At 31.7% G+C, this 72,089-nt stretch overlaps 3 protein-coding genes, 2 non-coding genes and 2 pseudogenes across 5 annotated transcripts; 3 read left to right on the top strand and 4 right to left on the bottom strand.

Moving 5' to 3' along the window:
- Nucleotides 1-8,788: 8,788 nt before the first annotated feature.
- On the bottom strand, nucleotides 8,789-8,871 carry TRNAL-CAA (transfer RNA leucine (anticodon CAA)). The gene has a single exon. It is a non-coding gene; the product is annotated as a tRNA-Leu (tRNA).
- Nucleotides 8,872-15,990: 7,119 nt separating this feature from the next.
- LOC147075382 (uncharacterized) lies at nucleotides 15,991-22,422 on the top strand. Its single transcript, XM_085942464.1, has 4 exons — nucleotides 15,991-16,073; nucleotides 16,974-17,234; nucleotides 17,433-17,552; nucleotides 22,419-22,422. Exons 1-4 carry the CDS (start codon nucleotides 15,991-15,993, stop codon nucleotides 22,420-22,422), a joined length of 468 nt encoding a protein of 155 aa, XP_085798590.1.
- Nucleotides 22,423-22,532: 110 nt separating this feature from the next.
- LOC147075381 (developmentally-regulated GTP-binding protein 1 pseudogene) lies at nucleotides 22,533-23,624 on the bottom strand (annotated as a pseudogene).
- Nucleotides 23,625-32,230: 8,606 nt separating this feature from the next.
- On the top strand, nucleotides 32,231-41,434 carry LOC147075380 (ATP-binding cassette subfamily G member 4-like). The gene is made up of 2 exons (XM_085942463.1): nucleotides 32,231-32,921; nucleotides 41,391-41,434. The coding sequence occupies exons 1-2, from the start codon at nucleotides 32,231-32,233 to the stop codon at nucleotides 41,432-41,434; spliced, it is 735 nt and encodes a 244-aa protein (XP_085798589.1).
- A 425-nt stretch (nucleotides 41,435-41,859) lies between these two features.
- Nucleotides 41,860-43,032, bottom strand: LOC147075379 (uncharacterized; annotated as a pseudogene).
- Nucleotides 43,033-43,768: 736 nt separating this feature from the next.
- LOC147075378 (uncharacterized) lies at nucleotides 43,769-53,206 on the top strand. Its single transcript, XM_085942462.1, has 3 exons — nucleotides 43,769-45,048; nucleotides 49,357-49,469; nucleotides 53,184-53,206. Exons 1-3 carry the CDS (start codon nucleotides 43,769-43,771, stop codon nucleotides 53,204-53,206), a joined length of 1,416 nt encoding a protein of 471 aa, XP_085798588.1.
- A 475-nt stretch (nucleotides 53,207-53,681) lies between these two features.
- TRNAR-UCG (transfer RNA arginine (anticodon UCG)) lies at nucleotides 53,682-53,753 on the bottom strand. The gene has a single exon. It is a non-coding gene; the product is annotated as a tRNA-Arg (tRNA).
- Nucleotides 53,754-72,089: the final 18,336 nt, after the last annotated feature.

Genomic DNA, 72,089 nt, shown 5'->3' with positions numbered 1-72,089 from the left:
ATTTTCATCCAAAAATTCCAGAATTCGAAACAGGCAAAATCTCTCACTTATATTCTGATTTAAGGAAGGAATCTATGCATTCAGGAATTCCCATTACAGTTAGGCACATCGAATCGATTGTAAGAATTTCAGAAGCGTTTGCAAAGATGAGATTGAGCAATGTTGTTTCTAAGTCAGATGTTGATCAATCTATTGCAATCACACTACAGTCATTTTTATCAGCTCAGAAATACTCAATCACAAAGCAGCTTAAGAAGAAATTTAGCAAGTATTTTGAGGAAAATAATGATGATCTGCTGGTATATATTCTTAAGAAGATGTTTAATGAGGTTGCTGATTTGCATTTAAATTATGTTTCCAAGATTGATTTCATCAATAGGTGTAAATTTTCTGAAATAAATTTATCAGATGGTTTTTTCTGTAGCGAGAGATTTGACTATGAAGGATTTATATTGGAGGGAGGGAATATTTTGAAAAAAAGAATAAATTATTGATTGGTAGAATTGTTTATCTACCTTATTTAGATGGGAAATATTATCAAAACTCAAATATTCTTTACATCCAATTCCTGTAAGCATAGATATATCAGTACACCAATGATTTAATGTTAATTAACAGATAATAACTAATAAATATGCATCTATTCTTGTTGTTGAATTAATGGTTTAGTCATAAAAGAATGGGACTTTTTACTTATCCTTGGTAGTTATTAGTGAATAGGCTTTATCTGGAGAGAGCATTGGATAGAGGTTTGTATTAATGCTACATTAGTACAATTGTAGTGCTGAGTGTACCTATAGTGATTGTGTACTTTGCTCTGTTATATATTTTTTGTTGGGATTATTCACACCCTTAGTCTAGCATGACACTTTCAGATTTACAAAAGAAAAAGAAAACAAGATTTCCGATATCCAGAATAAAAAAGATTATTCAACAAAATGAAGATATTGGCAAGGCAACTATAACAGTTCCTGTTTCACTAAGCAAAGCAACAGAACTATTTCTTAAGGAAATATTGGATAAAATTATATCAAATGCTATTGAAGAAAATAAGAAGAAAAAGAAAAAAACAGTTGATGGTGATACTGATAAGGTTAATTCAAAGAAAAGTGATGGATATGTTTCAGACAATTCTATTTCCGATGGCAAGAAAAAAGATAATTGTAGCAATATAGCATCAAAAAACAATATCCAAGCAGAAGTTCCAAATCTTCAGTCAAAAAATAAAATTATTGTGAAAAGCATGGAAGAAATATTTGATATGGAGAAATATAGGTTTTTAAAGGAGTTAATCAAAGAGGATAGTAGTGACATCTAATATCCATAAAATAGCAAATAAATGTATCATACAAGATATGAGGACTATTTCTTTTATTATTTTTTATATGAAAAGTGTGTATGTTATTTTATTGGAAAATAAGTATAATGTGAGATTAGCTTCATAATATAATAAGCAGTTACCCTGCAGCTTGAATTATTTAATCAGGGAGATGATTTTATAATAGAGAAGCCTTTTTAAATTTATCAATATCATATTATAAGATATGCTTTCCTAGACAGAGAGATTCAATCAATTTATGCCACACTTTTGATCATATATGGTTATTTTGTGCCTTTACTTGATATAGGGGTGGTAAGTTTCCATTTATCTTAGCATTATTGTTATTCAATTGACAGTAGTACTGTTCATTAGCGCATTACATTAACTATATTTTATGTTTGTTATCTTTACTACTGCTGTTGAATAATTAGAGCATTCCTTCTCTGTAGAAAACAAATAGTTTAATCAAAAAATCGGTTTTTGACAATAATTTATTGTTTTAAAGAATTTCCTATTATGTTCAAAATAAGCATAGTGGTATAAAATAAGAATAGGGCCGATCACTTAAACTCACCCATTATCTTTTCAGCTATTCGTACTATAGATCCGTATTTTTCATCATCTATCACCTCATATTCTTTTATCCATTGTTGCTTCACAACAAATCCTCTTTTAATCCCCTTACAGACTTGTTCATAATATTTGGATATTTCCATTTTTACAGAATTTGTTTTTATTCGTATTACATCATATGACTCATTTTTCCTAAAGCTTTTCAGTATTTTTAAAAATGAGTCATTTGTCCGAGTCTTTATGGAAAAAGTATGCAACACAGAGTTTGTATTATTGGATATTTGAGAATTACTCAGACTAGAGTCTTTTACTAGAACATTCGATTGTTCATCTTCCTTCATTTGGGTGTTATCCGAAATATTGAGGGAGTTTTCTACCAAATCAGCCAAAGAATTCGTCATCACCTCATTTTCAATAGGCAGATCATTTTTGCTATCATTGATTTGATTGGTCTTCATTATACCATCTTCCCTTGTAGCTATTCTTAAAGAAATTTCTACATCTTTAAAATTGGTAGACTTACAGAAATCTTCATACGAAATAGATAGATCAATCTTGAACTCATTTTTATCGTTGGAAAGATCATTACTCACCTTAATGTCTATTATATTTTCAGCAACTTGGTCGTAGAAATGTTCCTTTCCAAGCTCTATAGTTGAAGTTAGATTGAAGATGTTTTCAAAATTCTTCTGGTCAAACTCTGATTTTTTAGGATCTTTTTGTTTCACACAGGACTTTAAGCTATCGAAATATCCATTTATAATCGTTGATTCCACTTGATCCCGAAAGATTAGATACGTTCCAGTTTGCTGAAAAACACAGCAATCTATGGAATACGACTTGTAGAAGATATAATCACTGGGCAATTCAGAGGATATTGGCTTATTAAGTGTCTTAACGAAGGGTTTTGTATACAGAACATTCAAGCCATTCTGGGAATCACTAGCGTCGACCAATTCACTGTTAGGCACATACTCTACTCTTATCTTTTCAGAATCAATTCGTTCTATATAAAATACTCCATTTGAAAATGAGGATGAGGCAAATTGTAGATGATCTAATTCAAGAACTTTGCTGCCAAAAATCAACTCGAACATATTTGATACCGTACAGATAGGTTTTTCCATCGAAAAAATCGAAGTTGAGTTAAAAAAATTGGACATATTTTCAGGGGTATGGAAAATTTTAAAAGTGAAGTAAAGGGGTATTTAGATGCCTATAGGTATAAGCTTAAGGAGATATCCTGTATTGCTGATTATCTTGTCGCTAATCTCATTTATTCACCACTAGGGATTTTAAACATTAGAAATTCCGACTTCAAAAGTCCTTAGATACTGCATATATTTAAGTAAATTTAGAAAAGTGATAGAGTTATTCAAATTTCGGCTCAAAGATTTATTTATTCTTAATCGACTTACCAAAATGTTTCTGTATCCCTTATGAGATCTACGTAGAGTATAGATTTCATACCTATTATTATATGATAGTTATTCCTTTTCAATATTATCCTTTCCCCTTAATTTTTGTTAATTTTCTTCAAAATAGGGGGTACAGCATATGCAACCAAAACTAGAACGAGAAGAAATGAAGGATTTCCATGGAGATTGTGGAAGTGAAAGACTAACAAAAGGTACACATGCTGATAATATTTGCAAGGATATTTCAGCCAATGAAGAGATGGATGAAGGAATTAGGCACGAAAGTAGTTCAATGGTCCCTGGAGACTTCTTAGAAGAACCAAATACTAAACTTTCCGAAGGTTCTGTCAATGCAATAGAAAATTCACGTTCTGGAGTAACAGCAAAAGACTCAGCTGCTAAAAGTTGTGATTCAGCTAATATTGTTACAAATCCAAATCCTCCACCAGGTGTCACAATTATTCACTTTGGTGAGCATCACGAACCAATTGAGAATCTTGATGAATATCTATTAAAACAGGAGCAACTGTTGAAAAATTTAAATCAAAAGCAGAAGGAGGTAGGCGTGGAAATCCGCAGTGAGTCAAAGTATTCCACTACTCCTTTGAATCCAATGAATAGGAGGCTAAATGTGAATTACCAGCCTGATGTACAAGTTGTTGAAAATGTAACACTAGGCTTATTAGCTGGATACAAGAGGAAAATGATATTGGTTGGTGTAATTTCCATAGGAATTGTTGGAACGATATGGCTATGGAAAAAATAAAGTAATAAAGTGATTTATTGAATTTATGAATGTTTTCTTTTACTAAACTACGAATGCTTGGTATTTAACCTGTATAAATGTTACTGTCTAAAGCAAAATTTTTCATAGATTTTTATCCCAAAAATGTACTTTAGCAATTCACCACCATCCAGAACTTTCAACAGATTCGTAAATATGTGCAGATACTTCATACCATTATTGACACTGCTTTCTTTTCTAATTCCTCTAACGGATTTCAACCTTCCAGAACATCATAGGAATTCAAAATATAAGCTAATTTTCGGTAGATATTCTCAACTAACAGAATTAGGGCTAATTTTCACCGGAATGACAATTATTCTCTTTATTTGTTTTTGTCTAACTGAAGCCATAAGTTTCGAAAATTCAACTAGCTCTGGTAAAATGGATTTATCCCAGAAGGAAATCAGTACACATAAGCCATCTTTAGGCATAATTCTCTTTAGATCACTATTTCATTTGTCATTGGTTGTGGAGCTTATGGTTACGCTTTACTATTGGACGATGCTAATATTTATTGAGAATGCTTTTACAAACTCCTCTGATAACTTAAGTGGTATTCCATTTTACCATGATTTCATAAAGCACATTTTACCATTATTGACCTTATCCTTGATGAATTATTGGATTAACAGTAATAATTCCAGCATTGGCAAAAAAATTTCACATCGAAAGATGTGCAATATAAACAGTAGTGTGAGGTTTATAAAAGCCAACAAGATAATTGATACAGTTTCATTACTATTTATCAATCTATTCGGTATATTCTATACAATTTTAACATTTATGAATATTAAAAATGGAGAATATACATATGAATTTCTAAAATCCATGTCTAATACAAAAATATCTATGTTCTACACACTTGGAATACTTCTTTGCAATGTTATTTATATCCTGATAAAATTTGTAGAATACAAGATGTATTTGGGTAATTAATACAAAAAATTTCCTATATTATGAAAAGATCATATTCTATTTATCCAGAACACATTAACTAAACTTCATTATACCTCTCTTATTGAATACATTTTATTTCTTACAAATCATTTACACCTTCATATTTTTTAATAAATTAATGAACATATTAATATTTGTGTTCGGCTCATTCTTTTTGAGAATATCTTCGATTTGTAGTGTTATGAAAGAGCTCTGGTCTGTATTTGAATAATCTATATCTTTTGAACTGAATACATCTTTGATTTCATTCAAGAAGATGCTTTTTGGTTCTACAAAGACACAGCTTTCGCTATTTTTCTTTCTTTGTGAATGCCTAATAATTTGTTTTGACTTTTGATAATTTACCTTTTCAATTGCCTTTGCTTCCTTTAATAAAGATGCTCTTTTTTCCTTAAAACATTTTCTAGCTAATGATTTGGATTCATCTTTGGGTTTTAAGAAATTCATAAATGGGGCAATTTCTAGTTTTTTGAGGCCTGGAAATAATGCATAAACATTCTTGGGATTTTTTTGGTTTACTTTAATTCTGATATTTGCATTTGATTTCATAGGGTATCCTCTAAAACTTCCTTTTATAGATGAAAAAATCAAATAAAAAATAATCTCTGGAAATGATTTTATTGTAAAATCCAATATTATCAAGAATCTTGTATATATCAAATATACATTATTCTTTTCCAGCCCTGATTTTGGAATACAAAAGTATTTTAATAAAAAGTATTTTCCAGACGCAATCAAATATTTCTATAATTTATTCATTCGTTTTAAGTTTTCAAATTGGCTACTTTTTTAATTTATTCCAAGATTGATCACCATTTTCACATCAAGTTGTCAAAAATGGTAAAATCATTGACAATATTTGATTACTTTAGTTAAATATTTATTCAGTTTAATAAAACAATTTGAAATAGGGCAAGCAAATGAAATACCTACGATTATTGTATGATGCTAAGGAAAAATAAAATGGTAATTCATCTGCCGTGACAGTATTTTTCATTTGATTAATACTTTTAATTAAATCTGATGATCCTTATGTAAAAATATAAATCCTACAGTCATAATTACTAAGGAGGTTTAGTAAATTCTATGGACTCTCTCATGTAAAAACCCCCAAACTACTCATTATATTTTTATTGAAGCTGATTTGATTCGTGTTTAATGCTATTAACGTGCAGCTCTTTTCTACCATCGGCCTTATATAACTTTGCTCTCATCTTCATCACTCCTTGGCGCGTAAATACCCCACAATACTTATCCAACTCTTCAGATACACCTAGTTCATTCAATTTGGCCAAATGGGATTTCCCATAAAAATGGTTTATATACTCCTTTTCCTCTGTGAATCCTTGTAGGCATATTTGACACCTGTAGATGTCTAAATCACAAGTTTCGGAAGAAGCTTCATTTAGCGATATACTTTTCAATTCATTAAAAATCTTTCTTATGAAGCTTCTTTTGACAGTGCTTTCATATGGCTTACATTTTTTGACTAGAAATAACCTATTTGAAATCCTTTCATGACGAATTGATTGCTGGTGGAATTTAATCATTTTTTTGTTGATCATTTTTTTACAAAGCATACAAAATGTACAGCCATAGAAACGATCTAAAATTAATGCTTGTATATTTCCGTCACAGTTTACTAGACCATCACTCAAAGAACTACAACCCTTTAGTAATGCTTGTAAGACATTGTTATAAGCTTGAATACATCCTAAACAATTTGAAATTACCTCAAAATCATCAATACTTCTTTGGATATCTTTACCTATGTTTATTAGCTTTTCTCTCTTAAAAAAGCTACTAGAAATAAACTTTTCGAACTTTTCTGTCTCATATTCCAATTTTCTTAGGTTATATAGACCATAAAGAACATTTAAATAAAAAATAATTTTATCCAAAACGGTATTTCTTGAATATTGAGTTGGCGTTTTTAAAGTTATATTTGTAAAAAAATTACTTGCTTGATGATCTTTTGATTTGTGGTAATCTATATAGTGTGTTTTTTTATCTGTTCCAATCTGTATGACACCTTGATAGCTACATATTGAAAGGTAAAATAGTATCTTTTTTAAATACGTGCCAGTGCTCAGAAAATAATATGCTTTGTGGTAATGTTTTCTAAAATTCTTAATTTTAATCTGTGAAGAATCATCTCGATAATCCCAACAATCAATTTCACGAAAAAATCGTCTTTTAAATCTCCTATACTTTCTTAGCAACTTAAATTTAATAAATTTGTTAATTTCAGTTTTATAATCACTTTTTAACTGTTTTAGAGTAGCTGCCCAAATTAAATGTTTATTTGCCATAGATCAGGGCCTTTCTGAAAATGTATTTAAGAAATAGTTCTGAAAAATAAAACAAGAATACTTAGGCTAAAAAGTTAGCACAGTTGTAATAGCATGTGTGTACAATATCTTTAAATCCATACTTTGGTCTATAACTACGAATTGTTTTTATTCAATCAATATCCTTACGATAAGTAATAGTTTGTATTTCTACTAATAATCAACATATCTAAGCTGCCCTTGAATTAAGTATTTTAACTTTGGTAGTTTGGGTTGAGGACTCAATACTTTGTTCTTTTTTTGATCTATACAAACAATAAAACCACTCACAGGTGATGTTATCACATCATCTTCATCCTCAGCTTCTGATAAAGCCAAAACAGCATTTTCAACCATATCTACCTCTGCAACTCCCATAGTACCCACTTTTCTATCACCTCCCAGTGGAAGAGCACTGTCAGGTGCAACATATTCCTCTCCAACTTTGACTATAGAAAGATTCTTAGAATTAAGAACAATTCTGGATGGAATTAGAGGATTAACATGCTCCACTCCGTTAAAATATCTATGAATGGATTTAGATGACGAATTTTCCGGGATAAACCCAGTATTGTAAATAAATGTACTAGAGATGGTATTTGTAGAATCTATATTTTCCAAGGAATCTACTTTTGTCGAACAATTTAAGACTTCGTGAATCATTTTTCCATAGACTCTTTCATCTCCAATTACAACAATTTTGTTGACACTAAATATTTCAATTATACTTAACAACTTCTTGGATTCATATTTCGGACCTAAAATAATGTGATTCAACTTAGTCTCCTTTGAAATTATTCCTTGGAGAGACTTTAGCTGTTTTTCGTAAATCTCTCCATTCTCAATGTCATTGGAACCATAAAAGAGACATTTGGGATTATTCAATTCAAAATAATGTTCAGATAGACTTTCTACAACCATCGATGATAAAGTACCAGGAAAAATATTTCCCTTTGATGGATCTATTTCAGTAAACCGTACATTTTTATGCATTCTAATAAAATAATTACAAATAGTGACTGCAGCAGTTGATCGTCCCTTCCCAATTATCAATGTGTTATAGCATCCTATTTTGTCGGGCTGTGGTCTAGCAATCTCATCAAATACCTTGAAAATGCCTGAAAATGGTGAGTATTTTGAAATATAGCCAATTTCGTGTGGTCCTTCAATTTTAATACGACACCCAGTAAATGTAAAAATAGCAGTCCTAATATCAGAGAGTGAATACCATCGATCTTTTATTAACTCAAGTCCTTTAATTTCCGCCAGTCCAATTTCAATTTTAATTCTTATTTTCAGATTCTCGCCCACTTCCAGTCTGTATTCTTCTCCAGAAGATAATTCAATCTCAAACTCATCGTAAAAATTCATAAGCAAGGGTAAAAAAATCAAAAAACTGAAATAGCATCCGCAGGATTCGAACCCGCGCCCTCGTAGAGGAACCGATCTTGAGTCGGTCGCCTTAGACCACTCGGCCAGAATGCTTGAGCTGCAACTAAGAAGTCTAATTGTTATTAGAAGCAACACACTCGGAATAAGAACTCATTCATTTATCTGCATGAGAGATGCCAATATTTTATCAATACAATGGGTTTGATCAATATTATTTTTTCAAATAATTTTAAAACCCACAATGTACTTTAGTTATTAATATAGTATTACTATATATCTTGCTTAGAACAAATTAACATAGAAAATAAATTTTGAAGATGTTATGGGTATTATACATTTCTCAATATACATACATTTAGTTTGGCTCACAAACATTTATTGCTTAAGCCAATAGTTTATGAATTATTTATTTCTGTCCTTATTGCGCAAATCACATCCGTAATATTTCTGTTCCGGATTCTACGGTCTGAATATACAAAGTAATTGTAACCCAGCTCTATATTTAAATATAATTTATGATAATTACCAGAAATATTTTTTAAAACTGTTACATTTGTATTGGAATTACTATGGAAATAGCCTCGCTTAGTTTTAGGTATTTTGATTACCCGATATTCTCTATCAACAAACATCAGCGATTTTGATGGTTTTAAAGAAATTTCTACATTTGTAGACATTCCAAGTATATTCTCTGTCGAGTTGATATTTTTTATACCACCTTTACCTGAAAACGTATCTTGATGGCCATTCTCTGACTCACTAGAACTGCTACTACTGTCAGAGATATTATCTATCGCCTTTGTTCCTACGTCTTCCCCCATGCACTCCTTATTGTTGCTATTTTCATCACATTTTTCTAAAGACACCTTACTAGGAGAAAAAAACTTTATTTTAATTTGGTTAAACCCAAATATGGGAGAATCATTCAATGACTTACCAAGCTCTACATGGGATATATTGAAGTTATAATACATATCAGATCTATTATGAAACTCTTTGGAGGAGCTAATGATTCCATCTGAGTCAATCTTTGCAAAATATTCAAACAGTAAAGATCCTGGGGTAAATAAAGTGAATTGGTTTGACTGTATGTCACTCCTATTTTTATATCTGTGATCCTTAATTTTCTTTGGTTTCTCAATAATATCATTTCTTGATTTGACACCCGACTTCATATTCTTACTTAGTTTATCTTTAATCACACCTTTTAATTTTCCTTTAATATACCTTCTATTAGGTTTTTTTACAACCTTAGGGATAAATGAAGGGATTTCATTTTCAAGAGGTCCATTATAATTACCTGGGTTTGAAAATGTGGAGGTGGCAACCTTTGGAAGATTTCTATTAGGTTTTAATTCATCAGAATTGGTAGATATTAGGTTCTTATAATTTGTTTTTAAATTCTCCGTAGTTGGATTTATATTATGAAAATACAATCCATTGCTTTTCCTTTGGTTTATATTCAGGTGACTATTATTTTGGGTGGTTTTTAACAAATCAACTATTTTTCTCCCGTTTATTTTGGTATTAGTTCCTGAGAGCTCAGATCTTTTTTTATGAATTTGGGCTGTTAGACCAGTATTTATTTGATTAGATATTTCGTTGATCTTTAAATCAGAACTACTTTTGGCATTTGACTGATTATTCTTGGAATCTAACGAAGTGGTAGATATAAATTGGAAGCCTACTATAAAAAATAACCCTGGGTTCATAAACTTTGCAAATACAGTTTACAAATACGTTTCACAGTAAAAACAGTTTTAGTAAATAAACAAATTATTACAAATTAACAATTACTTTACAAGAAAATCAGTTCATCATACTTCATTAAAAAATCAGATTTTATAGAGCATTTCAGATACACCACTAATCTGACTATATATTATAGGTATATAAAATAAGATGCTTTCTATCAGTCATACTCCCAATATCGTAGAGTCTATCTAGTAAAAAGAAATTCCACTGGTTTAATATCATTATGAATTGGAAGACTCTACTAGTATATAATATTGTCAAAAATAATTTTCCTTGAAAAACAGATTATAAGTCAAGGGATAAATACGTATCAATCTCAAATCTAAGTCTATCGCTCCCTCAGATAATAAGTTTGGATATTCGTTTTAGCTAATTATTTTACCCTTCTATTCATGACTTTTTGTGTAATAATTACGGATACAGTAAAATACTCTTCAGTTCCAGAACTATCTATTTTTATATCCGCTTTTATCAATTCTTCCCATTCAAATATCCTAAAAATAGTGAATGCTATGAAAATAATATATGATTCAACAACTGATGATTTCAACGATATTGAACAGGAACAGTGCACAGATTTTCGGAGTGTATCTGCTAAAGACTTGGGATTTTCCTTGCTTATGGGGCCTGACAAAATTTTAATTTATCGACTTAATAGCTCTGAACTAAAAAACTCTAAAGATTCATCAAGCGTCTTAAACTTGCAGACTATCTCAAGTCTCCAAAATTCTAACGAGAATTTGAATTTTGCCAATTCTCAAATTTCAAACTCCGAATATTTGAAGTATTTGAATTGTCTTTTTTCAGCTAAGCAGCAGAATACCATAGTCTATGGAAATACAGTTGGGTCTAACTTGGATTATATCGTTCATATGCTAATTGAAGCCACAAATGGAATATTAGTAAACAATATTAAGGATTTATTTAAATTATGTGGCAATGCAGAGTGGTATAACAACAAGATACCTATTGGTCATGGGATCAAATGTCACTGTTGTGATAAATATGTGAATATGGGCTTATGTTGCACGGTATGCCTAAGCATTTATTGCAAATTTATACCAATTTGTAAAATCTGTAAAACCAGATTTATTTTCCCAAAATGAGACATAGAGATCCTAGGATTCTTTTGTATAGTTTATAAATTGGTGGATACATGTTGCTTGTCCAAATCAAATATATTTAACGACTTGATATTTGCCACTTTCAAACTCATATGTGTCTTCTTTTAAATAAACCTATCAATCTATTTTATATATGTATAACTAGTTCATCTCAGCATTAGCACATCTAGATTATACATTCTATATCTAGTTTAAAATATAACTGCAGTAATTATTATAGTTGGTTTCCAACACACAAGCCACTTTTTATCACTCAATTATGTCTTGCTCATCATTTCAGATGTTTTGATTATTTTTGTAAAATATTTATATTAAATTTTCAATATGAAAATATGGAATATTTATTTGGCATTTTAGTACAGACTTATATACAAATATTAAACGGTTAAAGTATTATACTCTAATTTGATTAAACTATTTTTTTGAAAAATACTTTCTTGATCATCATAAAACTAAAAAAAAAGATTTTTTATGCATCCATGAATTTCATTTCATTCGTTACTATTTGTTACTGCTTTGGCAACCAAACATCTAGTGCAAATCCATTTGATAAATATCTACCAAATCAACAAAAAAGCTCAAAGAATATATCAGATGTTCAACCTCCTACAGTATTGCTTTCTTCAATAGATACTCCAAAATCTGAAAGTTATAGTTCAAATTTCTGGGATTTTGCATATAACAGTTCTTCTGCTAAACCCAATAAAAGTAGTAGTTATCCTACAGAAATTTTCCAAGATGACCTACATGAAGGAAGTAAGTCATCATATCAGAATGAAAATGATAGTTATCCTAGAGACATTTTCCAAGATGACCTATATAATGAAAGAAGTAAGTCATCATATCAGAAGAAAAATGATAGTATCCTAGAGTTAACCAAATCAAATCCGCCTCAACCAACTTGTCCTATTGTACCTGAGCAAGTTTGTTCTATTGTACCTGAGCCAATCTGTCCTATTCAACAATCACCTTATTGCAAACCCATTTATCAAAATCCTTATATTCACTTAAATTCTAATACGAGGCCATCATATTATCCCTCTAACAACTATCGTGCTGGTTTTTGTAGTAGAAATAACTGTGTAAATGACTATCATTTATGTTCTAATGGATGCCCCACAAAGATTCATAGACAAACTTATCAAAGATATCTTTTTCAACATCCTCATCTACAATCTCAAAACAACAATATAGTTAACAATAATCGATTTGGATATTCTGCTAGGGATGTCTTTGTTCCTGTTGATACTTTATTAAGTGGAGTTACAACCTATAAGCACTATTTCCTCTGGTAGAATTATTATACTGAAGTAGTATCATTTGGAGAGAATATTTCCTTTTCTTATTTAATTTCTGCAATCTCTAAGTGCCAATCTGATAAGCCATTAATCCACATTTATCAAGAATTTAAGTGTGAAGATATATTTGGGCGGTATGATGACAGAATGATATTAAGTGCCTGTATTGATCGATTAGAATGGCTTTATAATGAATTTGACTACTGTGGAAGCAATGATACAATTCTTTCGTATCCAAATATTTCTTATGTGATTTCTACCAACTAGAATATATTATTAGTTAATAAAACTCATCCAATAAATCAATTATAATACAAAACACTAGTTTACATTTGAAAGAAAGTGGAACTTCTAATGTTGTTTTTTTATACCACAATCCCTATAGATGATGATCATCCTCATTTCCACTTTGAAAAATTTTTCTTACCCCTACCATGTCTTTAACTCGTGATGATATTAGAGATATCTTTTTAAGTGGATTAGTTGGCCGATATAACAATGATGTCGTTTTAAAAGCACTAGAAACAGATATTCTGGTGTATTTTCCATCACAGAACACCTCTTTAACATTTCTGATTGAGTGGGGCAGACTCTTTGAGCATTTTGATGCTGGATGTACTCTTTTTGTATCTAAATCAGCAGATCTTAGAAAGATGATGTATTCGAATAGGAAGAACGTTCATGAAAATACAAATAGCAAACTTAATGAGAATGCACTAAGAAAATGCATCTTCATAAGTCCTGAGGAGCTTCCTTATTACATCGAAAGGAACAAGCTAGATAATGCTATTGCCCATTTGAATGATGAAAATATGAATATATCCTCGATTGTTTTTGATGATGAAACTTTTCATCTTGTTGATCAGCTATCAATAGATATTCCAATCAAGCTAGCATTTACCTCATCACCAATAATATTTTATAGATATTTTGAAGGGACCTCTAAAGCAGCAAATATCATTAGCGATATCACAGATCTTAACAATATAGATGGTAAATTTGCTTTTGAATGCTTTTATTCTCCATCGGACCATTCAAATGGATATTACAAATACTTAATAGAAACCAGTGAAATAGTATATTATAAGACCGATTTAACCATTAATATTAATGAATTAAAGATGTCCAAACAAGATTTTGCAGGAACCGAATACTTTTGTGAGAAAAATAATGTTGTAATAGATGATTTATCGGCTAATAATTCTGCAGCTAAAGCCATTGATCTAGTTACTTCTCTACTTCATAGACAATTGTTTGATTTCAATCATGTTTCTCATTTTATTGATATTAGTAATACATCTATATCTCAATATGTGTCAGACAGATTAGTGTGCTTAATTAAGTGTATATATTCTTTGAATGGAAAGGAATGCTGTATATGTTTTGCATTGACAAATGAAATGAATTTGATATATTCGATATTAGAAAAGAGAATAGTTAAAAATTGTGAAAATGATCAGAGTAGTATTGATAGTGGTATTATTGATGACACTATTAACACTGCCAATATTAAAACAGCTTCTGATGGTGATGTATCAGAATCGATGCACCTGGTTGGGGTTTTTAAAAATACCTCTATCCCTATTAACATTACCTTTATTTCTTTTCCACTTTATAGATACAGTAAGATTAATTCTACAGTCATATTCTTTGATTTCTATCCATCTCTTGAAAAGTACAATAAAATTTTCCTTTTACCTGAAGAATTTAAAGCCAATTTAGATCAACTTCTAGAGTATGACCAAAAAGTCGAGACTGAAATAAAGCCTATAATAAGGAGTAGGAAGTTAGAAGTATATACGTACACAATCTATGGAAATATGAATAGAATAAAAAGAAAGATAAAAGATTTGGAAATTGTAAAGAACGTGGTATGTAACGCTTCTAACAATGGTATATATAGCAATACATATAAAACATTTATTCGTTTAACCACTACTTGTAATTTTGGTAAAGTTAATACAGCAATTTACCTTTCTCAAATATTATCTACACCAGTATTAGCACCACACTTTCCCAATGATAGAAATGCAAAGTGCGGATTTTCAGAAATAAAATATGGGACTGTAACTGGGTATGAAGAATTTGTTCTTAAGGACAAGTTATATGGTGATAATAATATAATCTATTTTAAAATGTTCCAGCTTTCTATTATTAATGGATACTATAAATTAATCATTCATTGTGATATCATTGATCGTATATTGATAACAGCTAATTGGGGTACGGATGATATTAGGTTGTATATGGTATTGAAATATCCTCCAAAGGTATATGAATATGAGAAGACAAATCCACATATCATTAATGATGAGGTTTATTATACTACCAGACTTTCTAATGATCAGTTTCTTTATTTTAATGATTCCTTTGATATCTCTCTTACTATACCTAATTCTTCTATCGGCTCGAGTCTGATGAATGAAATACATAGTGTCGATCATCTAATATATGTTTTAAGTAGATATAGCAATAATATCTATATAAGCAAAGTAGTAGAAATAAAATTAACTAATCTACCACTTAAGGCAATCTTAGAAAGAATAGGTAAGGGTAACAGTACTCTCGTTAATAGCATCAACACTCTCAGTAGTGATTCTTTTAGCATCTATTATCTATTACTCTGTTTATTTTCCAGGAAAGGTAGGTTTTTGGTTAATAAGATCTCCCCTTTGGATTTGGAATATTTATTAGAAATAAATATTGAAGAATTTTGTAAAAGAATGGAAGCTGTATTGAGGTTTGGAATGGAAAAAGAGACAATAAAAGAAGAAATAATGTATTTGTATGATAATATGCATAACAACACTATGGATGGCAATCATAGTTTATTTACTTTAACTAGGTCTATTATAATTACCCCGTTGAAAATCTATTATAACTATGAAATACCTACAGAATCCAATAGAGTACTAAGGCATTTCGATCCTGATAAATTTTTACGAATCTCTATAAGGGATGAAGATACAGAATATAAGTTTCAAAATGATTTATCGATCAACAGCGAATATATTTACGATTATTTTAGGAGATTGATGCTAAATGGAATATTTATAGGAAATAGAAGATATTTCTTCTTAGTTATGGCTTCATCACAGATGAAAGAACATAATGGGTGGTTTGTAAGCACGTATATTTCTAGTACCAGTAACTTAATTGTTGGTTCGGATTATATTAAGTCTTGGTTAGGAAAATTTACTGCAATTAATAATATTGGTAAATATGCAGTGAGAGTCGCTCAAGCATTTTCTTCGACAACTCCAACTTTAGATGTAGAGAGCTGTTTGTTTATAGAAGATATTCATAGGAATGGTTATGACTTTACCGATGGTGTAGGATTAATAACGGTGGAATTGGGTAAAGCTATTATAGAATGCTTTAATAGGAGCAAGAACTGTTCCATACATTATCTACCATCGGCATTCCAAATCAGATATGCTGGTTGCAAAGGGGTGATAGTTGTACAGCCATTCTTAAGTGAAAAGAGTAGTAGAGAATATAAGGAATGGATAGACAGGAATAGAGTTGCCAGGGAGTTAGTCGGTTGCGATTTGATCATTAGAAGAAGTATGAAGAAATTCGACTCTGGACATATTAATTTAGAAATCATTACTTATTCTAAATCTACCCCTTATTACCTAAATAGACAAGTTATTATGATATTAGAAGGATTAGGGATTCCATCTTATATCTTTATACGGCTACAAGATGCATATGTTCTCCAGATATTGCAAGAAATCGTCAATGATCCAAGTCGGTTCATTTATAGAAGCTGTAATGTCTTTCCAAGATCTATAGTCAGTACAGACTATTCCTTCTTTAGAAAATTGCTATATCCTTGTTTTAATAATATATTGGAAGATATTAATAAGAAGTGTAGGATAAGGATAGATCAAGGAAGATCAGCAATTGGGGTCATCGATGAATTGAATGTACTAGAGGAGAATGAGGTATTTATAATGTATAAAGAAGAAGAGATAAGTAATTTTATAACTAAGGTATATCATAATACTACTAGTGACAATGTCACTTCCTACGGTATTTGGAAAGTGCCTTTGGGTATCGCTCTTATATCTAAAAACCCGGCCATGCACCCTGGTGATTTACGCATAGTAACATGTGTGGATCGACCAGAGCTACATTATCTGAAGGATGTTGTGGTATTTAGCCAGAAGGGAAGTAGACCTGTGTTTAATGAATGTTCCGGGAGTGATTTGGATGGAGACATATTTAATATAACATGGAATGGCAAACTAATTCCAAAGATATTATTTAAACCGTATGATTATAACAATGTAGATGATAATGCTAGTGTTGATAGTCGTAGCAATCATATTAATTCTCTTACTAAAAAAGCCGTATTGAATTCTGATATTGTTAACTTTTTTATTAGACATATGAGAACTTATCAGCTTGGACTAATTGCTAGCTCACATATGGCCAATTCTGACAAGTATTCTATATTTTCTCCAAATAGCCTAAGATTGTCGGAGCTGTTCAACAAATCAATAGATTTTGTTAAAACTGGATCATCAGCCACAATTAGTGAAGATCTACTACCTAATGAATATCCTGATTTTATGGAGTTGTCTCCAGGGTACTATTCCAACAAAGTATTGGGGCAGTTGTATAGAAGATCTCATATAAATATGACTACGGAAGGAGGTTGTGAATGCGGGACATGCTTTAATAGAGTATGCAATAGTTTGAATGAAATACAAGAAACAATATTAAGGGGATCCAATGTAATATTAAGATATATTGATAAATATAATAATAGTTGGGATAGTAGTAGTGGTAGTCATGGGACCGGTTTTACAAACAATGGTACCGCTACAAATAACACCGATGCCTATACTAATGGTATTAGGAATAGTGCTGTTAATTATCACCTTGATATTCTATCACTTTTATCTAAATTTAGTTTAAAAGATGAGGGATCTTTGTTTACTAGTAAGGATCCTATTATACAGAAAGAATTAAGAAATACTATCAACACATATACTAGTAACACTAGCATATTTGCAGATAATTTTGATGAATGTAGGGATAAAATTCAATCCAATATGTTTCTTACCAATGATAGTTATAAATTAAATGGATTTGTAAAGAAGGTAATTATAGGCAGCAATGCTCATTGGGATGAAGGAAAATACTCTGTATGTGCATTCAATTTCAATATATTATTGGAAAATGATGTTAGTGACAATGAAGTACTAAATAGTGCACCAGTTAACAACTTAGCTGCTAATAATGTTGTTGATGGTAAGATCTTTGAAAAAGCTAATGTAAACCGTTTAAATTCCCTTTTTTCATCTCTAGAGCCTCACAGAGTTCCAATTTTTAGAGATGCATTTAATTTATTACTAATAACAGAAACCTATTCCATAGAAGAAATTAATAAGGTGGTAGATCTACTGGAGCATATTAATACCAAACTTGGCATTGGCTGTAATCCATGTGGCAACAATGTGGGAAATAATTCTTTAACTATTAATTTCACCAAAGTACTTTTTTCTCTAAACGACAATGCTTTATTTTCTCTAGGGATTGCCCTTTGCTTAGATGTTGCTATTTTTAGGAAGCTGAGTTTATTTTTTCCTTCTCCATTAAAACTAGCTAGATCTGAGCAAGCTCCTAGAATTTGTCGAAGACAAACGCTAATAGTATCAGGGATGCTGGATGAAAACGAAGAGGTAGAATTCCTACGAAACAAAATAGCTTGTCTGGATAGTATTAATATGGGCAGTGTCATAGATAATGGCAATACTAACCAATATACTATTAGTAACACCTCTTATTATTCGGTTATATTAAAAAATCCTGGAGTTTGTAATAAAAATTATTATAAAGATGAGTGTAGAAATACTCTTATGAATATCCTCTATGCTGTAGATACCCAATCACTACTAACAAAATTTTCAGAAATCAGCATCTCTCTCAAATTTATTCCTGGAAAGATTTATATTAAAAACGTTCCTGTAGACTTATATAACTCAGGAATGAAAGTTAGAGATGTATTAAAGAAATTTATAGTTAGTAAGGAATATGAATATACCGGTATTTCTATTAACAATGGTACCACTGTCAATAATAGATGGTTTTTCAAAATTTCTTTGACTTTCAATGGATTTAGTTATCAACTGATTTATGAGATACCAAAGAGTGTTAAGTCAATTGATAATAGCTCATACATCCATTTGAATTCTTCTAAAGATCATACTTTCTCAATTAGTAATTCTATGTCTATTGATCCTGATTTCTTTAATCACAATTTACCTTCTAAAATTCTCAAGGAAACTACGGATATTGGAAATATATTTATTATTAACAATCATGAAAATGACCTGTTGATCAAAATTGAAAGAAGCAGTATGATTTATCAAAAAAATATTGATCAAGAAGTTGAATCAACTAATGAATATCAGTATGAGGATTCTACTGATATCAATTCAATTGATAATATTCTCATTTCTAACAAACTTAGAAAAAATATTAGGATGACTCAAAGAACCGATAGGGAAAGGATCAAATCAGCTATGGATGGCTTTAACATAGATAGTGTGTATCGATTAATTTTACAGTACTTAAAATTATTACATACTGAAGGCACATCTACAAAAATTGAATTGGCTAAATTAGAAAAGGTCGTCGAATCGAAATTTAAAGATGGGGTAATTCGGGAAGAAGTGTATGGGATAGATTTTGACAAATTTGAACAGAATTTGAAAGAAAATCACAATATGACCAACTATAATGACATTGGTAATCATAAACTATCTCTATATCTTAAAGAAACGAATGTTTTCCTAGGTAGAGAATGTTTTGTTAAAAAGAATGATTTTAGTGGTTTCGATAGAATATTCTCGAAATTGTGGAAAGCCTACACATATGATAAATATAATTTTTAGTACGGATATAAATGGTTGCGTATATTTCTTATCCTATATATGGTTTAGGTATACAAATATTGTTATCAAATTCTCTAAAATTATTAAAATTCTGTACCATTTATTAGAGAGATCAGCTTATATATTCTCGTATATATCTTCCGCAATATTATTTTTTGTTTTCACTTTCCTTTATTACGTTCTCAGGTGTGGGACCAAGATCAATAAAATCATCTATGAATTCCTTGTACCATGTATTATTACTTTCTGGTTGAGAAATATACAATGATAGTATATAGTCAAACGAATACGGTTGAATATTCATACTATAATCAAATATGTCATCTGAATTTATATTGTTTATATCATGGTGTTTGTTAGAATCTAACTTGCCAGTGTTTGAATGAGTTGTATATTTTTTAGTCCCTGGACTATCTTTAGATTTTTTGATTATATCTCTACTATCTTCAGTTATATTGATCATAGTCTTCGTGTTCACTTTACATTCATCAGATGTAGTAACCTCTTCAAATGATACCATTTTCATACCAGGGTTGTTTATATGGGTTGCATCTAGGACTTCCATGGTTTTAGAAACTTCGTTTTCCATTGTACTATTCAAGATCTCTTTTAGTTGCTCAGTAGTAACAGCTTGCGTTGAGTATCGTCCCCCTCTAATTCGTCTTCTCTCCACCATTTTCTAATCAGGTCTCTCCAAGGTTTAAAAAGCTTGAAACAAAAAAGTGAAACTTTTAATTATTTCTCAAATTTCAAAATTAACTGCATCAAAATGTTTCTAAGCCTATAGTACCTCATATGTAGCTGATTCTTGGTGTATAAACATTAATGAGGAAAATTTTATGCAATCATGTCCACTATATAAAGTTTATTGGGCTAGAATCATACACTAATTGAAATGAGATCCTTCATTTATTTCGATAGGATAGTAAACACTTCAACCATTAACTTTCTGATATATCAAGTCCAATTTAAAGGTTTGCTTTCAGTCCCATTTCTTTTGCTTATTCTTTTTCTTTTTATTCTTTTGTTCCACATTAATATCTTCTAATAAATTTTTATTGTAATTATGGTTTTTGTTATAGTCAAAACTACTCTTACTGTTGGGAATGAATTTGTGATTAATATATTTCATCAGAAGACTTTCCATTTTGGAAATTTGCTTCAAAATTGGTAACTCTGGCAAATAATTGCTCAGTTTTCTATTTGCTGAATCTGCGGTATTATCTTCTTCGTCGAAATATTCGTTTACAACTCTTAAGATTTCATCCGGCAACTCCTTGCAGAATTCTTCTTCAGTAAATAAAATGTTGGTCTTCATGAGAGGGCTGAATAATTTACTATAAAATATAAATTTTACATACACACACATATATTAATATAAAAGAGTTACTCCTTTGAACAAGAGCTAAAAAAGCAACATCTACCATTGTACATGTTTTTAAAGATACTTAACTAACAAATACTCTTTTAAATTTACTTACGATTAACAAATCTTTTCTTCATCTTCGAGTAATCTCCATTTTTTCTATGCGGTATATAAGAAAATACCAAAAATCGACTTCCTAGAATACTTTTCCAGGCATCAGAAATCTCTGCTTGAAACTCGGAGTCTGCAATCCACAAACTGATTCTATAGGACTTATCCTTTTCGTTAAATACCATCCCGCAAATGTTTGGAAAGGCTCCAGTAGCACAGAATGCAAGAGTAGACCGAAAAAGTTCAAAAAGTTCAGAGTTATAGGCTATATCCTCCTCAATTCCAGCCTTGTTCTTTCCATCCGTCTTATTAATTTCTAATACTATTCTCCCACCATTTATATTTGCACCATCTTCCCACTCAGGCATTATAGAATTCTTAAAAAAGTATGTATCATTAATCTCCTCCAATCTCAGCTCTCTTAAATGGTCAATGACATACATTAGTTCTGGAATGGTGCTGATTTCACCGACACATTCGATTGAATCCAGCCATGTCTTGGTAGTTGTTTCGGCATTTCCGTGTTGATAAAATTTCCAAGTATCATCCATATGGAGGGGTGAAAATTCAAATGGAATATCGATTATTTTTCCAATTTTATCTATAATGTGGAAATGGATGAATATTACTGATACAGTCATAAATACATGAGTGGTGAAGTATATTTTAAGGATAGAGTGGTTCAAGCAACCAGTATGTAATATTTTTAGTTTTTAAACAATCTATTAGAAAGCAGTTTCAAATAATAGAATGGTCTTTAGTCTACAAAATACCATGACATTTAATTTGATATTGGCCTCTTTTATTGGATTGTACCATTTAAAATTTGTTAGTGTAATATATTGAAATAGAGACTTAACAAAAAACATTTTCATCCCCAAATTAATATAATTTTCAATTTATATTTGAAAATTGATAAATTAAAATCTATACATCTAAAGAGGATTTGGAAGTGTGATATAAAACCATATATATAGTTAATATGTACACGATATGTTTTATAACATATCTATATGCTTCGGAAGATAGCTTCCTACTGCCGATAAACTGTTCTTTGATGAAATAATCTTTGCAGATAAACATTTGTATATTTAAACAGAGATAGATGTTTGGCTATATCAGAATACCATTGGTTTCATGATGCTCCAAGGACACAAAAAAGTATTTCTTAATTTAAAATATTTATTGATTAAACACCCTTAACTATTTGCACCACATCGCAATCATTCAGTACATGATCTTTCCCTACCTTTTGTTTTTGATGTTTAACTGATGTTCCCCACACAATAGCATATTTGAACTTCGACAAAATTTGCCTATGAATAGAGTTGCAAAAGTCTGCAACAGTTCTTCTTTTTTCACGTAAAATCACAGGCTCTTCATAATCCACCTCTTTGCCCTTTGGTTTGGGATATATTCTTGTAAAGTTAAGATATTCCCAAGACTTCTTCATCAAAGTATCAAAATTCCAGCATTTATCTGCGCTTATGGGAACAGCATGAGGAATACGGTAAATTATGTCCAATTCTTCTATTGAGATAGCATCTATCTTGTTTAGAACATAAATTGCAGGTATGTATTTTCTATTTCCAGCCACTGAATCTATAAATTCATCGATAGTGGGATTTCCATGAATGTTGACCTCTGCATTACTGATTCTAAATTCATGTAAAATATTCTTAATTAACTCGATATCAAAACTTCCACCAGTACAGTTAATACCACCTTTGTCTCTCTTAGTTATCTTGATACTCGGTGGTTGTTTGTTGAGTCGAATACCTGATGTCTCCAATTCCCTTTCGATAATTTTCTTGTGCGTCATAGGACGTGTCACATCAAGACATATAATAATCAAGGAGCATGTCTTAGCAACTGCAATAACTTGCCTTCCTCGCCCCTTCCCATCCTTAGCACCTTCTATTATTCCTGGCAAATCAATGATCTGCAACTTTGCTCCATTATATTGCACTACACCAGGGATAGCTGTCAGTGTAGTAAATTCATAAGCTGCCACTTCACTATCAACCCCAGTCAACTTTGACATTAGAGTACTCTTTCCCACACTTGGAAATCCCACAAATCCAATTCTAGCAACCCCAGTCTTCGACACATCGAATCCTCCTTCAGTATTTGTGCTTCCCTTAACAGGAGCAATTAGCTCTTTTCTTAGCTTTGCTAACTTTGCCTTTAGGAGTCCCAAATGGTTGGAGGTTGCCTTATTTTTCTGAGTTCTAGCCATTTCCGTTTCGATTTCTTTAATTTTCTCGAATGTAGCAGACATTTAAGGGGCTAAAAAGTTGAGAAAATCAAATCTAGTTATGAGGAAACCAGTGTAAAGAGATTCAAATATTTCATTAACCTATGTATTTTCCATAAATGGAAACAAAATCACACGTATCAGATGAGGAGTTATCTTCTGTATTTTGTGTAAAAGCTTTGCAATTTTCTTGTTGGATTTTTTTTAATATTTTTGTATTTTTCTTCAAAAATTTGTTACTTTTAAGCATTTTAAATTTACATAAATTTGACTCCATCTTGTAAGCAAATTTGGGTAATGGCAAATTTTCAGCTCTCCTACTCTGTTTGTTGCAGAATCGTTTATAAACCTTGAAGTTGTTTGATAAATACCCGTGATTTATTCTGTTTGATTCAATGAATTCTAAAAAAGACATTTCAGGGGGAAAAAGAAAAAATTCAATGAAGTTACTCTCTGTAAAAGAACATTAGCAGTACAAAAATTATAAAACTTCATAGTTTTGTAATATCAGATTTGTTGCTCGGTTAGGGTCTATCCATCAATTATTCTACAATAATTAATATTTAGGCTAAAGAATTAAGTCATTCTCTTTTTAATCATTAGCTCATTAGAAAAGAGTCCAAATCCATGAAATTTCGATTTGTAGATTGATGTGGACTTTTTGATCTTCTCTTGGATTGGTCGATTTGCACAGTTGCATGCTTGAGATTGTTTTTTGATTAAACTACCATCCCTTGCTCTGCAGTTTTTTTCTATGGAACTTGCTGTATTACTACCTGCAAAACTATCTAATCCACTTGATTTCACAAACCTCTTACTCTCTATTTCATTAGATTTGCTTTTATCTGGCTCATTCGATATTTGATTGCCACATAATTCTGTACACTCTCTTCCGTGATCATTACAAAAACAATATTCTGAGAAGGTACAGTTGGAGCTGCAGTTGCAATATCTCACATTTTTGCATCTAATGCAGAAACAGCTCAATTCACAGGCAATTCCCCTTGTAGCACAGGAACAGATACCCTTTCTACATGGGCCAGCATGCTTACATGGAGTGAAGTATTCCATAATTACTGTGCTTTTTGTGGAATTAGAGATTGCTTTAGTGGGAATTTTTTTATTCGGAAGGCTATGGCAATCCATATTCACAAGTGGTGAATTGATAAGATTGGCGATCATTTTTATTACACATCCTTTCAGGCTTAAATAAGGAGCATTCTTCGATAAGAATTCAATTCCAGAGGTAGTTGAAGGAAAATATGCATTTCTACATGGTGTATTCCCCATTAAACAACCCAAATGACCATCTGTTGGTTGGCTTCCATTACAGCGATCTTTCTTTCCACTACTTGCTTCACCATAGCTTTGAATATAATTGCAAATACACTCATTAGTTTCATTATATTTTAAAACCTTTCCAGGATTTATTGTGTGAAACCCACAGTTAAATATCAGGCAAACGTTACAGAAAAAACTAGCTAGGGTGTTTTTCCTCGCATTCGAAGTCTTATATTTATCTGGCTCTTTTAGGAATCTACTGTCCAAACATTCATCCCCAATCTTTAGAAAACGCTTTCCAGCATTCTCACTTCCAAATTGTCTGCATTTCGTTAAAAATATTTTGTCAATTGTATCTCGAGCATCAAATGGTCTGTCACCCATGACAGTACCCTCATACCAGTTGATTTCTGTTGGACGATCTGTTTTTACAGATGGGAGAAATCTCAATATTGGATCATCTTCGGTGTATAAATTGACATCTGTAATTGTTAAAAAAGTACTTTTAGGGTCTGGATCTCTTGGTGGTATTATGGAGCGATTTCTTAGAAAAATCAGCTCTTCTCTCTGGAGAGACTGCAATTTCGCTCTATCAACAAAAGCAACATTTTTGGACACTATTTTGTGAACTAACTGCTTATAAAAAAGCTTAGAATCATTGTAAAGCGAGTCCATTGAAAGAAGTAGGAGGGTTAAACAATCAATAAAGTTGATGAGCTTAAAACTTGTGGTTGTTGAAAATATCAGTCCAAATGAAATGACTCATGGAAGGCCATCTTTATGACTGAGGAATGCAGATGTACTTGATTTAGCCCTAATTTTTTGTTTCGAGTGCAAAGAGTATTTGAATGTATCCAAAATAAATTGTAGTCATTGTGGCAAGAGAGCTGATAAATACAGGGAAACATCAACAATCTACAAAGTGTTAGACTTGGTTTTACTGAAGCCCGAAGTATTTTTTCATTGCCTGAAAAATAAAGAAATTTCAACAGAAAAGATTTTAAAATATCTTTATTTGGAGCTAATAATACAGTTCATTGTATCTAGAACAATAATAATCCACCAACATTACAGATACGAAAATTCATCAGATAAGATCCTAGGGAGTATGGATGGGGATCTTAACCAAAAAATCAAACATAATTCTATCGATTCAAAACTATGTTTTTACCCATCCTTTGTAAGCCAATCATCCAATTTACTATTACAGCTGATAGTATTAAAACATGTACTTAACAATGTCTCCCATCGGCAAATCCTTTATGCTATTCTCTTGGGCTCGCTGTTCAATTACTTTAAAATAATTTTTTATTTCTGGAGCTATTCAAAATTCGAATATTTTATAATTATTGAAATATTGAATGCAGCAGCTCTAACAACTGCATTATCAATATATGAAGAAAACTATTCCAAGATTATTTCTACAGTAATGATACTAAAAATTGTGGGCATTTATAGATTTTTCGAAGGACATTTATTTGAGTTTCAACTATTTGAAAAATATTATTAACAGTTTTTGTTGGTGGATATAAAATACAGAAGAAGCTTACAATTCTTGGAAGAGTTGAATTACTTACATAATTAGCAATTTCATTTATTTACTCCAAAGAATATTTTACAGAATCTTCTTAAATAAAACTTATTTTATTACTAAACAATTGAATTTAAATCACTTCTTTATTGATGCAATGAGTAAAAATCACCAATAGAAGGTCATATTTTACTACTAAAATTGACCCTCACCTACAACAAAATTTTCTCTCCTTTTAACTGCATGATAATAAATCGCACCATTACCACCTAAGAATATCACAGTCCCCATAATAACAGCATATATAGGACTCAAAAATAAAAATGGGAGAAGGGATATTGCAAGCACACCTAATACAAAACCTATATATTGATTCCTTGGGAACTTCTTATCACTGAGATGTTTTGGTAAACGACTTACGAGTATCGTAGATAAAATAACTGCAATAATTGCGAATATTATCAATTCCTTATACTGATAGAAGAATTGCGTAGTCATGTCGAAAAAAGATGCTTCAGTTCGAGAATCAAACGTTGGGTATGGACGGTTTACAGGCGTAGATACAGTCAAAGGTATAGGTTTTTCACTTGTATTAACATGCATAATGGCACCACTAATGTCCTTAATAGTAATAGTACCACTAGACTCCACAGTAACATCAGGATATATACTATTTATGGTTTCACCAGGATACATAGTTCTATACTGTGCCTCACTTGATGGTGAGGGAGATTTAAGCATAAATCCTGGACGCATGTATATATTTGTATATACTTTAGTACCATCAGGCTGTTCAAATTTAAGTGGAAATGTATACTCATCAACAGTTTCACCAGGATTTATACTTGCATATGCTATAGTACCATCAGGTTGTATAAATCTAGAAAGAGATTCAAGGGGTGTTCCAAAGACTTCCATTTCAAAAATTTTATATTTATTATAAATTAATATTCTATGGATGGAAATATTGAAAATGGTAAATTTATATTATAATAAGCTTCTACAAAATATTTTTAAATGTAGAATAGTTTATTCCAAAATATTAATTAGGAAATTGCTTTAAAAAGGGTGATTAAAGAGTATATTAATAAGTTGATCATGAAAGATAATAGAATTTATATATAATAGCAGACTTTGGAAATGAAATATATTGTATCGTTTCAATAGCTACACAACTCTGATATTTCTAGTGATCTATTGTCAAAATATAATTTAATCATTTTCAAACATTTGTAAACCTTTCAAAATCTACAAACATTCTATGGGCCATGTTGCTGATATAAATGTAATTATTTATTAGTTCAAAATCTACATAATCAGTCAATTTTGTCTGAACAATAAATGGAGATTGATCTTTTCCAATATTTAATATAATCAAATTTGTTTTTACTAAATTGCCTATTGTAAAATCACTACCTTAACCTGTTATCGGATTGTAGATTATAAATCACTGAAATACTGTTCTGACCGTCATTTATGATATATATAGTGTGTCTTTAAAAGTTATAACTTAATTGTGGATATTATCAGTTGAATAAAAACATCAGGTCATCAGGAGTTAGTCTTTGTAACGCAACTTGGTCATTATCCACGGTACTTTCGAACAATGCTCTTTTCTTTTGCTGTAATGCCAATATTCTGGATTCTATAGAGTTCTCAATAATAATTCGGTAGATTTTTATGGGTCTAAACTGCCCAATCCTGTGAATCCGATCCATGGCTTGTTCTTCAACAGCTGGATTCCACCACAAATCCATTAAGAAAACCTGCTCTGCTGCAGTTAGATTTAAAGCCACACCACCAGCTTTTAGAGAAATTAAAAAAATAGTAATATCAGGATTTTCATTAAACTCCTTTATGGCAGCTGCTCTCTGGGTAATCGACATATTTCCATATATTTTCACCACTTTAAACCCTGCTCTTTCCAGCCTCCACCTTAAAATTTCCAAAAATTGAGTGAATTGTGAAAACACAATAGATTTCGGTGCTGATCTTGGAGAAAGCTGCCGAGGATTGTCTTCATCTGTTCTTTCTTTTTTATTTTTCGTTGAGTACAGAATTTCTATAAGCTTTTCAATTTTTGTAGAAGTAACCCAATTAGTAGTTCCCAAATTACTTCCAATGCCATTCTCCGTATAATTAAAATCAATTGTTAATGGAATTTTACACACTGGACAGATTGTAACGCTAGGGTGGGAGTTCTGAATATTATACTTACCAGAATTGGTAAAAAGCTCTTCTGCTTCCTTCATACAAAAATAGTGGTTACATTTGGATTTCACTGGATTTTCTGCTTCTTCGTTACAAATTCCACAGATGAATGCCGTACGCTCATTCTTGGGAATTAATAAGTATGGATGATTAACTGCCATCCTCATTTTGTTTAATAAATCGAAAATATGAACATAATTTAAATTGTTGACGTTTTCCATCTTTTGGACATATTTGTTAAATTCCATTTGTGTATTTGTATATAGTGAGGTATAGAATTCATTCTCTTCTGGGCTAAAGATGCACTTTTTAATATAAACCACCTTAGAGGGCAAACCCAATTCTTCCTCCAAGCCCAGCTTTGTACGACGGAGAATGATTTTATTAGTTAGAAGTTGCAACTTGTTGAAAACTTCTACTGAATATTCAGTATGGCCAAAATCCTTTATTGGAGTTGAGATATTTCTATTCCACCATCCAAAGTGAGATGAAGCTGAATGGCCACACTTGCAAAAAAAACCACCAAGAAAAATAGTGGGATTTAGTTTATCATTTCTGTCATTTGAAAGCGCATTAACCTTTATGGCATCATCTATTTCGTGTCTTCTTAGCCAGCTGCTGCTTTTACAGTTACACTTTTTGCAAAAGTAGTATCCATGCGGATCTACATTAAGAAATCTTAATAGCGACAGCAGATCGTTTACCCTATTTTGTAAAGGAGTACCTGTTAAAGCCCATCTCTTCTGTGCTTTCAAAGCACACACAGCCTTGCTCGTACTAGTGGATGCATCCTTTATACAATGAGCCTCATCAAGAATAACCCTGTAAAAATCAATCCCATGTAATTTGCTTATTTTTCTACGATATTGGCTCTCAAGAGTCCCATAGGTAGTTATATATAGCTTATGTAGGGTTAAATTATCTTTTATAGAGCTAATCCCGCCTGTGCCTTTGGAAACTTTTAAGTCACACTCATTCTTAGTATAATTCACTGGGCCATTGGTGTTTACTTTACAGCTATCAATTTCATGAACATCCGAATTAAAACCATACATCTTCTTAGTAAATTTTGACTTAATCTTTGTAGAGTGGCAATTTATTATTTCAAAATGGATAGGGAAATGATTTTCGATCTCGGAAACCCATTGAGCTAACGCTACTGCAGGAACAACAACTAAATTCAACTGATCAGAAGTTCCTCCCAGAATTAGTGAAAGAATTTGAATAGTTTTACCCAAACCCATTTCATCTGCAAGTATTCCACCAGAAACATAAGAGTCTTCTCTATTTCTCATCCATTCAACTCCATACTTCTGATGTTTCATAAGAACAGGGGTTGATCTGCACCCAAAAAGGGAATTTCTTCCTTCTTTTCTTGATTTGTCGATTAATGAGCCCTCAATGACGGGTGATTCCTCAAAATCAATTGCACAAACCTTAGATTCTAGTTCTGATAACTCAGAGTGTATTTTATAAATTCCATCATCTTCAGATTTCCTTTTATTAATTTTCTTTATTTCTGCAGTTGTTGGAGTTCTTAATTTTTTTAGAGGAGGATCTCCATTTTTATAGATGGAAATATCAGAGCGTGGATCAATTTTATACTGAAGAAGATATTCTACGGAATTATCTATAAAAATTTCGGCATTATTACACTCCTTATTTATAGCTATATCCTCAATAGCATTTTCATAAAATTCTTTTGATCTATCATGTTCGGATTTAGATTGAGCTCTAAGTTTGCCATCTGATATTAGCAAATTTCTCGATGCAATCTTATTTTGAATATTTTCATCTACATTACTTTCCGGAATATCGGGCATAAAGGAGTTTTCATCTTCGATACATTTTTCTTTCTTCTTATAATTTGAAGTATCTATAGTTTTTCTAGAAATTTTTATACAAAACTTTTTTGACATTCTGGGGAGATCAAGTATTTGTGATTTGTTCAAAAATACCCATCAGCTCAACAAGGTTAATTTAAAAACAATAGTACTGCATAATTCTATGAAGACCGTTAAATAATTTCAACAATGGATGACAAGTATAGTTTTGATTACAATAAATATATAGCATTCACTATTAAAGAAGTTATGCTGGTTATCTTTGAAATTTAGTGCATTCATCCTTCATATTATAAAAATTGGATGATTAAAATTATTATATAATTGATTTAAAACTACAATCAAGCTCTAGTACCATATATTGCAAAAACTCTTTTTGAGTATAGAACTTAATTAATCAACTAAAGTAAATCCCAACACTCTTGAGAAACTGATAAGGTTTACGAGACTAGTATTCTAACTACTATAATATGGGTCATAAATTCTTACACTAGGAGAAAATTAAAGCATTTTCATAACCCTTAAATGATTCCCATTGACAGATCTACGAATGATAAGTTTTACAGATATCAGATGCCAGAACTGGTAGTTTCTTTTGAATCAAACAAAACTGTTCTGAAAAATCTCAATATAATATCGAAATCACTCTTTAGAGACCCAAATCACATTTTGAAATTTATGGGAAATGTTTTAGGCTGTACGCAGATTACAAATTCCGGGAAAAGCGACAAAATTAATGAGAAGTTTGTGCTAAATGGTAATTTCGAGGATCTGAGGCTCCAATCTATATTGTACGACTTTATAGATATCTTTGTGCTCTGTAGAGAATGTAGAAATCCGGAAACAAAATTTGTAATTATTGATGGAATTCTCAAAAGATCGTGTAATGGATGTGGTTCTGTTTTTAACCAGGAACTAAATAAACTTAATTCCATGATTATCAAAGATATTGGAAATACAGTTTTTGAAGATAAAAACTATGAAACTGGACAGACATTTGAAGACAAAGATGGCATTTGTTCGAACAGATCTCTAACGAATATCTGCAACATTCCGATTAATGAGTCTCAAAGTATTGTTCAGGATCAAGTTCCCACAAGGTTTGTAAAAGCATCAGAATTAAAATCCCAAAAGGAATTCCTCGAAAATTTCAACATTGGAGATATTTTGAACAAAGTCGAAGAAATGTTGGAAAGATTCGGAAAAGAGGAGAAAATAGAAAGTTATTTGAAAGCTTTGGCGAAGATGGGATACTCGATTGAGGATATTGAGGAATATTTTGAAGCACCACGTAAAGGTAAAAAGAGACACCCATTAATCAAAAAAGGAGCAAATTATTTTCTTGCGAATTTTGATATATAAATTACTTTAAAAGATTTTTATGAATCATGATAGCATAGCTCGCCTAACTAAGTGCTCATTATTACCATTGTGTTTTCTTTTTATCGTCGAAATTTTTGATATTTATAATCGGTAAATTAAGGCTAAATAAACACCAAAATTAGATTAAAACGGTCAAAACCTTATTTATGGCTTGGATAGATATTATATCAGCCAATACCATTCAAACATTTATCATAAAACTTGTTCTAAAATTTTTGCATTTTGGAATTAATATACTTACTCAAAAACTTTTCAAATTTTATTCCCCAATGAAAACTGAGAAATTGCAAGCGGAAATTACATGGAGGAATATACTTTTAACAACATCAAAAGGAAAACGACTTCTGAATAACATAAATGGTCAAATCAATCCTGGGACTATGACAGCTCTTATGGGGTCCAGTGGTGCGGGGAAAACCACATTAATGAATGTTTTAGCTGGGAGGAACATGGATGGATTAAGTTTGAATGGTGATATTTTGCTAAATGGAGGCAATAGAGATCCAGAATCATGGCCACGAATCATGTCATATGTAAATCAGAATTTTCAATCGTACGAATTACAGAGTGTTCTCGAAACCCTATCTTTTGCATGCATTGAGAAGGGTCTTACTGGTGAAGAGACATATAGCCGAGCTAACGAATTACTAAGTCTATTGGGTCTGACCAATTCGAGGAATACATATGTGAGCCAATTAAGTGGTGGGGAGAAAATACGCTTAAGCGTAGGATTGGAATTAATTGGGAATCCACCTCTTATATTTCTGGATGAGCCAACTAGTGGCCTGGATTCTTTTAATGCAATTAACATTTTGGAGCTTTTGAAAACGATATCAAATATGGGTAAAACCGTAATTGTCACAATTCATCAGCCCTCATACAAAATGCTGAAGTATTTTGATAAAATTTATTTGATGTCACTCGGAGGAGTTATTTTTGATGGAGCTATAGACGATTGCATCCATTTTTTTAATAATGCTGGATTTCAGACCCCCGAAAATACCAACCCAGCCGACCACTTCCTAGACACGATAGCAGTTGATTATCGATCTACTGATGCTTCGAAAAAGAGTATTGAAACAATTAATACCTTGAAATCTAAATGGAGTGGCATTGAGAGAGAAGCCCAGCCGAGAATATTGAATAGAATAAAATGTCCACCAAGAAAGGGTTTTAGGATTACTGTGCCCAATATAATAATGAGAAATCTAAAAAACATCTTTAGAAATTCTTCATATATGAGGGTAAGAGGAGCGCAGAGGGTTTTTATTGCCTTCTTATTTGGATTTACATTCTTCCAACTTAATATTTCTACAGTCAACTTATACACTTTTAGAGGAGTTCTCACATTTCTGGTAATAAATGAACTGTTTGGAATAAGTGGGCCGTTATTAAATGCATTTCCTCAGGAAATTAAAATAATTACAAGAGAAAGACAGTCAGGATTTTATTCTGGGTATGAGGCATACTACTCTAAGTTTCTTTCTGAATTCCTAACGCTATTATGCTTTGAGATTCCATACATAACCTGTGTATATTACATTGTTGGGTTAAATTACAACTTTTTCAGGTATATTACGTTTCTCATTATTTTGATTAGCGAATGTGTTTTTGGAATTGCATTAGGACTGACTGTCGGTACAATTTCTTCAACACCAGACACTGCACAAGCACTTGGAATTACGTTTAGTATATTGTTTGTTCTCTATAGTGGAGGATTTAGCCAACCATCCACAATTCCATCATTTGTCAGATGGATAATGTGGATTTCGCCTGTTCAATATGCTTTTAGAGCTGTGATTCAAAACCAATTGACTGGAGTCACTAACAATGGGCAATCTGGAGAGGAAATTATTTCTAGCTTCGGACTTTCAGGAATAGGTGTATGGCCTTGTATATGTATTATCTTAGTATATTCACTCATTCTGACAGTTGTTGGTGCGATAATTCTCCATTATAAAACTAGAAATAAGATTGCAATATCCCGAAAAATTGAGAAGATATGAATATTGATTTTAAGTTATAGAAAAATTGAAGTTGATAAATAAATTGATTTATCAAATATTAATTCTATATGAGATATCGTTTCATAGCATTAGATATAATTTTGAATATTTACTACACAGACCTATCCTATTAAAAATTTGATTTACTATTGATCAGTTGGTGATGACTATTATGGAATAAAAAATAGTATTTTGGCATATTTAAATAAGCCGTTATAAATGTAGTATAATAGATTTTAAACACGCAAACATTATAAATATGGTATTTCAAACTTGATAAGCAGCATATTAAAAAATTTATTCTAAAAATATTGATGGTTTGCAAATAAACAAAATTTGATCCCATTGATAGAGAATATTTATTAAGATAAATATTTAAGGAGATTGACTGATTAATTTTCATCAGATTTCAAATATCCCATGTCTTTTAAGCATGAAACCATGAGGCTTTCTGCATTTTCAGGTGATAATTTCGAATATATAATTAAAATCAAATTTTTCTTAATGTTTTCAAAATTAACAACTGCTAGATTTGTATCTTGAGTAATGTCCTTAAGAAGATTGGTAACTATTGAATTTGCCAAGTGGGATAATGATTTTTCAGGAAAGTTCACTTCTTTGATTAAACTTAAAAGACCTTCCATTTTTTTATGATCAACTGAATTCAGACCAGCATTTTGAACTTGTTCCTCAAGAGTACCAATCAATAGAAGATTAGGTGTTTCAATTCGATCTTCTGGGGTTATAAAATCATCTAAATCTTCTGGAAGTTCATGTTCCTTTGGATCAAATTTTGAAATAAGATCTTCATTTTCAGCTATTTCATTGTGCTCAGTATTGCTAAAAAGTGCCAAATCTGTCAACGAGTTAACATCTTTAGAAGTTAAATCTCCAGAAGATGTCTCAGCTTCGACATCGACATCCTCACCATTAAGTTGCCTGAACAAGATAGCAATCTGCTTTGGAGAAAGTATCTTCTCCTTATGACTTAAATCTTTACTCAAATCCAATCCATTTTTTACTTCGAATGAGGTGATAACATCATTTGATAATGCAGTATTAATTGTTGATGGCTTCTTACCCTCAGAATTATCAATATCTGATTTATAATTATCCAGCTGTTCTTTTAAAATCAATTTCAATGCCCGTCTCTCTTTATCTCTAAGAAATTTATTAGTATTTTTAGCCCCAGAATATATTCCAGACTTTGCACCCTCATAAATATCTCCAATCTTTGATGTAGTTTTTTCATACCCAGAATACATTCCAGACTTTGCACCCTCATAAACATCTCCAATCTGTGATGTCGCCTCACTGACTAAACCACCTAGAAGCTCAAATACGCTGACCTTAGCCTCTGAAATTTTTTCTGAAATTTTTCCAAATGTCTCAGCTAGAAATATCTCATCATCCCCATCATCAACCTGGTTGCGACATTCATCACCATAGCAAACACCTTCCTTTGCACTATCTTGGGATATTGTTACATCACAAAGCACATTGCTAAATCCAAAGATCTGATACAATATTATGCTGTTCATGTGGGGTAGATCACTCAAAAAAATTTATACTAAATAAATATTCCAATAAGAGTTTATTTATAAATAAAATAATACTTCAGAATATTGAAGAGAATATAACCATTTATAGTTCAATATACAGTATGTACTGTTCTTTTATTTTTCAATAACCTAAAAAGTAAATAATCTGATAGAGACATGAATGAGAAATTTTAAAGTGAAAATAAAATTTACACTAAATTAATAGTATTATAAACACTACAGATTGTATCAATTTGTCTAAAAGAGTATATATGTATTTTTTAATCAATAGTAAAATAGCTTTATTGTATATTCAACTTATTTCAAAGCCTCATTCTCTAGCTCCATATCTTATTTACTTAAACTGCCATTGATGATTTGATGACGATCTTTTATTAACCAATGATTATAGCAGCTAGTAATATTTATTTGATATAAACTTTAATTTACAAATAATAAAGATCACAACTAGAAAAATAAAAAATAGTTTATTAAAGACAGAGTACCACCGAGAATGGCAAAAGTTCCTGGCTTATTTTGAGACCTAATGATTTGTGTTTTTAGCTTGATCTTCTATCTGTGATAACATTTCTCTATAATTATTGAGCTTTATAGGATTTTTTACTAAGGACAGAATATTTTTATAGTACGCACATGCATTCACTAAATCCCCCACATTTTTGTAGCAATCAGCTATATCGTCGTACAACTCGATTAGCTTACAGGTGGATGAAGAGTTTTCGACGGCCTTAAAGTACTCATCATTGGCTCCTTTGAAGTCATTATTAAATGCTAATACGTCACCAAGATATTTATGAACTTTGAGCAGCATATCTTTCAGATGTAACTTTTCAAATGTTATTCGACAATTTTCTAAACTATTCCAACAAATTTCGATGTCTTCTTCAGGATTTACAGTTCTACAAGATTTTCCAGATAATATCGTTTTATATTCATTCTCTGCTTCGACTGAAATATTGTCAAATAAGCATATGGCATATTCCAAGAGGATATATGGATATGAAAGATCATCTTCGGAAATTTCTGGCAGTAACTCATTGTAAACATCCAACGCTTTAGAAAAGCTACCATGCTTTGAATAAATTTTAGCAGAGCGAAGTTCTGGAAATTCTTCTTCTAAATTTATGGATAAATATAAGAACAAGTTTATATAGTTGTTTCAATACATTCAGAATTTTCGTAAAATTCTTTACTTACGTCCATGGAAGACCGTTGTTCATTTACTTACTATTCTTTTGGTATATACTTTGAAACAACAGTGGGCATTATACAAAGTATTAATGATTTTGGCAAAGTTGTATCATTGTAGCTTTGACATAATCTATATCGAGAAGTTTTTGGTTCCAAACTTATAAATATTAGTGACAGCCAGCGATTCCGATTTTTCGAAGTTGGAGCTAATGGTAAAACTTTTAATAGATCATCCCCTACAAATGGAAGATATTGCATATATTGGAAAGATTATTCGTCTGATGATTGAAAACCAAAACAGGAATAGACAAACACATTTCAAAGACATCCGAATGATAACAGATGCCAACAAGACGAAAACATATGATTTAATAGATGAGTCAAGCACTTATTTGCACAATTTTGGCATGGAAATTGTTCCTTCAGACACTCTAGATTTTTATAAAGCGGATAAGTTTTTTATAAGAAAAAGTAAACAAAATGATGATGAAGTTAGACCATTAAATGATGATAATAGAAGGCTCTATATGCTATTTACCCTAATCGGTAGTGAAAATAATTCCTTCAGTAGTGTAGAGTCCCTGAAAGAAATGCATATTTTTAAAAATATAGATGTTGATGATTTTTTGAAGCAAGTAAAGAGTGAAGGATACATAGCTACTAGAAGAGAAGAGAATAGGGAGGTTTACTCATTTGGATGGAGGTATAATGTAGAGTTTCGAGAAATATTTAATGTAGCCGAGTTCTTTGAATTGAAGCTATAAAAAATACTGTATTGTTTAGTAAATTTATTAATTTAAGATATATTTTGACATTAATATCAATTTCAGATGTCAAAACATAGTTTATATCTATACATATTTGCCACATAAATTTCTGGCCATAGACACCAAAAGAATCACTTTTCGGGCACCTTTTCATTTTTAGATTGTGTTCGCCTCTTGGCATATTTTCTGAACTCCAAATCTTCTGTTTGCTGATATACAGCTCTGCTCAGTTCATACTGTGACATGCTTCTTTGTCTAAATTTTTCCTTAGGTATATTTGAAGAAAATTCAAAGTCACTAAAAAACTCAACAGACAGTTTTGAATCCTTTCTTATTTCATCAAAATATTGAATAACGGGCTCCTCCTTTATGATGAAATCAAATTTAATTCTCTTACTCGAGGAGTATGTGCACTTTCTCTTTGTACAAATTGATTTATATTTGTATAAAAGTTGAAAATGTGCATTAGACAATTTCTGGGGGGCTTTATCTTTGGATTGGATGGTTAGGGTTTCTATTTCATCTCTGCTTTTAGAATACAAGTCACAATGGCCATGACCATTGTCATAATCAAATTGGTCATCAAAAATACTTGGTTTCTTACATCTCCTCTTGGCTAATGCTCTAGGTGTGCGGCCATACTTACTTTCAAATAGTGCATTAGCAAATTCCGTAGTCCCTTTTTCTTGTAAGACTTCCTTCTCAAGTGTCTTATCAGATATTATCTTTTCCAAGTCAAAAGATTTTGAGCCTGGAGTAGAATAAAGAGATGATGTTGATGATTCATTTCTATATTTGGGGCATGAATCTTTTGAGAAATCCAACCTAAGATTGAAATTATTTCCTACTTTTTCAATAAATGTAGGTTCAGTTTGATTAAAGCTCTTGTTTCTTATTATTTGGCATTCACTAGTCCTATTAACTATTGGTTGCCCAGTGGAAGTATTAAAACCAGATGGGTAAGATGATTGATCACCTTTAACATCACAATCGTTAAATTTATCATGGTTGCTTATTGATAAACAATCCGACTCAGAAGAACAAGCATAGCATGATTTGCATTCCTTTGTAGCCGGATGCTTGGAAATTTGAGAGTATGGCCAGTTTTTGCCTCCAACTGAAATAAACTCCGACATCCTTTCGTTCTGTGTAGAGGACGATTCATCACCTGTAAAGTCAGAATGGGTCCATAGAGAAGATATATTAAAGGTTTTTAACATCCCTGAATTAAGTATTGTGTTTTCTAATTCATACATTATAGACTCTTGTATAGGCTCGCATTTACGCTCAAGAAAATTTATGTATGTGCTGTAATTTAAATTCCATCCATTCTGATCACTCTCGAATAGCTTATTCCTTTTTAAACACTCAATTAGGAGACTTTGATCTTGTAATCCTGAAATTGTTTTTAGAACTTCCAATTCTGAAATGCTGTTTATGCAAGTTTTTAGAAACTTATCGACCAAAAGCTGGCTACAGCCAACTTCTTCCAGGAGGTTGGTGATTTTTATCGATTCTGAATCGAATTGTATTGTGGCTGTTTTGGGAAGAATTTTAACTACTGAAAAAGTTTTGTTATCAATCTTCAGTGTCCCATTCCGTAGAACTATAAACCAAACCTTCTCAATTTGAGAATAGAAAAAGGTAGCGAATGTCCGAGTGTCATACAAATTAAATGCAAATAGATCTGTTCTAACAATACTTTTGGAAGAAGAGAGCTTTATTGTACAATTTTTTGTCATGGGGGTGAATTATAGTGGAATTTAATATTGGATCATAAACCATATACCTCCATTCGGTGAATTTTATTATGAAAATTTTAGACTTGAAAATTTCACCAGTTTGTTCCAGACAATTAAAGATTCATTTTCCAAAAATGATGTTTATTTCTTGATGAGCCTTTCTATTAATGGTTAAATTAATGTTTAAAGTTTGAATAAATTACTTTGTTTGTCGATATTTGATAAAATTTATTATCAAATGTTTTTAAAATTTTTATCAAACAGAACAAAACCATTTGATAACCTGTGAATTACAGCCTATGGTTTCATAGGATGGAAGAAAAAAATTAGACTAAAGTGGCTAAAAGTATCGAGCAATATCTTCCATAACTTGATATTTCAAGAAATAGATGAAATTAGACTGTTCTAAAAATCTATGACGAATAAACTCAGAAAAATTTTCTGAATTTATAAAAAATGGTAAGAAGCTGATGTTTTACTCAACCGTGAGAACTTAAGATATTTGGGCAATATTAAACTTTCCATATTCCATAAAAGTAATTTAAAATAATAAAGATTTCCAGCAGTATCTATATTGGCTAGTATCATAGCATTGCAGATTCTTTTTACCTAGCATATTCATCATTATGATCAGTATTGTTGATCATTGCCTCAGATTATCCAATATTCAACAGGACAATAAGCATTTACGTATGATAGATACAGTAGAAGTTTATTCAAATCGCGCCTCATAAACTCCATTTTTCAAATCAATAAAAGCGAATGACTGTTCTTCAATTGAAGAGATACTAATGATCGTAACTCCTTCGACATTCATGACGAATGGATCGAAATCCTGAGCAATCACGATCACATTTGGTATCTCATTATATATCATACTACAACCTCCAAATGGATCTGGGGATCTTTGGGAAACATAGCTTTTCATAAATGCTTCTAATGGTTTGTTGTTGCAAAACACCCCAGTTCTTTTGTATTTATATAAATTGAAATCTATGATAGATATTTGCTTGTCAAATAATTCTAATGTAAATGGATTTGATGAGAATGATTCATTGTCTTTTGAAGGTAAGAATGTTGTAAAGTCTCGTGACTGAAATATTATGATTTCAAAGTTGGGGAAGTTATCACGAAGATTTGTAATTTTTGTTAAGGCTGCATAACTATCCACAGATATGACAACAACATCCGGATTCAAATTTGTTAGAATTTTCGAAATAAACTCGATTTGATTTGTAAATTTACTAAAAATACAGATTCTAGGCAATGAATTCTCCAGGAAATTGTTTTGTCCTCTGTAAGTATTGCATTCCGGAAGTAATATCTCGTCTACTACGAAGATATTATTTTTACTTGATTTTTTACCCTGTGCCACAATGCACATGTTTTCGTACAGAAAGACATTATTTCTTATAATATTCAAATCAACACTAATCAAATCGTGATCATCTTCCATAATATAATGGCCACATCTGTTTGTATAAAAAATTCCATAAATTTTACACAATCTTTCTTCTTTTAAAAGACCTATTTGAACTATTTCGTTTGGTAAATATTTTTTAAAAAACTCATATTTTTCAGACAAATTATTTTTACGGTATCTCGTATCAATGGTTTTAAATGGCAATTTTGAGGCTGTTCTAGAATTTAATATTTCGTCCACCTGGCAAATCTCGATATTCATAGAATTATATTTTGTTTTAAATGTGGCAATGAAGTTTCTGATAGATTCGTTCGTTTTTAGCCTTGAGCTTATGTATTCCATGACTGGCATAGTCATTCTGATCCCATTCTCTATCGTAAATAATTTATAAATATTCTTCATGGGCAAAAGGGTTGCCTTTTGAAAAAAATCATAAATAATTTATTTGGAATCTCAAAGATTTATCCTCAAACTGCTGTGATTGTTGTACAAAATAAAAAGTGGAATCAGAAATTCTATGATGAACCAAATCTTTGTTGGCAACATCCCCTACGGACATCCTCAACAAAAATACTGCAAGTCTATTTATTTTTCTTTGTTTCTTTTCGAATCTTTTCAGAAAGTTTTTCATATTTGTCTTTGAGTGCCAAATAAGCTTTTTTGTTATTTTCAATTTCAGAAATCATTTGCTTGTTAGACTCAACCTCTTTCTTCAATGATTTAATCTCTTCAGACAACTTTTTGTTGACTTCCTGTTCTTTGTTGTATTTGTCTATGACTCCTTTTAAGAATTCCCCAGAGTCTTTATGCTGTTTCTGGATGTATTTGTTGTTATCTTTCAAATTTAAGGAATTGTAGACGAGCTTGCTAAGTCTATGCAGGTTGAAGCTTAAAAAGAGTGCAAATGCACTCAAATACAGGTTCCGTTCCGATTGGTATTCTAGGATCTTATTCAGGGTCGTGGAATATTTATAGATGGAATCACAAAACACTACAGCTATCATTACGTACAACACATTTAAGACATGGAAAATAGTCTTCAGGGATGAGCTGTGCATATAAAGCTGTAAAAACGACTTTTTCACGGTAGTTAGATATGGTTGAAGTAGTACAACATTAAAAAATAAATTTACACAAAGAACAACGTGAATAATTGACGTTTGAATTTCCATTTGAAGGGGGCTTTAAAAATCCAAATAGCTAAAAATAAATTTACAGAATGCCCTTATTAACACAAAGATTGAATCTCAGTCAAAAGATAGGTTGATATCTGAAACTCCATACATTACTGTTAAAACTTTGTTTATTCTCCTTCCAATCAGAAAATATCTTCATCATCAGAAAATGAGCTAAGCTCTCCCTCCTCCTCGTCAAAATCTACCATTTCCATTCTATATCTTAAAATACCACCAATTCCTCCAAATCCCTCTACAAACTGAGTTCCTTCACTGCTGCTATCACTGACAAAAACCAGCCTACATCCAAAATCACGATAATTTTCAGCTATCCAATCAACAAATGAATCTTCTCCGTGTGCTTGATCAGAATTTTCCCAAACAATCAAAGTTTCCACAGCTCCTGATTCTAAAGCATCCATGGTTCCTTGATAACCATAGCAATACTTGCCAGTATCCATATTTATTTCATACAGAAACTGCTGAAGTAATTTCTTCTCTTTTGAGAATTTCACATCTTTCAAAACATCTTCGGATAGCTCTATTGCCTGGTTTAATCCATTTTTACCACCGTAGTTGGTATCAACTGTATTTATAACGGTTAGACGACTGTCAACCATGACTGACAACTCATTTTTCAAATCTGAATGTCCTGCCAAGACAATCCCATCAACATTCGACACGCTGCCTGTCAGAAACAAAGCGGTACACAACTCACTAACTTTTTTAACATATGCATGTCTTTTTTCAATTCTAAGACGGGCAAATCTAACAGAACTCTGCCCACCTCTTCCATGCTTCTTGGGTAAATCTACTGAAATATTTTGTAGAATTGTTGGAATATTCCCTTGCAATGTGGCAAAAAGGGCTCCGTGACCATCAACGACTACAAATCCATATTTAGACTCATCTTCAAAAAGTGCAAGTAGTTCCTCCACATGGAATCTGCTATCACACATGTATAAACTTGTGTTAATAGGCTTTACAGGCTCAATCCCGTACGACACCTTTTTAATCTTATTGTCATCTAGCATCACTTCTCCAACAAATATTCCAAGCCCATTGATGGGTGTCTTAGAATATGCTTTTAGCTTATTCTGTGCAGAGGTGATTGCTCCAAGAACACTCTGACGATTCACCCTCGATTTTATGTTTGTGGCAGTTCCATATTCATCGGTTAGCATTCTAGAAATCAACGAAATCTGTCCTTTAGGAGGGATAATTATTGAAATCATGCTGGTTCCATTTCCTTTTGAGTCTCGTAAGTTTTTTAAAAGCTTCTTCATTCTGAAGATTTCTATGTCATCGAGTTCCATTCCAGAGCAAAAAAATTATAAAATTAAAAATGGCTAAAGAAAGTTTATGCAAATTATAGGTAAAGATGAAAAAAACTTTTTTTCAATAATGTGCTATGAGAATTCATGGAAGTATCTTTGAATGATAGTAATTTTAAAAGTCTATTTGCATAATTGATCAAAAAACCCTATTTCACTAGCACTATTAGGATAACTGTCTTGACTCATTTTAATTTAAATATATTCTAGTAGAAATGGAAGAAAAAATATAACAATACAGTTAATGATGTGATATTTCTCAGGAGCTCTGCTAATACCAGCATTTCCTGATTATTTTAGGAAAGTTGAGATCTCTTATATTTCCATTTATTTAACTAATATACTAGGTATGTATAACGAAAGTCTGTAAGGCAATTTCATATCTCCTTTGTCACGATGTAAAGACATTGCTCAGTTAATAAATCATTCTATTTTAGATATAGCATTGCTAATACTTGCATATGCTAAAGTTTCAGCTACCATTCCAAACCCACTCTGTTCTTTTGAATATTAATGACAAATCACTAATTTTTTATTTAGTTTTTACCTTGCCAGGCCTATTTAATTATAAATTTACTGGTTATCTCGACATTAATTAAACCTTTAAATACTGCAGTACATCTCAAATCACTGAAAACCAAATAAAGATGATGTTTAAATACTTTGAAAGAGAATTTTCTTTCCTTTTTTTTATTCTCAATTTTTTTAACCCTTATATATGCGTGAGATAATATCTATTCACATAGGACAGGCCGGTATACAAATTGGCAATGCATGTTGGGAGCTATATTGTCAGGAACACGGAATTAATCCAGATGGGACAGCTTCAGGAGAGTTTGTGGATGATGATTCCTGCCGATCCTTTTTCTATAGAACATCCAACAATACTTTTGTACCAAGGGCAGTAATGGTAGATTTGGAGCCCGGAGTAATCAACGAAATTAAGACAGGTGATTATAGAAACCTCTTTCACCCAGACAATCTTATTTGTGGCAAAGAAGATGCAGCCAATAATTATGCCAGAGGCCATTATACTGTGGGTAAAGAAATTCTCGAACCAGTTTTAGAATCCATCAGAAAAATTGTAGATAATTGCAATGGACTGCAGGGATTCCTTATTTTCCATTCTTTTGGAGGAGGTACTGGGTCTGGGTTTGGATCGCTCTTGATGGAGGCATTAGCTGCAGAATATGGCAAGAAATCCAAGCTGGAATTCTCAGTATATCCAGCACCAAAATTAGCTACAGCAGTTGTTGAGCCATATAACTCCATTCTTACAACACATACAACTCTGGAGAACTCTGACTGTTCTTTCATGGTTGATAATGAGGCAATCTATGATATGTGTAAAAATTTAGGAATTGAAAGACCAGCCTATACTGATATTAATAGGATTATAGCTCAAGTTGTATCATCAATTACTGCATCTCTCCGTTTTGATGGAGAGTTAAATGTGGATCTTACTGAGTTTCAAACAAACCTGGTTCCATATCCCAGGATTCATTTCCCATTGGTGTCATATTCCCCAATGATATCATCCACCCGAGCTAATCATGAGGGACTTTCTGTCCAGGAAATTACAAACAACTGTTTTGAACCTCAGAGTCAAATGGTCAAATGTAATATTAAAAATGGGAAATTTATTGCTTGCTGTCTTCTTTTCCGGGGAGATGTCCGTCCTAAAGAAGCAAATCAGGCAACTGCGAATGTAAGGGCAAAAAGAGCTGCCCAGTTTGTTGAATGGTGTCCAACGGGCTTTAAGATCGGAATTAATCGCAAGCCCCCCACTGTTCTTCCAGGCTCGGCCATGGCACAAGTGTCTAGAGCGGTATGTGCACTCTGCAACACCACTGCTATTGCAGAAGCGTGGAACAGATTGAATAACAAATTTGATTTGATGTTTTCTAAGAGAGCCTTTGTTCATTGGTATGTTGGAGAAGGTATGGAAGAGGGCGAATTTAGTGAAGCCAGGGAGGATTTGGCGGTGCTTGAAGAAGAATATGCAAGCATTGGCGCTGTTTCTGTGGGTGATGAATATTAAATTCCTTAAATACTCCTTTTATCAATTCATGCTATCATGTTAAGACATTGTTATTTTTACAAACTGTGATGGATTAATTTTTAAAAAGAATACATACCTGGTAATTATCACTTTTTGTATTTATTTGCAGCTGTATAAAAATTTAATAAGCTCTTTGCTGTCAAGACCTCCTCTTTCGTCTGTAGGGATTAGAAGCAAAGCCTCATCAAGTTCCTCGGGTTTTATGATTTGTGGAGCCATCTTCAGTAAATGCTCCAAATCTCTCATTTCTATGTAATTGCCATAGATTGATTTGACCATATTAGCAGAAATATATGTAGATGCCTTTGCTACCTCACAAAACTCTTTAAAGTTCACAATCTTCACTGTTTTTGTAGTGGGAATAAACCCCAATGAAACAATTTTTTCATAATCATCACTGTGCTCGGTTGATTGAAATTTAGCATATAGTTTAGACCAAAACTCTTCAGTTTCAAATTCACTCAGTGGATATTCAGAAAAATTACAAAGAGTTTTCATGGGGGAAAAAACAAATATTTATGGAAAACACTAGAATGGAAATAAAGAAATTTACAGTGTTTTGAAGTCATTATTTGATGATTATTCTAAAAAACATAGTCAGAGTATCTTTGAGAGCTTGAGCTACCTATCAATTTAGTTAAAGTGCGTCTAGGATCCAGAAACTATATTTTTCTAGCTACTTTGGAAATAATCTATTATCTCTACCATTTTTATAATAAAACCATCGTCATTTTCAACATTTAAATATTTTTGAACAGTTTGATGGAGCAGCAACATCTGCTCAAAATCACTACATAGTTTATGATATTCGTCTAAATCCACAACATCTGGTCTATGGAATGCTCTAATTTCTCTAATTTCATGAATAATTGCATCAATTGGAATCTCCATCTCCAAATTTCCAAGTTCCTCTCTCAAGGTTTCAATTTTTAATTTTCGATTTACCAGTTCCCTAACAGGTTTTGTTTTAAATCCATCCAGGGAATTGAAATCAAAGGCATCAGCTTTGCCATTAAAGGTGTTTATGTTAAGTTGGTTTCCAATGACCAAACAGCAGGCAAAGAAATTTCTTAGCTTAACAGAATTCAAAATATTTTGAAAGATTTCTATGTTTTCAGAAATTATTTTCTGATAGTTTCTCATAGTATATAGCTGAGTGAATTTCAAGGCATAAAGAGAATTTTCGAATAATTCTAAATCATCAATTTCGTAAATAAACTGTTCGGCCTTACTAAAAGTTGATATATCTCCACCTTTTACACTTTCCAGTTCCTGTGATGTAGGCAGATACAAAAGAAGTTGTTTTATAACATTTTCATTTGTGTAGTTCCTATTAATAATCAACTCATAAAGTTCCTTGTTTGGGGTTTTGACTCTACCAAGAGCAATATTTAAGGCATAGCTTTTCTTTGGGTCCATATATTCAACAACCTTAATTTCATCCTTAATAACCTTCTTTTCCGGCTCAAGCTTGTTTTGTTTCGCCTCGAAGTATTTAAATTCTTCCAGTTCAAAAATAGCCTCTGCATCACGGATGTTAATTTCATTGAAGATGCTATTTTTTGATTTTGGAAGTTTTTTCCACCTTAGTCCACAATATGTTTGTTTAGTTTCCAGTTTAGATTTTACTACCGATTTTTTTCCAAATCTACCTGTTTTAGCTTTAGGGGCATCTTTCTTCTTTGAATCGGTTTCATCCAATTTCTCAATGTTAATCGATTCTTCATTTTCCGATGGGGGTTTGATCGTAGCTTTAACATCTTTCTCAATCTCATTATTCTTTAAAGAAATACTTTGCAACTGCTCCACAATAACCATCCCTGAGGCTGTTGATCTATCTTCATTATCTATTAAAACCGTTTTCTTTTCACATTTTTCTACTTCATCAGATAAAATTTGATTCAGTTTTTCCAAACTATCTATTTTTATCATCAAATGGTTATTTAATGCTTTCTCAGATTCCAGAGAGCTGGTCAATTTCTTTAATTCTGCAGCTTTAACTATGCTCTCCCCTTTCAGATCATCCAATTCAGTTTTCATTTTTTTGAAAAGTCCTATATCTGATACATATTCAACTCGATCAGGATCATTAGATCTTGCTTGTTGAGATGGATTATCATCAGTATGATCCATAATGATATTTGCGTTTTGATAGCTTGATTGTTCCGGCAAGTTATATGTTGCTTCTATAGATAGCTCTGTATCATAGCCTAGCTTTTCATTGTTAGACAGGAAACTAGCCAACTTTTCATAGTAGACCTGACTCTTAAATTTCTCTTTAACTCCTGTAATATCAATTTCTTTTGAATTAAATCTGGAATCCCTGGAAATATTAAAAACAAAATCCAGCTCATTGTCTATAGCCTCTAGAGATAATATTCCTGCTAGAACTGTCTTAAAATATGTGCTCTGGTTCCCTCCTGTCTCGAACAATGCATATAAACCACATGAATTATTAAGGTATTTATAAAAGATTGATGGCTCTATTAAAGAATAGCTATTCAAAATAGATATTAAAATCGGTCTCTTAAAATCTAAATATATGAATATTTCCAACAATATATTTAGAAAGTCGCCATTTAAAGATGAGGATGTGGACTCTAGTATTCTAATCCCATCAAATTCTTCAAAAATATAAATTGCCTTTCCTTTTGGAACTCTAGTTAGGGCCATTTTCAAAAACAAAAGGTTTAGGAGAGATCTTCTACTCTTTAGAATCGAAAGAAGATCGATTATTTTTGCAATACTATCCTTTTCAGAATAATTGATTATAGTGGCTGCGATTCTTTCGATGCATCTTTTAATTGTTGTATCTGATTGATTCATTTAGGGTCAGTTTAAAAAACAAAAAATAATATGAATGTGATCACTATGGAATAAGTAATAATGTCTATACTACTCCACAAAGTAATATTTTATGAAGACATCCTCTTTTCAATATTTACCATTCGATAGTGTTCAAAGTGGAATATTTAAGACCATAGCTATTGTATTCAATTATTAAGCTTCACATATCTTAATAAATTTGTATTAAAAATTTTCGAGGGTAAATGAAATATTAGGTTATCAACAATTTTAGTCCACTTGGTAAGCATAATTGGGTTTGATATCCCTGATACAAGCAGAGTATAACCATTCATTTATGAGTGTATTCTCCATAGAGCACATTATAGGGTTTAAATCTATATAATAAAAATTATTCATTTAATTACTGTTAACTATTCCAAGGTAACAAAATTCCAAAATGGTGTGTTCATAAATCGGCTATCGTGTTGACACACCTGTATTATATAGTGTAAATAAAATACTAAATATTTTTCTCACTCCAAGAATTACTGTTTTGAAGAATCTAAAACATGAAAACAAATGCTACTAGTATTTCGAATGATATGCTCCATAAAAATTGGCATATTTGATGCTGGATCAACAGGCACACGTTTAAATGTGTATGAGTTTGAGGGTCTAAAGCTTGTAGGCTATAATAATTACAGATCGGAGGGTACGGATTTCAAGAATACTTGCAAATTCAATGAAAGGTTTCCTACAAACGAAGGGGGCTACTCTAAGAACTCTTCATTTGGTCCACAATTATATACAATTTCCACAAATGGGAAATGGCCCTTGAATATAGAACAAAATAGTTCCCAAAATTCCTCATTTGTAGAAAATAGTGGAATAGATAAATTAGACAGCCATCAGATTCAGAGTACCATGAAATGTCTGCTTGATGCCTCAGAATTAGGCAGAAATGATCAGTTGGCATTTTATGGAACAGCTGGAATGAGAAATTCGGACCGAGGTGATGAGATTATTCGAGAGGTTAAACATTCGCTTCAAAAGTTTAATCTGAGAGAAGCAAAGATCTTAAGCGGTAGAGAGGAAGCTTTTGGGATTTTAAAAGCCTTTGAATATTTGAAACCAGAAATGGAGGAATATAAAATAATCGATATGGGTGGAAAATCCACACAAGTAGCAACCAAACTGAATAATGTTATAAAGCTGAAATCTGTTGACAAAGGAATAGTATCAAGCAAGGATATTGAATATTGTATGAAAATGTCCTTTCAAGTTGACCAACTAGAACAAACTGCTTGTAGTTTAATTCCACCGATTCAATCAAATAATATCAAAAATCGCTATGACAAGTATAGTGAAATAAGATCCAATGTTAAGGGGAGTCATTTATTTGTCAAGGAATCATCTGAACATGTAGAGCAGAATGTGTCTATCTACTTACTATCATTTTACCATGATTTATTTGGAGATATCAACGAAGCCACTTATGAAGAACTTTTAAAACAAAAACAAAAGTTTTGTAATAAGGATAAAACCATTGATACCTGCATGGATCATTCATGTAGAGAATTCCTGTATGCCATATCATTTTTAAACTCTTTAGGAATCAATTCTAGGGATAGAATATATGTCATTCAAAAAATCAGAGGAATTAATTTATCTTGGGCCTTGGGGAAAGCTCTTGATATGCTTAATCTAAAAGAAGGCAACTAGCCCATTGTAATGCTATATTTCCACTGTTTTGGATAATTAAACATAATCTTATTCAATGTCGAAATAAATCTTATTTTTAAAAGCCAGTGGGATGTTTTAACTATGATTATTTATTAGATGTCTTAGTCTAAAAATATATATGGCAGAATTAGCCCGTATACACCAATATTCATCAGAATTGATACCACGTAAAAATAATTTCTGTCCGAGGAGTTTTCCCATGTCCTCCCAGTCATCAAACTATCTCTAATAAACATCTCTGATGCTATTCCAGCACATATGAACAGAGGCCATATCAAGCTATGGCTAAATGCAGAGAGCAATACGGCTAGCGGGATATATGCACCGCCCAGGAAAACTATATAATAATTAGCAAATCGATAATCGTTTAACAGATTACCATATACATTACCACCTACAAATGCGTATAAAGTGAAAACTAAGCAAAATACAAGAGGATAAACTGGAAAAAGTACTCTCAAAAGTAGTTTTACAATCTTTAGCCCCATAATATGCACGACTAGATAAGCTCCATAAGATGTAAGTGAGTATATAATAGCCAAACATAAGCAATGCATTGTGCTGATTTCTAGATCACCTATAGGCAACTTACTAAATGTTAATACCAACATTATGTGGTCTTTCACAGTTCCAAGTGACCCTTTTATCTTCGAAACGTTTACACTTAAATCTCTCCGGGGTCCTTCCATGTTTATTACAAAATATTTTGTCAAATGAATAATATTTATGAAACAACTTGTTTGCAATTTCAATCAACATTTTAGAGCTATATTATTGGTGAGGCAATACTTGTGTGAAAGTTTTAAAGGATACATCTTACTTACAAATTGAAAAATTAATAACCTGGAAATTTATTCAACAATTTAAATAGGCATTCTAAAGTTGTTTTTAATATATGAAGTCTATTTAAACACTAATTCTGCTGTATTTTGTACTATGTCATTTGCAGCTCTATTTATTTATACATCCTAAAATTTTAATCCACATATCATTGTAATTTTTTAATTTATCATCTTCCAAAACTAGTCTGAAACAATTTATATTTTGTGGCTCTACCGATAAAAATACTGCATTTTGGCTCAGCTTGGCAATGTCGTAGTTCCAATCCTTCATCTGATCAACGATATTATCCAAAAATACAACTCTAACTTTTTCCCAGTCTTCCTGTGTAAACTTACTAGTATTGTTCAAGACTTTAAACTTAATTCCACAGTGCTCGAATGATTCTACTTGACTTACAAATGGACATCCCTCAGACGGTTTTAAGGTATTGTGTCGTAATAATTCAACGACATTCGACATATCTATTTTGGCTATTAGAGAATCTGATAAAAGTATAAAAACCTCATCGGAAATAGTAGGGATTTCGTATTTCCTAGTGAACGTGTACATAGGATAGATAAAGAAACCATTGGATTTTTTTGGAGTATAACTCCTGATTTCTTCGAATATTTTCGGCTTATCGGATAGCGTTACTGGCTTAATATTTCTATTAGTACATACCTCCACGTACTTGTGATGGGGCATTCTAATATCTAACAAGTATGTCATTATTACGTCCAGAGTGTACTCCTTATTTTCTGTAGTTTCAAACTTGATCATCTTTGAAGCTGGATATTGATATCCATCAACAATAACCATGCCATTTTCAATGCTGCAAGATTTGAGATTTTTTAAAGCCTTTTGAAGGATATCCATATGGGCTAAATTTTCCAAAAAATTTACATTCTAATTTAAAAGTTAAACCCACTTACGAGGTCGAGAGTATGCAATTTTCAGAGTTAATCTGCTCAAACAGGCTCATTTGATCTATAATATAAGTCTAGGATATGATTAAATAGAAACCAAAGGGAGTATGGAGAACGTGTATGTAATAAAGTGCTTACAGCCAAAAATTATTGGATATCTATTATTCAATCGGAATATTTAAACAAACTTTTGAAAAATCTTATGAAATTTAATAATTAGTCAACTATTATTGGCAACATTATCTCCAGCATATACAGCGTCCAAAGAAGAATTTGAATGGAGAAAATGTTATGGCATACTACAATACTCAATATTTTCAATTTTACATTTTATTTTTACCAAACCATTTTATTGTATCAATGGAAAGCTGGGTTTTGCTGATAACAGAATAAGTTGCTTTGATTAGGTCCCTTATGGTGAGTGATGTGAAGGTTAAAGCTATTTTACCCCCATCCAATTTGTAACTAACGTTTCCATGATCATTAAATTGAATTGCTTGCAAAATGATTTCTGGATCGGGACAATCTAATATAAAAGTAGCTGTCTGCATGGGTGATAAAAGTTTCTTAAAACTTTTAAAAAAAGTGAAATGGGATTCATCTCAAGTAATAGTTAAACTTGTACAAACAAAGGAAGTTTTTCTTCTTTCTTCATAAGTGATAGAGGGTTTTTCACAAATACTCACTAATAGATTTATTAATCAATTATGGAATTAAGTATTGTTTTATATTTTATGAGCTTGTCAGAGATCAAATACACCCTTACATTTAATTCTTCAGCCTGCTTTATTACGTCTCTATATTCGCGATATGTGATCCCTCCGTTCACATAAATAAGATAGTAGTTATGATTCTTCTCGTTGGATTCCTTTATTGTTTTAAAAGCCGAGTTATTCAGTTTATTACGCACAAAATGCCTTAGAATCTTTTTTAATGGAGATTCATATGAAAGTAGCTCGGAATCATTGTTAAAACTATACTTGTATGGAAAGTTGATAGGCTTGTAGATTTCTTTAAACTTTTCCACATATTTCAAATACTCTTCCTGGATTGCATCGAAATTGTTTATCTTTAATCCCCTGATGATTTGTAGTTTCAAATTAGGTCTTAGATTATTATTGACCAAGGTAATATAATCAGTGCTACTGTTGCTAAATTGGCTACGGTTACTGTTTAAATCAAACTGATTATCACTCTTTAAGATTGCAATTTCCCTTTCACTGACTTCCTGATTCCTCATACACTCATCTATTGTGCGAGTATAAATGTTCAGATGTACCTCAACCATTTTTGAATATTCCGTAGCGCCTTCAATATCATCAAATTGGCATTTCGATATACTTAATTTTTTCATTTCTAATTCCCTTACGATATTCTTTAAATTTACTCCAACATTCTGTAAATTTTCGAATTTATTGGTTTTGAAAAAATAATCTGATAAATTAAAGGAAGAAGTTGAGCTTGGAGTCTTTTGGGTTGAATTGCTTGAGAAAGTGCAGATTGAATTGTCATATTCATTGATCTGGTGAATTGCAGATTGATAGAACCAATCACATAGAAGAGGAGTAATTAGATCAAAGTTCCTATCTAAAATTAGCAGGTTTCCAGATTTTTTAAAATCCATGGTTTTTAAGAAAATAGAATTGGCACTGGTGGAAAGAATTTTATCATTAACTGGCTGAATTTTGGAATTGTTTTGAAATTTCAGAGATGTTTGAATGTGGATTGTAGGCTGTATTTCTAATGTGTTCAAAACTGATACTAGATCTTCAATACTCCCCCTATACAAATAGTCATCCTCTTTGATTACACCTAAATTAATTTCATGGATCTCTCGAATTACCCCATTTCTATCGGCTCCCGCTAATATCTCAAGGACGAATGGATCTATTACATTTCGAAATAGAATGATGTAGTTGGAGTAGAATGGATCTACTAACTCCTCGATGAGTAGTTTAAGATTGGAATCTGCAATGATTACGACGCAGAAAATACTGAGTCTCGTGCGCTTCTTGTTTGATAAATAGTCAAAGTAGAAGTAGTCATTGTCCAGAAGTGTAGAATATGGAATAATATTGTTTATTATTTGCCTTGAGTCTTTTGAGTCAAAAAGTATGCATTTGATTCCAGAGCCTTTTGAAAGAATAAAGTCGACTTGTTCTTTGAATAGTAGATCGGTCATACTCAATGATAAACATCAGAATGAAAATAATACATAATACAGGATGAAACAAAAAATAAATACATGTTGCTCGTAGGAAAATATTTAAAAGAAAAGCAACTTTCATGGTCGATCGCAACGGGATTCGAACCCGCAGCCTACGGTTCCGAAGACCGGTACTCTACCATTGAGCTATGCGACCTATTTTTCAGGAAGATGTCAGGATTAATATTTAATTTTAAATATATCAACTTCAAAACAAGAGCAGATATATACTATTTAGATGTTTATGATCAGTTAGTACTCCACAAATAAGTTTCTTTATATTTTTAACTATCATTACACATTTTACAAAGTATATGCTATACAGTTATTGATTTCATAATAGGGCTTAGTTCCTAAAGTATAATTTCTCTTTTCCGGGTATCTTTCATATCAATCGTATAACCTCTGGTGTAAACTCGTCATAACTACTTAGTTTTTTAGAAAGTATGAAATTTGCTTTTTTTAATTTTTACTTGCCCTCCATATGCGTTTTCTCTGTAGCGAATCCATCCTTGGAAACCCAATCAAGCACATTCTTATAACTGACAAATATGTTTTAACAGTGTATCATTCTATAATAAAAATATTTGATAGGAATTTCAATTTAATTAGAGAGAAGTACTTTTATGAGCCAATTAAGGATATTTGTAAATATGAAGATGATATTTATAAAGTTTCGAAAGATGATATAATCAATGGAGATGTAACATCCGATACTCTAAAGCTAGAGCAGGATACGAAATTTATAATTCTTTTTGGGGACAAGCTAGTCCAATGCGATATCTACTTCAATACAATCGCCTTAAGGTGTCTTCATGAAATTTATCTGAAAGTTATTGTCTACAAATCAGTTTGTTTGGTTTATAACAGATGTAAATTGAAATATTTTAATTTATCAAAAACTGATATATTTGAGTACTTCATGAATATTTCGCAAATACAGTTTATCCATAGCTACACACCCACAGTAGTAGCCATACATGGGAATAAGTGTAAAATACTAGGAATTGATATCGATAATCTGACTAATACAAACGGTATGTTTGATAATATACAAAATCCAAGTAATAATCATCTATCCAATACAATTTCTCAGTCATCTTCCAATTTATTGCTGATCGAGGAGTTTGATGCGTGTGATACCCATTTGGAATTGTTTTGTACAAAAGAATATATTCTGATATTTTACAAACACTTTATAGAAATTAAATATATGAGACATTCGTACACTATATATTTTAACAAAGAGATGTATCACAGAAGAAATGAAAGCAATAGTATATATATACACCATAGCATCCTTGATAGGGGCAACTGTATTAAAGTTGATCAAATATTTGATCTTGGGGAACACACTAAGGCCGAAGACATCAAACTGGTACATATTTCATATGAAAATGTGGGGATTGTATTGTCCAATCCCAAGCCATTTTATTGCAAATCCATTGATAGAATATTTTTTGTTAATGGAGATGGGAATATTTTTGAAATTGGAATTATCAAAACCATATCTAAAATTGAAAAAGTGGATTGCACTTTTATACAGAACAGTACAGTGCCAAGCATGGCCAAGTGTCTTAATAATCTAGTTTGTATTGTATCAGTTAAGGGAGAAAGTAAAATATATGAAATTCAGAATTACAAGAAGCATGAGATAAATCCTCATCCAAATATTGTAGATGATTCCATTCATGGCAGAAGTATTTCTACCGATGATATTGGTTCGGATACTTCTTTGAGTATTCACTTTAAGGAGATACATTCTTTTTTTAATCCAGGTAAGATAAACGATATGACTTCTAAAAAGAATGGAGATGCTGTTCTTGTAACAGATCAGTCGATAGTTATTTTGTCAAAATTTTTCAAATTGGAAATCCTAAAGAAAACTGAGATTTCAAAAAATCAGGCGCTACACACAGAGATGTATGATAAGTCTAGAGTTGGAGCCCAAGAGCTTAATCCAGAACATATATATAAAGACATAGAGTATGTCATTGGCTTATACAATGAAATGCCCCATGCAATTTGTGTATATGATGGAGTAACTTCAGCTATATATGATTGTGATAGTCTGGAAATTATCAAAAGTTTTAATGGGAATGTATGTGATGGTAATAAAGCGATTACTATTAATGAGACGGCCCATATATTGGATATCCAATTTGATGAGGAAATATTCGTTGCTGATTTTACGAAATATCCTCAAAGAATTGAAATTAAAAAAAATGTTGATTTTGGGAAGAGACAACTTAAGCAAGAAATAACGGACGAAGTGCCATTAGTTGACAATCTAATACTAGGTGGAGATTCTCATATTATTTTTAATGGCCCAATCTCTGAAAAGTCTATTAAGGAGGTGATTTTAAAGAAGGTGAACTGTTTGCTATATGTTATTCTTCGTGACTCTGATCAGTTATATATTTATTTGAAAAATGGTGAATTTCTAGAGAGACAGTTTATTAACGAATTCATCCAATTCGATAATGCGTCTGAAAAAGATACTCATCCAGCTATGAATAACCAAGATTTAAGTGTTAGTAGATTTAGGAGAGGAACTCAATACTTGTTTTCATTGTCAGAGGCTATATATGTTAAGAGTATGTGCCCTTTCTTCTTATTCATTAGACAAACCGGTATATTCATTCATGAATCGTGGATTCGTATTGATTCTGCTCTACAGAAAAACGACTATATTTTCCTAATTTCTAATGGAAATTTACTTAAATTAAAAGCATCAAACTACAGATTAAAGAGACATGTTGAAGGCTCACAAATATTTAAAAGCATTCCAATGAGCAGCTTGGAGGGGAATTTCGAATTTGATGATGGAATATATCTCCATGATACAAAAACCAATAGAAGTAATGAACAGAAATATTCTATTGGTGGAGAATCAACTACTAATGGAATTGGATATGATAGAGACAAGTTGAAAAAGCATCTTTATACTATCTACGAGACTAACATTACACCAAAACATATTATCTACACATCAAAATGTATTATTGTTACGGCGTACAAAAGGGTTCCATTCAAATTTGTTCCTTTTGTACCAGTAGTTCATAGGACCATTGAAAGTAGCGATGCATCTCAGACCTCTGTAGTCACAGAGAAACTTATTGAAGATACATACAATCCAAATCCGCTTCTGTTGGGCACCACAGTAAGATTCTTCATAAACATTTATAGTCACAAATACCAATTTATCCATAGCATACCCTTAAACCAGAATGAGATAATTACAGATATCAAAAGTATACTGGATGAATATTTCATAGTAAGTACATCTTATGTTGAATCTGAAGATAAAACAGTGAAAGGTCAATTGTCTCTGTATATAATTGCCCCTATTGTGGCAGATTTGGACTGTCCATATAAAAATGTAAGGGTTAAATTGATTTGTACGGAAATATTAAAAAATTCCGTAACAAGTTTGGAAATAATTTACAAGAAACAACAACAGAGCAATGTAACCCAAGAATACACCGATGGTATTAATGACCTGGGCGCTTCGACTGCTTCACAAATAAATTCTAAATCCGTAGATGCATTATCTGGTAACACTCTAGAAAATGTTCTAATAGCAGCCTGTGTTTCTACTCGGTTGATGATTTATGAGGTCTCCTATAACGGATTCACAGCTGTGGGTAGGAATGAAGTTGGAATTTTTAGTAGCTCTGTTTTCTCCATTAAAAACTTAATTGCCATTGGAGATGTTTTGAACGGGATTGGATTTTACTTTTTGAGGCCTGAAAATCCATTAAAGTTGGTGCTTTTGGGAAGATCAAAATCTATAAATAACTTAAGAGAAATTACGGGGATGATAGTGAGTGATTCAAAACATAGCAGAAGGAATCAGGACAATCAAACAAGGTCTACAAACAATTATAGCCAAAATAGTACTATTCCCAACTATCGACCCCATCCAATGAATTTGGCTGCTTTTGAAAACTGTGATTTAGTTTTCGTTTCAGTCACTAAGAATGGAATTATTGAACTATTTACATATGATCCCCGCTCTGAGGTATCAAATAACGGTACAGTTTTGATAAAGATTTGTGGAATTGATACAGGGATCAATTGCTATCCAAAAATATTCAATTCACTGAAAAACTCGTTAGAAGGTGCATACAGATACGCAAACAATATGGGGGATGGGTACAAATCAACTATCAACACACCAACTAACCTGCTAAATATCACTACTATAGCAATGGATAACGTTATGATAGAAATTAGAAGAATTCAGGATGATATTCAAATAGATGCTCTGCAGGATGCAATCTTAAATGTTCATCCAGGAAGTTGTGGTATTCCACTTGAAAACCATCTCATTGAAAGTTCTCCTGTGAATAAGGAATGCTTGCCTACAGTGTCGAAACGGATTTTTATGGAATATTATAATATGTCGGAATATCATCAGGATGAAGTTCATACACAAGTTAAAATGTGTAAGAAAGAAGTAATGAAATTTATTAGCGATACAGTTCTGTGATAATAATTAAATGGAGAATATAGAAATTCTACGCTTGTTTTAATAATCAGTTTTTATGAAGTTATTGATAGGTTAGGATGGCAGTGTTTGATGATAAATTTTATGACCAATCTCTCCCCGTCGATAGAATGTTTCAGGAAACTTCAATGATTGGCTATTTTATGAATTTCTACTTCATAGTTAAATCTTTTCCATGGAGGTGATTATGGAAAAGTTGATTCAAATTCTGCTATTTTTATTTACACAATATTTATTTATGGTTTTAAAATATATGGTTGAGCTAAAGAATTACTTGGACTCTTTTGATCCTAAAATCGTAGAACATAAAAATATTAGAAGACAAGTAAAAAAGCTTATCGAAATTACAAAATATGATTTATAGAGAATTGAGTAAGTCACTTCTTGATCCTTGTTGATTATAAAGATTAAAATGAAAAAGTAATATAATTAATCTTCTATTATGAAGGATACAGGCACTCGGATTTCAGGTAAATTTAAAAATTATAAACACACAACGAGTTTGTTGTTCTGACAAAAGATAGATAAGAGAAAATATTAATTAAAAAAGTATTTTAATAATCTCTTCGATTAAATATATTGGTATATTTATTTTATAAATTGAAATCATTTAATCTGCTCAATTTCTTCAGGAGTTGCTACTAATGAAATTCGTTCGTCATCAGTTGACTTCCAGAGAGAAAGGAGACCACTTGCTCTCATCATAAAGTCGGGAGTTTTTAAATACTTATATTCATCGACCGAAATAAGATTCTCACCACGAATTGAAACAATCAGTTCAGGATATTTAAACAAAGAACTGGGATAATCTCCATAATGTTGTCCAATGCTTGATTTGAGACTCTTAAGAATATCAAAGGTATTCATACAATCATCTTTCAAGAACAAACAAAACATAGTCATCATTTTGTTTGCAGTTTTTGTGCTTGAAATGGTAGTAATGAAAAAGTTTTCATAGAATGTAAAGTAATCAAAATTTCTCGAGTGTATCTTTACAGAATCTGCAATATCACTTAAATCCATTTCATCATAGGCACTCTTACATTGTGCTAGAATCTCATCCATATAGTCTAGAATCTTGTCATTTTGATTAATCTCTATCTTCTCTGGTTCTGATTCTGAAATTATTGAAGCAAAGATATTCTCCTGCTCTGCAGCTTTGATAACCGTTTTCTTCAGTTTTTGCAATTCATTCAATGCAGACTCTACACGTATTTCTATTCTGGGCCCATAAATATTATTCTTTTTCACCCAACTACACATTTTTAAGAAATATTCTGGATGATTTTTATAGAGCTTTTTGGAGCAATTTTCTATAAATAAACAAATTAGTTCCACATTTTCACTATAGTTATTTCTCATTAAATAATCTGAAGCCTTAATAATATGGGTAGCACTTGTTAGGAGATTATCATACATTTTAGCACAAAGAAGTACAGAACCTTTTGCCTGCTTTGCCTTTAAAATTCTATTTAGCTCTAGGTTTTCTCTCTCTGCCTCAAACTGCCCCTCTGATTTATTGAGTCTCTCGACCTGACTAGTTCTATGCCATATATGCTTTTCCTCTATCTTTTTAATCATAAATTTCAAAATACTGCCAAAAAAACAGGATTGATCAACATTCATTTTCTTTTCCTCCTCACATTTGAAATTCTTTTTGAGAAAGTCTATAACCTTTAAATAAGTTTCTAAGAATGTAGGCTCCTCAATACACTTATAAAACATAAATGAAGCTATTTCTCTCATTTCATCTAATGTATCGATGTGGGTTTTCAATATTTGAGTTGCAAAAAATTCTACAGTATCCAATGTAACCTTGTTTAAATCCCTTTTAACGCATTCCAAGGGACTATACTTTTTGCTGGTGACTTCTTTAATCTTATCTTCAATTGACATCTCACTAGGCTTTTTTGGAGACTTTTTTTTGAAACTCAATTCTACAGGTGTTCTTTCTGTAGAATTCAAAATATCTTGAATAGATTGCTTCAGGCCAGTCACAACTTTTTTTGGATATTGCTGGCACAAATAGTCGATAAGAAGTATTTTATCAAAGTCACTTAGTGTATTTTTGTTAGAAGAAATACACCAATAATCAAAACAACCATCATCTTGTATAACTATGGAGTTTACGTAGTTTTCTAGATCTTCAATGGGCTGATTGTAATTTGCTTCTTCTGATGTTTTTGAAAACTTAGCGTTGGTTTGAGGAGTGGATTCCAAGTCGTTCTGTAGCAATAGAGATGCTCCACTATTTTGGGTAGATATTTTCGACATTTTGCTTTTCGAATTGGCTATGGTTTTAAGTTGACTTTCTTTTTCGATGGTATGCGATTCAATAGATTCTAGAGTATGTTGGCTAATTTCAAGCTCATCTTTGAGAGGTTTGACCTCAGAATCATTAGACTTAGCAGTTTCACGAGATGGCTGAAGATCGTCACTAGTATCACTATCTGATTCATACGATGAATCAGTATTAAAGCAAATTGGACTTCCATCGGGATTGGTAAGTAAAAACTTTGGAGCTCCAGCTTTTTTTGAATTATTTTTTAAGAATATGTTTTCTGAGATTTTCATGGGGGTCCAAACAACCAAATTGCATAAGAAAATAAAATGATGGATAGTTAAAAATATTTGCCATCTTCGGAGCATTGGAATATCATCAGCAACAGACAAAACTTAAAAATTTTGAGAAAGATTGAAATTTTCCATGGACAGTAAATTTTGTAAAAATGTTAGAGCTATCAAAAATAGAGCTTAAACTATTATTAGTGTTCTTCCATCAGCTAATGATTGATTCTTCTTCCTAACGTTTACTTTGGAGTATTTTTTAATTATATTAATTTGTAGCTGAAAAAATTATCTTTTATAATAACTCCCTAATCATATACCATTGTGTAATATTGGTCAGATAAATGACTATTCTAGACTATAGTAACCGATACAGCTTGAAGATACAAAATTACTACGATACTTCAGCCTTTTTATTAATTTCTTTAATTTACATATTACAATATCATGAATTAAGATATAGGTAATACATTTAGATTTTATTTCTTCACTAATTGCTTTCTTTGCTAACTCTATCATCTTCCTTATGTATCATCAGATCAATCAATACATTAATAAAGCATCAAACTGCAGTTTATAGAAATTAATATCCAAAATCTATTTTTCAATATTAGAATATTCAATTCATCACATACACAAGGATTAACTCATCTGAACCTTTATTAACGAGTAGTTATAGTATTACTTTACCCAACCACATATCTTTCATCCCATGTGTATTATGTATCTAAACGATCCACCTTCCCGAAAAATAATATAAACTCCTTTATTATTTTAACCCTTATGGATTCAGAGCAAAGTAATACAACAACGGACATAAATAAAGGATGTTACGTAGAACATAACAATAATCCTTCGCCAATCTCCAATTCGGTGGAAAAAAAGAGGAGACATTACCACAATCACAGTGAAGACATTTCGTTGTGGATGACGGAGGAGGTTGAAAAATTACTCAAGAATAGGGGACATGAGGTTGTAGTGTTAAATGTGAATGCCGAAATATTTGTTAGGATGGAAAAAATGCAGATTATTAATACTTTGACTTGCAAATACAAGCACAAGGGATTGACTCAAAACAATGGCAAACTATATTGTTTAGAAGGTTATTCCAGCAGCAATAAAACATATGAAAATCCAGAAACTAAGTGGCTTGTCAATGAAATTAAAGAATTGGAGTGTAAAGCCCTTTTAAAGTTTGGAGGGCTGGCGTTGAATACGATTGAGAAATCATACTCAGATCCTGTTCTACCAGAACATATTTCCTCTAACAATATTTCTAGTAAGACTGTTTTAAATGACTCATTCTTTGTAAGTGAATCCGTAAGGCACATTATTGAATTTTTAACTGAAGAACAGTTTATTAGAATGTGGGTTTTAAATGGGAACTATACTGATGGAATCATATCATTTGATAACGTAACAATTAAAAATATTCACAGATCCAATGAGAAATGTGAAACGATAAACTGTAGCCTGAAATCTGCAAAGTGTGATCCTGACTGTGGACTTAATTCCGTTCTGATGGAGTTTAAATGGAGTGATTGGGAAGAGTTTTCAAACGTAGAATTAAAGTTTACTGAAGCTGGAGAAAATACCAAGGTATCGTTGTATCAAAAAAATGTTCCTCTAGATGTTGCAGAAAATGTAAGGGCTCAATGGCATAATAGAATTTTCATAATAATGGGTAGGCTTTTTAATTTTACACTGAAAAAAGAATAAATGCCAGGTATTACTTATGCTTTCATAGCTTTGATAACTTTTTTATTAAATATATTGCTTAGAGGAACACCTATGTTTAGTTACTATTTGTGATAAGTCAGAAAAATCTTTTTACAATTGTATTATTATTCTGCATCCCCTACCACTTAAAGATCTATTTAATACATTTTTTATTGGAAGATTTCCAAAATTATAAGTGAACTAAATTAAAAAATATTTATTTGTAATTACTTTGATTTGAATGTTAAATATACCAAGAATGCTAACAGAAAACACTGTAGCATTCCAAAACCTAAACTTGCCATTAATATGCGGGTCATTGTACGCTCTATTTTCTCAGAATTATGGGTTGTAATATTTTCACTGAGGATTTCCAAAATTCCATGAATGATTTCGCAACGCTTATTAAGTAGTTCCGTTCTGCTTTTGATATCTAAATATCTTAAACAGGTCTCGTATAGGCTTGAAAAAGCAGAAAAATGCCATATAAAATCCGGTTCATCGAGAATATTTGACACCAGGTTCAAATTAAAACTAAGTTTATGAAGCCGACCAATAATCTTCAGCAGCTCCTGCCTTGTTTTACCCACCTTTCCATCTTTTTCAACTTCATCCGGCAGATCTTTCACTGTACTAATTGTTACATCAACCAACTCTTCAAAATAATCTAACTTAACAGACTGTGCAATTGCTATACTCAGAACCATTTTGGTATAAACATTTTCATCCTTTAGAAAGATCTTGTCGTTAACAATCTGAGAATCCTGAGCAATGCCGTAGAGGAAGTTCTCAATCTCAACAGCCCGATGGTCATATGGAGCAATTTCCGTTTTTTGAATCAACTTTAATACCTTCTGCTCATCAATCTCTTCAATACCCCACATTACAACAACACCGTAGTTTAGGAAATATACATCGTGTAGATCTCCATCGATCCTTAGAGAGGCATATAAACACTCTCCAAAATACATTTGTGTTTTGTCACTTAATTCATTTCCCTTTATAAACTTGTACAACTGCTTTAAATCATACGAATCAGCTGTGCAATAGGCAGTTACTCTCTTTAGATTCGCATTTGGCTCAAACTTCTCTGTTAAATTTGGAGGCTCTGTTGTATTTAAATTGTAAGCATCACGGAGAATTCTTAGTTCTATTCTAGATGCCTTTCTCCCCCCAGTTTGACTTGAATTTAATTCCCTCAAATTTACACATTGTGTATTGCTAATATTTCTAGACATTCTGGGGTAATTAGTAGAAATATTTAAAGTCTATAAAATTTCAAAGAATAAAGGGGGAGTGAAAAAGAACTTTGGGAGATTAGCATAGTAGTGATTCAAAAGCCATACTTGAATTTTTTAAAATAATCACTTAGTCAAGAAGATTAGATAATATTTCGGAATATCAACTACTTCTTGATTTAAATGGTTGAGCTGAAATTATACCTATAAGTAATGTTATATACGATGTAAATTAGTTAATTGATGTCATCTACTTCATTTTGCAAAAATCTTTTACTGCCCCAAAGAATGGCTGTTAGAAAACAACGATTAGATAAGTATTATAACTTAGCCAAGGAAAAGGGATATAGAGCTCGGTCAGCTTTCAAACTACTTGAGTTGAATAGAAAGTTTAATTTTCTGGGAGATGCACACACAGCTGTCGACCTCTGTGCTGCACCAGGAGGATGGATGCAAATACTAGCCCAAGAAATGCCTCCATCGAAAAAGATTATTGGTATTGACTTGGATCCTATAAAGCCAATGAGTGATGCTGTTTCTTTTGTTGGTGATATTACTGCAGCAGACTGCCGTAAAAATCTAATTCGACTATTGGACGGCCATGAAGTTGATGTTTTTGTCCATGATGGGGCCCCAAACTTTGGAGCATCAAAAAGCAGAGATATTTTTGTGCAAAATGATTTGGTGCTGCATTCTATTAAAATTACCACGGAGTTTTTGAAGAAGAATGGGACATTTGTCACAAAGATATTCCGATCAGAAAATTTTTCCAAAATCATTTTATTTTTGGAAGAGCTATTTGAAAGTGTAGATGTGACCAAGCCCCTCAGTAGTAGGAATGAATCTGCAGAAATATTTGCAGTATGCAGGCGTTATAAAGATCCAGAATATATAGATCCAAAAAAATTTGAATCAGATTTTTTATTTTTGAATCTAGAAGATGAAATAGTAGATAATAATTACAAGCAAATTAAGCTGAGTGAGTTTATGAAATTAAATTCGAAGAATGTGTTGGAGAACTCCGGGAAAATCATTGTGGATTTTGATTGCAAATTGATCACCGATGAATTGAGAGAAATGTTTTCAGATTTGAAGTTACTTTCCGAAGGTGATTTGTGGAAAATTAGGAAGTTGAAGTACAAAATAATTAAAGGGCTTAAAAGGGGACAGTATAACGTTCCAGAACTAGAAGGGATAATTCCTATCCATCCAGTGAGTATTGACGGTGCAATTGATTCGGAGGCATCATCGTCAGAAGAGTTGACTACCCTTGAAAAAATTGAAAAGGAGATAAAAGAATTAAAATGCAACAACAAGATAGATACTAATAGGATCTTCAAAGGCAACAGCCTTCCAAATCACGAATTCTTCAATGATAAGATTTTCGATTTGCAAGCCATGGAAACTGCTCAGCCTATTATAAATGAGCCAGAAGATGAAGTAGACGTATCATCTTCTTGTTCCACTGACATGAGTATGACAGAATCCGAAATGAAGTGTGCTTTAATGCTTAAAGAAAATGAAGATGTATTTGAAGAGGCTACGGTGGATAGATACATGATAGACTCGGACGATAGACTATTACCTGGTGAGAAGAGACCAGTTAAGATGAATGAGGAGAAGTTGGAAAAAAAGAAGATAGAAGTACTTTCCAGGAAAAAGATGAGAGCAATGAGGCGGGCAAATAAAATCATGAAGGATATTGTGATAGAAGACGAAAAAGAGGAAGCTATAGTCCACAAAAAGATTTTTAAAACTCAATTTAAGAAACAGAGAAACAAGAAGCGCCTCGTGTTTGCTGGCCCAAGGGGGGCTCGCCCTAGAATACCCAAAGGACGAGGAAAGATAATTCATTTGGACAAACGAATGAAACATGATTTATATATTGAAAAAAGAAGAAAAGTATAGATGTTGAAATGGCATCATAAACATAAAGCGATTAAATTATTGTTTGCATCATTAAAACTTTAATATTTGTTTATTCTCATGCTATATTCCGTTTCACTTTCTCCTCAGCCGTCGATAGGATTAACATGCCGAGAACAAGTGATAATAAGCCGATCAGTTCTCCAAAAATCAACAGCAGAAAGTAGCTTGAGGTGAATTTCTTTTGCTTGGCCCTGGCTACAGCAGCATCTTTTGATATCCCACCCATAATATATCCACAACTTGCACATGCAAATCCCTGCAATGCACAACCTCCTAAGCATTTTATTGCCCCGATAACTGTTTTGGGATTGTTAGTTACCATGAAGAAATACAATAGAAGAGAATAGATTGCTGGTGCGGATGTAAAAGCCATGGGCATTATAGCAAATGTTAGATCCAAGTCATAGTCAATTGATTTACAAATTCCCTCTGTAGCCAAGTTTAATCCCATTCCCACCCCAACAAGTGTAGGAAGCATAGTGAGGCAGATCGATACAGAATTGATAATTGTAACAGATAAAAGCTGATCCATGTTTTGTTTCTAGAATAATTTTTTAAGCACTTATGATAAACAAAATGAAACATAATAACATTGAAACAATCCATCTCAACAAATAGCGAGCTATACATATACAGTGCAGAGTAATTTATTTTGTTAGATCCATATGCCTTTAAACACCTATTTCTATGATTTGTAATTCTTGATAAATTAAAAGATTATAAATAACTAACTTTGCGACAAAATAACTTTTTATATTTATAATGACTCCAAGACTACCCTGCGTTTTTCTTTATTATATATAACCCTTTAAAGATATTTGTTGTGTTATCCTTGATAGTTATGTAAGATTTTTATTCGGTTTGTTGTTGTTCTAGTATTTTAGCTAGCTCATTATACTTCTGATAAATTAAATAGAGCCTACTTATGGTTATCCACAGTTTAACTAAAAGATCAAAGGCAATCCTGAATCCTTGAATGAATACAGAAACTATAATGGAACAAAGAATTGTATTGACTATAATAGCTTCGGTGGTTGTCATCACTGATATTCCAAATTCTACAGTGTACCTATAATATAAAAGATATATTATTAAAAAGAAATTCTTGACAACTGATCCTGTTGATTTTTTAGTAAGAAGCATTTCTTGGGTTAATAGACTGTTTCTAGTACAAGATTTCCAAATCATCAAAGAGATTTCAAACTAGTTTATAATGAACTATTAACCAATCAAATTTTATTAAGAAGTAACAAACAAAACTATAGTGTGATAAGAGTTAGACATGTCACATTACATTACCAGGTTAAGATTTCTACTTCCGTTTGATTGAAAGACGGTTGAAGAAATGGATATTGCAAGATATTCTTGAAAAATGATACTACTACTTTATAATATATTGGAATATATAGGCATCGATTCTGATGGTAAAAAAATACTACCGAGTCTAGCTTTTTGGAGTTGATCTACTGTTTCAAGTTGTTTTCTATAATACTTTAAGCCATGACATTGATCTTTATCCTTTTTTATTACCCCTAAATGCAACGTTCTTTGGGGCCCACACGTACAATTTTAATCACTGGTTTTCTCAGTAAAAAAGAATTTGATGACTTTGTAGCATCTTTAAATAAAGAAGATGTTCTCGAAACATATACAGTTCCACAGACACAGTTCCTATTCGTTATTTTTTATGACATTCGAAAATCCATTGAATTTTTTAGTAACCTCGATGGCAAGTCCCACTTGAATCTTCTTTACACAGTTTCAAAGTACGAAATTCCAAAGCAAAATGAGGAAGTTTCTGAATCTACAAAACAGAGTTCATTAATTATTTATTTTAAAAATGTTTCTGAAACCTCCGCCCCGGACTCCATTATATTGAAGTTTTTGAACCAATTTGGCCCAGTTAAGGAAATGCGTCTAAGTAAGCCAGCCCAGAAAATTATTGAATATTGTGATATGAGAGATACTCGTAAAGCTTTTAGTAAGTTAGATGGTGCCCCGTTTGGTCAAGGAATATTGCGTTGTCGTTATGTATGGGACATAATGCAGAATGTTAGAAATGAATATTTAAAAAAGACTGATGAAGTATTGAAAGAAGTATTAAAGCAGACTGGTCAAGAACATGTTGTTAAAAGGGCAAAAGTGTCAAGCAACCCAATCGCTAAAGACAAAACTGAATCAACAGAACAGAATTCCGATATGTTACCTTCTGCTGATCTCGTTTGTTCTAAATCCATGGAGTTTGAAGATAAGAACATCTTTGTTTCGGCCTTTGATGAATACATTGTGAATAATATCGACATTATAGAACGTATTATCAAGAATTCTAGTAGATAAATAAATAATTTAGCCAGTTCAATCGATTGCATAAGAAGTTTGTTTTATTGAGTGATGCAGTGTCCATATAGTAACATTTATTATCATTTTCATATACCACTAGTACGCTCAACTAGCAAGGAAGTTCTTAGGTTTTTATGCTTTTCAAGCACATCTTCCCAGTTTTCTTTAATATACTCCAGAATCAGTTTAGAACTTCCGTTTTTAGCGTCCTCCTTCGTAAACTCATAGCCTGAAGAAAATCTTATAGAGTAGAAAATGGCATCACATTGAAAAACATCATTCAACTTAGAAATCTCATATTCTGGAAATACTAAGTTATAAAACATACACAATTTGGTAATTACTACTGCAGAATTCAACAAAAAAATTTGTTGTAAAGATTTTATGTAATTTATAGGAGATTCTTCGATAGTAAATCCATTACGTTTTATAATTTTTTCTATATTGTCAAGGCAAGTATTTTCAACCTGGGCCTCTCCGTTGTTTATAATATTAGTTCGATTAATATTTAAATAATCGTTCCTTTTACTCAAACTGCTACTTTCTATTTTGTTGAGATTGGTCGTTAGAACTAAGCTATCTACATTGGTTTGTTTAATTTCACTGGGTTCTGAAATATTCCCCGCTTGATCATATTTCATAGTTTCATTATTAATACCAGGGAACATGCTTCTTTTAAGATTCATAATACTAAATGCATTGAAATCACTCTTTAAAATGTTTTTCATACGCTTGTATTTTTCGTAATCCACACATTCCCTGTTTTTCTCTCGGCAAACTGCATCAATCAATTCATATTTATCAGCATCCTCGAATTTGTCAATATCTGTATTGTATGTTGGGGTACTACCTCCATCATTAACCATATTAATATTTATAGCCATGATATTTCCTCCCTTCAAACGGGTTATATTTTTCATGGGAACACAACTTTTATTCAGCAAATATTTCTCTTTTCCGAGTTCATTAGAGAAATCTTTAGCATTCAAACTAGAAGATTTGATACTTATATGCTTTTCACATTCAACAGTTTCCTGATATTTCATTAGCTTGGCGTCTAACAAATTCGTTTCAGTAGATGGTATAATTTGTTTTGAAGGAGTAGTATCACTATTGCATGCATGTTGGCCTGTCATTATAATTTTATGGAGCTCCTTCCTACTGTTATGTACGTCTTCTCCATTCACCAAGCCCATAGTGATTCTTTCTACTTGATTACAAACCATTCTATTGGTATTACTTCTTTCTCTTGCTGCTTGAAACTCCTTTAGTAAAGTATCTTCTACAGTCTTTGCGAGAAATGTAGATCTTCTGTGAAGATCATCAATAAAAGAGATTGCCTTTAAATATAGGATTTCAAGTGAACGATTCTCAATTCTTGAAGTATCAGTTTCACCTATCATAGATTCTACTATGATATGCTCGGCTGGATATTCATCTATCCTCTCTTCAGATGATAATTTGTACCCCATAAAGATCAAGGAGTTAACAATTCCATCCTTATGAATTTCCCTGGCTTGAACTGGTAAGTTGTGTAGTGGGAAGTTTCTACGAAATTTATTTAAAAATATCGATCGAATTGAATGGTCTTTTTTCACTGTCAACATGCTTACAGATGAAGGGCTAATCAAAATTTTATAAGGGAATTTCCAAGTTAAAATAAAAAAGAAGATCTAATATATCCAACCTTTGCCGAAAAAGTTGATCCAAACATATATAATTGTTGTATAATCACATCTCAAAATATTTAGAAGAAACTAAAAAATCTTCTTGAAAGGTTTGCTCAATAAAATCTAAATATATATAGATTATACTCAGATAATTTTACCTATTTTGATTCCCTGCTCAATCAGTTTTATATAAACTTGATACTTTGAATCATTAAAATAACTTAACATCATCAAGCCCGAATAAAATGGCCATATGTTCTCCTGTGATTTAATTACTTGTTAAGGTTTTATTTAACACAGATTAGAAATTTGGTTAATTCATGCGAATTATATATTAATTATTATACATTGTACCAAATAGTTGGTGTTATCTATTACTTCCTTTAATATACTATGGTACAATAATCTCTTGTATCCTCTTAAAAATAATTCTGGTTTCTCAAAACGTTTTGTAAAAATTTTACCCATGAAACTGTTTATCCAAACTGAACAAAGAATAAGAGCAATAGAAGTTGCAGAGAACGTTAGTTTTGAAGAACTTGAAAGTATAATTGACGGGAGAATAAATAGTGTCCACAATAAGACATCTTTAGTTTCTGATTTTTGTAATAATTTTGATACGATTAGACTGCTCCCATTATTATGTGGAGGGGCTAACTTGACCGAATCAGATAAATTACTCGCCCTAGATGCTATAAAGCGTAAAATATGCAGAAAATGTTATGCTAGAAATGCTATTAAAGCTACTAGATGCCGAAAGGCTTCATGTGGGCATACAACTAATTTGAGAGACAAGAAAACTTTTATTAAGAAGAAATAAACATTAATTTCAGGGTTATATGTTTTAGAACAATCCGATATGGTCTCTTAAAGGATTGGATAAACTGATTTATTGTTTAAAATAGAGTTAGGGTAAAAAGCACCCTTGCATCTCATTTCCACCAGTGCTGATTTTCGATTTTTCATTAAGGTTGTCATCTATGCAGTTTATCTCTATGTCATAGGTTTCATTTGTCAGCTTGTCCAATAATTTCAAAGATGTCCCAGAGAAGTGTTTTTTACAGCAGAGTATTACTAGAATTATCTCTGGAGAAAAATTCGAGGGTATTGAGATACTACTTTTTACTAATTTATAGTCCTTGTTCTTGTATACCATTGAATATTTCGGAACTGCAATATTGAGGACATCTTCACTTGAATTCGTTCTATCTGATGAATCAAAAGAGTCTAATTTTAACGAGTTCACCGTGAAATTCTTGCTTTCGCAACTATCGAGTTTTGTCTTCACAAAAATTTTGTTGTGAAATATCTTTGTTTCGCTATTATGTACCATTCTAAGGGATCTTTTGGAATAATCAAATTAAGGCAATAAAAAGGAATATTGAAAGATGTAAGAAAAGCCCATTTGTGTCTCTTCACATCAATGTATTAATCTTTAGGAGATAGTACTTTGTCAAATCTACTATACAAATAAGTGATGAAATGTTGAGGTTATGGATTTAAGTCCTTTCTGATCATCTATTGGTAATATAATATATCTTATTAGACTTATTTAAACATACTCTGTAACTGGAATTACTTTCTATGGGCTAATTCTGTATAGCCTACAACTAATAGCATTATTATCAGGGTTGTAAATAAAATTCTCACGTTAAATATCAAAATATTTTTCAATACTTAACGAACGGATAGAATCAACTATCAGTCTAAAATGTTTCATCCAACTTGTTATAAACTAAATGACAGTATAATATTTATTTTATCAAATATCCTTTATTAAATATTCTTTAAATATTTTAATTTCTTCTTCTAACTTCTCAATATCACTTTTTATGGGTGTTGTATCAATGGAAATATTTTCAAGGTTTTGGAGAATTTGGTCTTTAGATAGTTTATCAATTGGAAATTGGGCAGAGTTACGTTGGTTCTTCAGAATTCTTTTTATTGGGTTGATTTTTGTAGGGTGAGATAAGTTGTCGTTTGAAGAATTATTCCCTGCGTTGGTGCCATCGGTATTATTAGTATCCTTAGTTTCATTTGGTGAAGTTTCAGAATTATTTTGCATTGAAAGGGCTAAAATATTTTAAAATAACTTCCTCAGATTTGTTTTTCATATTTTAGTATTTTCTTTGACGACCAATCCTTTCTGCAAATTGGGCATTGCTTGTTTTTCTCGACCCACTCTGATATACAGTGAAGGTGAAACACATGGTCACATTGTCCAATGGCAGGAACACAGTCAACAGGATGTTTACATGTTACACAAGTTGAACTGAAGTCTTGTTGACAAATCAGGCATATTTCCTCAGAAATATTCCATTTCCAAGCATATTTAATGTAAATATTATTCACTTGAATTTTAGGCATTGGGGCATAAAACAATAAATATTGCTAAGTTATTTGGGTTGAATGGCTTGTAATAGTATGAATAAATAAGTTCCACTACGGATTCTTAAATTGTATTTGCATTTATCCTTACAGGGGTTATGAACTATACAAGATCCTCAATTTTTAGA

The sequence above is a fragment of the Rhyacophila brunnea genome, unplaced genomic scaffold, assembly GCF_057557595.1.
Source record: "Rhyacophila brunnea isolate RB1 unplaced genomic scaffold, BYU_Rbru_1.0 scaffold_145, whole genome shotgun sequence".
Taxonomy (NCBI): domain Eukaryota; kingdom Metazoa; phylum Arthropoda; class Insecta; order Trichoptera; family Rhyacophilidae; genus Rhyacophila; species Rhyacophila brunnea.
This window is presented reverse-complemented; position numbering and strand designations above follow the sequence as displayed.

Excerpts from the sequence above, each read along its gene's own strand:
- LOC147075380 (XM_085942463.1), top strand. The coding sequence starts at position 32,231 with ATGACAGCTCTTATGGGGTCCAGTGGTGCGGGGAAAACCACATTAATG. Across the intron at positions 32,922-41,390 it reads TACTGATGCTTCGAAAAAGA|GAATTGTAGACGAGCTTGCT; the intron begins GTATTGAAACAA and ends TTCAAATTTAAG.
- LOC147075382 (XM_085942464.1), top strand. The coding sequence starts at position 15,991 with ATGCTAAATGGAATATTTATAGGAAATAGAAGATATTTCTTCTTAGTT. Across the intron at positions 16,074-16,973 it reads ATGAAAGAACATAATGGGTG|TGACAATGTCACTTCCTACG; the intron begins GTTTGTAAGCAC and ends TAATACTACTAG. Across the intron at positions 17,235-17,432 it reads CCAAAGATATTATTTAAACC|CCTAAGATTGTCGGAGCTGT; the intron begins GTATGATTATAA and ends TTCTCCAAATAG.
- LOC147075378 (XM_085942462.1), top strand. The coding sequence starts at position 43,769 with ATGCGTGAGATAATATCTATTCACATAGGACAGGCCGGTATACAAATT. Across the intron at positions 45,049-49,356 it reads TTGGCGGTGCTTGAAGAAGA|TTACCATGATTTATTTGGAG; the intron begins ATATGCAAGCAT and ends CTTACTATCATT. Across the intron at positions 49,470-53,183 it reads TACCTGCATGGATCATTCAT|TCATCCTCTTTGATTACACC; the intron begins GTAGAGAATTCC and ends CTATACAAATAG.